Here is a 72,089-nt window from a genome sequence, read left to right as displayed (position 1 = left end):
ATTTATGAAATTAAAAAAATCCCCCAACCACTGATAATGTGGAAAGAGTGCCAAATCAAATATTACAACATACAGCAAAACACACCAGGGTCACATGTGGAATTGAGGTCTTTAAGATGGAGGACAGTCCCCTGAAACTTCAGAGAAACTGAGGTATGGGAGAGTAAGATAATCAGAAAATAGAGGTGCTGAAAACCCAGAGTCCTGAAGAGAAAACCTTCTTCAAAGAAAATGGCTCTCTGATCATTGGTGTCTCTTACATAGCTGGGCTCAGCTAGTTCTTTTGAGCTGAAAAGTTGTTTATTCTTACACAGGTCCTAGTAGGCTGCACTGAGGTCTTGCAGTTATAGCAAGTAGTTAGGAGTCAGAAGCTTTGGTTTCTGTTATAATTTATGAAGCTGTTATCAACCCCTTCTTTCCCTCTGCTAGCTTTGTAAGAGATAGGCAAGAATTGCTGCCTCTCAAAATTTTAAGTTTCTTTAATGAAGATATATTTCTATATGACAATTGGGAGGGAGTAACACACAGAAATTATGAGGAATGTTAACAATAATTTGACTCCTGTTGCTAAAATATGTATTAATTTGGTATTAAATATGTTTGTGGGTGAATGTCAGAAATACAGCACTCTGTTGCAATGTTAGCATATTAAAAAGCAGAGATATTACTTTACCAACAAAGGTCCATCTAATCAAAGCTATGGTTTTCCCAGTAGTCATGTATGGATGTGAGAGTTAGACTATAAAGAAAGCTGAGTGCCGAAGAACTGATACTTTTGAACTGTGGTGTTGGAGAAGACTCTTGAGAGTCCCTTGGACTGCATGGAGATCCAACCAGTCCATCCTAAAGGAAATCAGTCTTGAATATTAATTGGAAGGACTGATGCTGAAGCTGAAGCTCCAATACTTTGGCCATCTGATGCAAAGCACTGACTCATTGGAAAAGACCCTGATGTTGGGAAGATTGAAGGCAGGAGGAGAAGGGGACGGCAGAGGATGAGATGGTTGGATGGCCTCATAGACTCAATGGATATGAGTTTGAGTAAACTCCGGGAGTTGGTGATGGACAGGGAGGCCTGGCATGCTTTGCAACCCTGTGGGGAGGCAAAGAGTTGGACAGACGGAGTGACTGAACTGACTGAACTGATTGTAATGTTAGATACATGACATAATCCAGACTGATTCTGCTAGTCATAATTAGACCAAGAATTTCAAGTCCAAGAATAAGTGGACATTATAGAAGATCAACTAGAATGCCAAAGGGACTATATGAGAGATGAAGAGAAAGGCGATGAAGTCAGAGATTGCCTGAGTTTGTCAGAAGAAAATACAAAACTACCCAATACACAACTTAGGCAAAGCCAATATGAAGATGGTTTTCATTTACATATTCCTTTCTTTCCTCTATTGCTTCACATATTTATTGAAATTTTTTAATCTCTCATGTTCTATTGTAGGTCTTAGATTTCAAGAGCAAACAAGACAGACATGGCCACTTCCTTCCTAGACCTGACATTTGCTTCTTCTCATCATTTCCACATACATATTGCCTGGAAGCTGGGGGCTGAATCCCACGGCCATACCAAAGCCCAAAAGTAGGGAGAGGACTGACTTGCAGCCCTACAGGTGACAGTTATGGTTAGCCAAGAGTTTTGGTTGTTATTGTTTTGTTTTCATTTGCTTATCTTTTAAATTTCCCCTTACCCACTAGGATCCCTTTACCTACCACCAGCTTCTCAGAAAATTTGACATGTCAGAATAGCTTGGCATGATAATGTTGCAAAGAATAAATGGAGGAGAATTTTTCTAAGTGTGGCTTGCCATACATTTATCCCTCTGTGGGGATAAATAGTTTAGTAGAACTGTTTCCCTCTGCTGAAATCCAGCATGACTTTGAACACATATGCCCATGTGTTCCAAGTGGTGACTGGCAGCAAAGAGAGATTTTCTCCTGGTGGGGTTAGGAAAGATAAGGAGAAGCAGATGGTGCAGTGAGGCAGCTTCCAAGGGCCCAAGAACCAAAGCGTTCCTTCTTTACACTGGTGAAGGGAAATTTAAAGTGTGTTTCCAAAATTAGGGAAAGTCCTCTACTGAGAATTAGAGAGAAATGTGTTGAGTGGAGGGTGGATATTTGAGAAAAGTGGAAAAAGTATGAAAAAGGTGAGATAGAGGATGGCAGAGAGATATGATGGAGAAACACAGTTCAGATAGTTTAGTATCCACTGGGTTGTCTTATTTTCTCTAGTAGATCACCCATTTAGAAATGGGCTGCAAGGGGGTTCACCCCCTTGGTATTTGATCAGGAAGGTACAATACAATGGGAGAACTGGGAAGAAAATTAAAGGCATTGGAAAGGAAAAGGAAGTGAGGGGTCAGAGAATTTCAATCAGAAAAGGAAAGATTGTAAACAGGAGCTGAAAGAAAGTGGAGTCACTCAGTCGTGTCCAACTCTTTGTGACCCCAAGGACTGTAGCCTACCAGGCTCCTCCATTCATGGGATTTTCCAGGCAAGAATACTAGAGTGGGCTGCCATTTCCTTCTCCAGGGAATCTTCCTGACCCAGGGATCGAACCTGGGTCTCCCTCTGTAGACAGATGCTTTATTGTCTGAACCACCAGGGAAGAAAAACAGGAGCTGAGAGAGAAATAAAAAGTAAAGGAATCTATGAATTCAAGAGGACAAACAATGGTAGACTGAGAGTAATTGATTAAAGGTTTATGTTCAGAGTTTTCTGTCTAAACAAATATTTTTAGAGCTGGAACAATTCTAGGTGAAAAGTTCTAGGGTGTGCCTATGGAAATGGGTGGCTGAAATTTCACTGGAAATGAATATGTCATGAAATAAGTGTCTAGGATGTTAAATGTGGATATGATATCATCCTGAAAATGAGTGGATATTGGGTGGAGGAGAAGACTGTGAGGATGACAAAGCCTTCAATGAATCAAGAGCAGTGGTGAAGGGAGGTCAGGAGCTGAAAGCAAGCAGAAGGCATGGAATAATATTGTTTGGTGGAACTGTTTCCATAGAGGCAGGTTACTTTTTAAATAGTGGAAGAGAAAGAATATGAAATCGACAATGTGGAACAAACAAATTATTTACTAATAGCAACCATGGAATTGGCAAGGATGAGTTGGTATTTTTATCTTTTCCTTTTAGAAAATTTTAAATAGAAAATAAATTAGCATCATGTAAATGACATTCAGTTTGTTCTCTAGCTTGTATATTTTCTTTGTCATGTTTTCTGCCTCTTAAGTTTATCCTAGTTTTTGTCTATCTTAAAACTGATCTGTTCTTCTCTGTGCCTGGTAGAAGAGTTTACTTGTTTGTTCAGCCATGTGGTATATTGTGACAGAGCATATTATGTACCACACCCAGATCTCTGTAACTTCCCTGTTCATCATCTCCTGGAGCTTGCTCAAACTCATGTCCATTGAGTCGGTGATGCCATCCAACCATTTCCTGCTCTGTTGCCCCTTTCTCCTCCCATCTTCAGTATTTCCCAGCATCAGGGTCTTTTCCAATAAGTTGGCTTGTTGCATCAGGTGGCCAAAGTTTTGGAGCTTCAGCTTCAGCATCAGTCCTTCCAATGAGTATTCAGGGTTGATTTCCTTTTGGATTGACTGGTTTGATATCCTTTCTGTCCAAAGGACTCTCAAGAGTTTTCTCCAGCACCACAGTTCAAAGACATCAATTCTTCAGTGCTCAGCCTTTTTTATTGTCCAGCTCTCACATCCATACATGACTACTGGACAAACTACTGGAAAATGTTGAGAGATATTTAACCACTCATTTGCAGGTAAGTGATCTGATATTTTATTATTACAAGACCATGAAAGGTGGAGCTATCTGCACAGCCCTTGACAAAGAGAGCTAATGAAAGGAAAGATAATTTAATCAAATCTCTGGTCCTTGGCAGCTTCACTCATTTGCCCATTTATTTACATGTTTGTTGAATGTATCATATGTCATACACCACTAGACAAACACAAAGTTAGTTTCTAGAAACATAAAGATGATTAGTTCCTAATCCTTATTCTTGAGAGGCCACAGTCTGGTGGCATTAGCAAATAGAGCTGGCCATTGAATAAGATAGGTTTGAACCTTGTGGGCCTACTTATATGAGAATTTTTTTAAAATATAAATTTATTTATTTTAATTGGAGGTTAATTACTTTACAATATTGTATTGGTTTTGCCATACATCAACATGAATCCGCCACAGGTATACACATGTTCCCCATCCTGAACACCCCTCCCTCCTCCCTGCGCGTACCGTCCCTCTGGGTTCAGTAAATACTACAGTACTAGATGACGGTTGAATCTGGGAATGGTTGAATCTGTAAACTATGGATGTGGAAGGAAAACTATGAGACTTGAACTTCCACAGATTTGGGTATTTGCAGTGATTCCTGGAACCAATTATTTATTGTTCAGGGGTCAACTGTAAGTACAGATCAGTTAAGTGCTGTAATAGAATACTGAACAAAGCGTTATGAATGTCTGGGTGGGAAGATCACAAACAAACCACAGCTTACCTGCATCTTGAAATAAGAGAATCTTAGGTAAAGAGCCTAGTGGTTGAGGCTAAAAAGAGTACAGCACAGAGGAAAGAGCGCATAATTCAACTAGGATTTAGCATCAGGTGAGTGAGGAAAGAGGCAAGTGGTATCAAGGGGAAGGTAGAGAGGGAGCAGATCATGAAGTGGGTTGAATGTTATGTTCAAGAGTTTGAATTCTAGTCTATGGAAAGTTAAGGCTATATAGGATTTTAAATAAATTTCTTTAAGGTGGAAACACTTGTAGCACAGATTGAAAACAGGGGGTGAGGGTAGGGTTAACTCAATGCCAGAAGATAATGTAACAGATTATTACAAAAGAAAAAAACTGGTATGGTAAAAGAGAAAAGGAGGAAAAAAAAATAGATGTTTAGGAGGTTGAATTCATAGGACTTGGTGAATGATATAACATGTTGAAAATGAAAGAAAAATAGAGGAATTCTAGAATGACTGCTAGAGTCTTGCCCAGACATACTGGTATCTTATTGTGCCATTAATTATGATTAGAAACACTAGAGGAAATGGAAGTTTGGTTGAAGAAGAGGTTAGAGTTGCTGGTTGGACAGGGGCGTGAACCTATCATTTTTACAGGGTGGATTTGAGACAGCTCTAAAAATTCCCATTAATGGTCTCTTTACAAACAAAGCAGTTGGTTATGTGAGTCTGGAACTCAGGAGAAAGTTCATATTGAAAGTACAGTTTGAATGTCAGGGTCTAGATTTTCACCAAGATCATGAAAGTAGACCCTAGAGAGTAGGCAGAGAGCATTTAGTCTGAGAGGCCTGAGATGCACCTTGGGGCATCCATGAAACAGACACATACAAAATTGTTTTTTCTTTTAATTCCCTTCCTGCTACTTTGAAAATTATCTTTGTTGTAAAGAAAGTATTGTTCCCCTGACAACACAAATAGGATAGAAGTAGGTGCTACTGTAGAGTCTGACAACCTACAGTTATAACTGGATGAAGGACATTGGAAGTGTGGAGAGCATTCATCAGCCAAAGGAAATAGTCTCTACTCCACCCTGGGAGATTGTGAGCCTGGGGAGACACAGACCCAGTGGGGCTTAGTCTGACTTTTCAAGGAGAACATGAAACATGATATTTTATAAGAAATCTAATTTAAAAAAAACTTTGTGCATGAATTCATTTCTTTAACAAATATATGTTGAGCACCTACTGTGTTCCAGGCATGATTCTAGGATCTGGAGACTTCTCAGTGAATAAAGAAGACAGCAATCTCTTTTCTGGATAAAGTTTACTTTTAAGTGTGGAGACATACACAAAAAAACAAAAGAAATGAGTAAATTCCTTGCTTAGTGAGTACAAAGAGTCCAGTGCAGCTGAAGCAGTGAGACTTAGAAAGAGTCTGGGGAGAGATGAGGTCAGAGCAGTGAGAAAGAACAGGATCCTACAGGGTCTGGTTGGCCATTGTCAGAGTCTGGGCTTTTATCCTGTTGGAGACAAGAAGCCACTGGTTGCTACATTGAGAGCCTATTTCTACAGAGTCAGGACAGACCAGGAGATCTGGGAGGAAGCTACTGCAGTCACCCAACTCAGAAATGAAGGCTGCTTGGACAAGACTGGAATGGGTGGAGGTGGGGAGTTGGAGAAAGACTTGGGATGTACTTTGGAGGTAGAGACAATGGAATTTGCTGATAGAGTCTATGTAAGACTTTAGCCACTTCATGCGAACAGTTGACTCATTGGAAAAAACTCTGATGCTGGGAGGGGTTGGGGGCAGGAGGAGAAAGGGACGACCGAGGATGAGATGGCTGGATGGCATCACTGACTTGATGGATGTGAGTTTGAGTGAACTCTGGGAGATGGTGATGGACAGGGAGGCCTGGCATGCTGTGATTCATGGGGTCGCAGAGTTGGACACGACTGAGTGACTGAACTGAACTGAAGATGTGTGAAAAAATGAAGCACTAAATAAGACTCCCAGAATTTTTGATCTGATCTGAAGGAGGTGGTTGTCGTTACTAAAATGGGGAAAGCTGTGTTGTTAAGGGTAGGGTGAAATGTAGGAGCTCAGTTTTTTACCTGGTAGGTTTGAAATACCCATTAGATTTCCAGGCAGAGTTGTCAATTAAGCAATTGGGTAGATATGGTTAGAATTCAGGGGAATGATTTAGTTTGGACACATAATTTGAGGAATCATAGAATTTGGATTAGATGTTATATCAAGGAATTTAAGTGTTGATAGAGAAGGGAAGAGGTCAACTGACTGAGCACTAAAGCACTGTCTTTAGAGTTGGGGGAAATTCAGAGGCATCAGCAAAGCCAACTGGGAAGACACAACAAGAGATGAAAAACAGTAACAACAACAACAACAACAACAAAGAGAATGTGATATCCAAGAGAAGAAAGTGCATTAAGAAGAAGGAAGTGGTCATTTGGGCCATGTGCTGCCGTCAGTTCCAATAAATGACCATTTAGCAACTTGAACATCATTAATGATCTGGATAAGAGCAGAATTAGGAAATTGATGAGGGGAGGGGCAAAATCCTAATTGGAATATGTTCAAGGAGGAGGAGAAAAATTAGACCAAAAAATTATTTGCAAATGTTTTGAAGAGTCCTAAAGAAAATAAGAAGCACAAGCTGGAATCAAGATTGCCGGGAGAAATATCAATCACCTCAGATATGCAGATGACACCACCCTTATGGCAAAAAGTGAAGAGGAGCTAAAAAGCCTCTTGATGAAAGTGAAAGAGAAGAGTGAAAATGTTGGCTTAAAGCTCAACATTCAGAAAATGAAGATCATGGTATCTGGTCCCATCACTTCATGGGAAATAGATGGGGAAACAGTGGAAACAGTGTTAAACTTTATTTTGGGGGGCTCCAAAATCACTGCAGATGGTGACTGCAGCCATGAAATTAAAAGACACTTACTCCTTGGATGGAAAGTTATGACCAAAGAATATTAAAAAGCAGAGATATTACTTTGCCAACAAAGGTCCGTCTAGTCAAGGCTATGGTTTTTCCATTGGTCATGTATGGATGTGAGAGTTGGACTGTGAAGAAAGTTGAGTGCTGAAGAATTGATGCTTTTGAACTGTGGTGTTGGAGAAGACTCTTGAGAGTTCCTTGGACTGCAAGGAGATCCAACCAGTCCATCCTAAAGGAGACCAGTCCTGGGTGTTCATTGGAAGGACTGATGCTGAGGCTGAAACTCCAATACTTTGGCTACCTCATGCAAAGAGTTGACTCATTGGAAAAGACTCTGATGCTGGGAGTGATTGGGGGCAGGAGGAGAAGGGAACCATAGAGGATGAGACGACTGGATGGCATCACTGACTCGATGCACATGAGTTTGGGTGAACTCTGGGAGATGGTGATGGACAGGGAGGCCTGGCATGCTGCGATTCATGGGGTCGCAAAGAGTCAGACACAACTGAGCAACGAAACTGAACTGAAAGAAAGTAAAAAATGGGGCAGTGGCTGAAGGGAGAAGAGAAGACTTCTTTCTTCCTAAAGATCAGAGTAACAACAGTATGTTTATATGTTTGTAGGAAAGATCCAATTGAGAGAAAAAAACTGATCATACATGAAAAAGGGGAGACATTTGCTGGAAGAATATCCTAGAGTAGGAGAGGTAAGGACGGGACCTGGGGCCCGAGTGGAGGCTTGGAGCCTAGACAGACAATGCATATTGAGTTCTGGGTCCAGCATGCAAGCTGCTGGTTTGCGACCTCTGCAACCTTTGCAACCTTTGCTTATCCTGAAAATATGCTGGACATTCTGGGTCCTTCACAGTAGAAAAGGCTTCCTTTGGAAACATCAATATTCAGATCTTCCTTAGTGTAAACATTGCCAAGCTAAATTTGCTGCCCATAATTGGTAGAACTTTGAGGGAATCATATACTCTGAAAGTGGTCAGCTGGATTTGGGTTTGGAATGAAGAAATAAAACCTGAGTTGATTTCAGATTTCTCTATCCACAATAGAAACTTACATTTCTTTTTAACAGTTTGGCCTTAGCTATAGAAATAGATAGCCATACCATTTCAGCCCCTAGCCTAAAACTACTGACATCTCAAAGAATCTGATTTGTCTTTTAAGTGCATGCTGATATCATTACAGAAAAAATGATTAATTTAGGAGCCCCTCTTGGAAGCTTGGTCTTGTCACTTATCTGAAATGATGAAAACTATATTTGTCAAACAATACTTCAACTAAAAGTAAATACAGTAGTGCTCTGCACAGTAGAACATCTGTGGCCTTTTATTAAGAAATGTGACTAGAGCCTGAAGACTTTCTTTAATAACTCACAAGCTAATTAGCTTTGGGGGGGCACATATTGATGCACTTTGTCACATCTGAGGTAACATTTGGATAAAAGAGCCTACTTTCTAAGCCATTTAAAAGGAATTAGCTAATCCACAGTTGCCTTACTTGCTGGATCTTTCTGTCCTAAGAACAAAGAGTTTTCAATTTATGCCTCTTTATTTTTATTGACACATCCAGTTTTCTTAAAGTTCCTACCTAGATGCCAAATAAATATTGGCTGGTGAAGTCTCTGTTTTTTAGGTGATAATGGCAACCCACTCCATGTTCTTGCCTGGAGAATCCCAGGGATGGAGGAGCCTGGTGGGCTTCCGTCTATGGGGTCACGCAGAGTCAGACACGACTGACGCGACTTAGCAGCAGTAGCAGCAGCAACATCGCATAAAATAGTTAAGCAGTAAATACACACATGCACACCCACCTACCCATTCACACCCACCCCCCCCGACACACACATATTTCAGCATTTTTGCCTTGAGAACCCCATGAACAGTATGAAAAGGTAAAAAGATACGACACTGAAAGATGAACTCCCCAGGTCAGTAGGTGGTCAATGTGCTACGGGAGAAGAGCAAAGAAATAGCTCCAAAAGGAATGAAGAGGCTGAATCAAAGTGGAGACAAAGACCAGCGTGGATGTGTCTGGTGGTGAAAGTAAAGTCCAATGCTGTAAAGAACAATACTGCATAGGAACCTGAAATATGAGGTCCATAGTAGTGTTAGTTGCTCAGTCATGTCCAACTCTTTGCAGTCCCATGGACTGTAGCACATAAGGCTCCTCTATCCATGGGATTCTCTAGAAAGAACACAGGAGTGGGTTGCCGTGCCCTTCTCCAGGGAATCTTCCCAACCCAGGGATCAAACCTGGGTCTCCTTCATTTGAGGCAGAATCTTTACCATCTGAGCTATAGGGAAGTCATGTAGCTGCCTGTTACATCCATGTAGATTCATGTTAGGTCCATGAATCAAGGTAAATTGGAAGTGGTCAAACAGGAGATGTTAAGAGTGAACATCGACATTTTAGGAATCAGTGAACTAAAATGAACCAGGATGGGTGAATTTAATTCAGATAACCATTATATCTACTATGATAGGCAAGAATTCCTTAGAAGAAATGGAATAGCCCTTATAGTCAACAAAACAGTCCAAAATGCAGTACTTGGGTGCAATCTCAAAAACAACACAATGATCTCTGTTCATTTCCAAGGCAAACCATTCAATATCACAATAATCCAAGTCTATGCCTCAACCAGTAATGCCAAAGCAGCTGAAGTTAAATGATTCTATGAAGACCTACAAGACCTTCTAGAACTAACATCAAAAAAAGATGCTCTTTTCATCATAGGGGACTGGAACGCAAAAGTAGGAAGTTGAGAGATACCTGGAGTAACATGCAAATTTGGCTTTGGAATACAAAATGAAGCAGGGCTAAGACTAACAGAGTTTTGTCAAGAGAACACATTGTTCATAGCAAACATTCTTCCAACAATACAAAGATGTCACCAGATGGTCAATACTGAAATCAGATCTATTATGTTCTTTGCAGTCAAAGATGGAGAAACTCTATACAATCAGCAGAAACAAGACCAGGAGCTGACTGTGGCTCAGATCATGAACTCCTTATGAAAAAATTCAAACTTAAATTGAAGGAAAACCTTTAGGCCATTCAGGTATGACCTAAACCAAATCCCTAACAGTTATATAGAGGAAGTGACAAATAGATTTAAGGGATTAGATCTGATATACAGAGTGCCTGAAGAACTATGGACAGAGGTTCATAACATTGTACAAGAGGAAGTGATCAAAACCATCCCCAAGAAAAAAAAAATGCAAAAAGGCAAAATGTTTGTCTGAGGTAGCTTTACAAATAGCTGAGAAAAGAAGAGAAACAAAAGGCAAAGGAGAAAAGGAAAGATATATCCATCTAAATACAGACTGCCAAAGAAAAACACGGAAAGATAAGAAAGCCATCCAAAATCAACAATGAAAAGAAATAGAGAAAAATAATAGAATGGAAGGCTAGAGATCTCTTTAAAAAAATTAGAGATACCAAGGGAACATTTCATGCAAAAATGGGCTCAATAAAAGACAGAAACGTACGGACCTATCAGAAGCAGAAGATATTAAAAAGAGGTGGCAAGGACACACAGAAGAGCTATACAAAAAAAGATCTTAATGACCCAGATAATGATAATGGTATTATCGTATCCCTAGAGCCAGATGTCCTGCAGTTTGAAGTCAAGTGAGCCTTAGAAAGCATCACTATGAAGTAAGCTAGTGGAGATGATGGAATTCCAGTTGAGTTACTTTGAATCCTAAAAGATGGTGCTGTTAAGTGCTGCAGTCAATATGGCAGCAAATTTGGAAAACTCAGCAGTGGCTACAGGACTGCACTGCCAAAGTTCAGTTTTAAATTCCAATCCCAAAGACAATGTCAAAGAATGTTCAAACTTTTGCACAATTGCACTCATTTTACATGCTAACAAAATAATGCTCAAAATTCTCCATGCCAGGCTTCAACAGTACATGAATCACGAACTTCCAAAAGTTCAAGCTGGATTTAGAAAAGGCAGAGGAACCAGAAATCAAATGCGAAAATCTATTGGGTCATAGAAAAACACAAAAGAATTCCGTAAAAACATCTATTTCTGCTTCACTGACTATGCTAAAGCCTTTGACTGTGTGGATCACAGCACACTGTGGAAAATTCTTAAAGAAATGGGAATACCAGACCACCTGACCTGCCTCCTGAGAAATCTGTATGCAGGTCAAGAAGCAATAGTTAGAACTGGACATGGAACAATAGACTGGTTCCAAATTGGCAAAGGAGTATGTCAAGGCTGTATATTGTCACCCTGCTTATTTAACTTCTATGCAGAGTACATCATGAGAAATGCTAGACTGGATGAAGCACAAGCTGGAATCAAGATTGCTGGGAGAAATAACAATCATCTCAGATATGCAGATGACACCACCCTTATGGCAGAAAGTGAAGAGAAACTAAAGAGCCTCTTGATGAAAGTGAAAGAGGAGAGTGAAAAAGCTGGCTTCAAGCTGAACATTCAAAAAAGCTACGATCATGGCATCTGGTCCCATCACTTCATGGTAAATAGATTGAGGGAAGAAAAGGAAACAGTGATAGACTTCATTTTCTTGGTCTCCAAAATCATAACAGATGGGAACCGCAGTCATGAAATTAAAAGATGCTTGCTCTTTTGAAGAAAAGCTATGATCAACCTAGAAAGTGAAAGTGAAGTCACTCAGTTGTGCCCGACTCTTTGCAACCCCATGGATAGTAGCCTGCACCAAGCTCCTCCGTCCATGGGATTTTCAAGGCAAGAGTACTGGAGTGGGTTGCCATTTCCTTCTCCAGGGAATCTTCCCAACCCAGGGATCGAAAACAGGTCTCTCACACTGTAGACAGACGCTTTACCATCTAAGCCACCAGGGAAGTGATCAACCTAGAGAGTGTATTAAAAAAGCAGAGACATTACTTTGCTGACAAAGATCCATATAGTCAAAGCTATGGTTTTTCCAGTAGACATGTATGGATGTGAGAGTTGGACTATAAAGAAAGTTGATCATCGAAGAATTGATGCTTTTAAACTGTGGTGTTGGCGAAGACTCTTGAGAGTCCCTTGGTTTTCAAGGAGATCTAACCAGTCCATCTTAAAGGAAATCAATCCTGAATATTCATTGGAAGGACTGATGCTGAAGTTGAAGATCCAATACTTTGGCCACCTGATGCGTAGATACAATTCATTAGAAAAGACCCTGATGCTGGGAACTATTGAAAGCAGGAGAAGAAAGGGGTGACAGAGGATGAGATGGCTGGATGACATCACTGACTCAGTGATGTCTGGTGTGCTGCAGTCCATGGGGTTGCAAAGAGTCAGGCACGGCTGAGTGGCTAAACAACAACATATATATACACAATGACTTCTGATTTATAATGATGAAAATTGAATAGTCATGTTTAGTTTTATTCTTTCTCAAAATGCCACTAAAGTGACAAGAAAGGAATTTTTTTACAAGTTAGAAAAACACAAAAGAATCACAATGGGTGAGCAGAGGCACACCGGTGTCCCAATAGTAACTGATTTAGCTGAGAGTAGGAACCTAACTGCCTTCTGAAGGAGAAGCCAGTATGTTTATGAAGAACCTTAGAAAAGCTGAGAATTGGAGGCACCAAGAACCTCTCAACTCATGGGAGTGAGTGCTTGGACTGAAAACAGAGAATATGTTCCAAATATATATGAATTATACATGGACCCTTTTTATATCCAGAGTATACAGGTGACTTATCTTGTCAGTAGGAAGTGGGTATTAAGCGGAAAAATTAACTCAGTAATTTTCTACTTTAAGATACTACAAGGTGAAAGAGGAGGAGTAGGAAAGGCAAATATTAAGATCCCAGGATATTAGTAGCCAGGCTTATGCCTCTCTGTTTCATCCAGGCAAGGCTTTGGGGGATTTCTTTCCAGAGAAACAAATGGACCTGCAAGAAATTATTTTCAGACAATAATATATGGAGCTACTTCCTACACACAATAACCCTACAGTCAAGTCATCCATTCAGGAAATCAACCAGGACCACACACACACACACACACAGAAAATTTTACCAACTTTTTGAAGTCTTATTCTTTGATATTAAAGGAAAATTACAAGTTATAAGAAAGTTGAGAAAAGACTCCAGCATGAGAAACAGAGGCCAAAACTAAAAAAGCAGAAAAAAAAAAAAAAACCACACACACACAAAAAAAAAACCAATGGAACTCAGAAGACACATGCAGACAAAGCAAATAGCAGAATGCTTACTCACCATCAAACCAAAAGAAAATTTACATAATTAATATATCTATGAAATTAGAAAAGGATGCTGGTAAAGGCTAAAGAATATTCAGAGAATAATTAAGAGATGATGGTAATTGAAAAGCCATAGCAGTAATACAAGTTCAATGGAAGAATTGAATGATAAAACTAAGTACATCTTTAAGAAAATATAACAAAAAGAAAAGAGATAAAACATAAAAAGTTTAGAGAACTAACAGGAATCTCAGGACTAATAATTTAACTAATGGAAGTTCAAGAAAGAGAATACAGAAAAAAAAATTATCAAAATAATAATATGAGAATACTTCCCCAAACTGGAGCACATGAGTTTCTAGGTTGACCTGTCCAGCAGAGCAAATGAAAAAGTATAATATGAGGCATATTGAGATAAAATTTTGGAGATCCAAGCTCAAAGAAAAGAAAGTATAACTTTATAGAGAATAAAATTGGACCAAACATAAAGAGTTTGGAGTCAGAATGATATCTAAATTCTGGAAGTTAGTAATCCTGAAAATAGAGATGTCTTTCAAAATTCTAAGGGAAAGAAACTTCAATTTAGATTTAAAAAACGTAGACAAACTTTCTGTCAAGCTTGTAGGTAAAACCAAGATCTTCTCAGACATTAAAAAATTAAGAAAAAAAATTTGTTTTATCTTCTCCTCCTTGTCCCCCATTTCAGGAAACTAGCAAAATGAAGAGAAACACAAGACAAGAAGACACAGGTTCAGGAAGAAGGAAATCCAGTAACAATAATAACACAAGAGATAGAGTTAATTCTCTCCTCTGGCAAAAGGAAGTCTCAAGATGACAGAAGTACAGATTGGTAGAAAATAATGAAGGACTACAAAATTTGTACTCCAAGAGGAAGAAAAAGTGGAACCCAGAGTTTTATTTAATGTCTGACCATTTTTTTAGGGAATTTTATACTCAGTTGCTCAGTCGTGTCTGACTCTTTGTAACCCCATGAACTGAAGCCCACCAGGCTCCTCTGTCTATGGGATTTTCCAGAAAGGATACTGGACTGGGTTTCCATTTCCTTCTCCATGGGAATTTTACAGTATTGTGCAGTTAGTGAAATGTACATAGGAAAACTGAGCAAACAGTAGAATGAGACAATTATCACTGGAAATAAATATTTTAAAAATTAATGCAAAAATTAATATGCACTATATACCAATCTGTTAATGTTATAGTAATAATATATAAATATTGAATATTAATTCAAGGAAAGATTATTATATAACTATATTGAGAGGCTGAGGGAGAGAAAAGAAGTAAGTATGGGAGGTGGGGGTGTAGTTCAGTTCAGTTCAGTCACTCAGTCGTGTCCGACTCTTTGCGACCCCATGAATCGCAGCACGCCAGGCCTCCCTGTCCATCACCATCTCCCGGAGTTCACTCAGACTCACGTCCATCGAGTCCGTGATGCCACCCAGCCATCTCATCCTGGGTTGTCCCCTTCTCCTCCTGCCCCCAATCCCTCCCAGCATCAGAGTCTTTTCCAATGAGTCAACTCTTCGCATGAGGTGGCCAAAGTACTGGAGTTTCAGCTTTAGCATCAGTCCTTCCAAAGAAATCCCAGGGCTGATCTCCTTCAGAATGGACTGGTTGGATCTCCTTGCAGTCCAAGGGACCCTCACGAGTCTTCTCCAACACCACAGTTCAAAAGCATCAATTCTTCAGCGCTCAGCCTTCTTCACAGTCCAACTCTCACATCCATACATGACCACAGGAAAAACCATAGCCTTGACTAGACAGACCTTAGTCGGCAAAGTAATGTCTCTGCTTTTGAATATGCTATCTAGATTGGTCATAACTTTTCCTCCAAGGAGTAAGCGTCTTTTAATTTCATGGCTACAGTCACCATCTGCAGTGATTTTGGAGCCCCCAAAAATAAAGTCTGACACTGTTTCTACTGTTTCCCCATCTATTTCCCATTAAGTGATGGGACCAGATGCCATGATCTTCGTTTTCTGGTTGTTGAGCTTTAAGCCAACTTTTTCACTCTCCACTTTCACTTTTATCAAGAGGCTTTTTAGCTCCTCTTCACTTTCTGCCATAAGAGTGGTGTCATCTGCATATCTGAGGTTATTGATATTTCTGCCGGCAATCTTGATTCCAGCTTGTGTTTCTTCCAGTCCAGCGTTTCTCATGATGTACTCTGCATATAAGTTAAATAAGCAGGGTGTCAATATACAGCCTTGACGTACTCCCTTTCCTATTTGGAACCAGTCTGTTGTTCCATGTCCAGTTCTAACTGTTGCTTCCTGACCTGCATACAGATTTCTCAAGAGGCAGGTCAGGTGGTCCAGTATTCCCATCTCTTTCAGAATTTTCCACAGTTTATTGTTATTCACACAGTCAAAGGCTTTGGCATAGTCAATAAAGCAGAAATAGATGTTTTTCTGGAACTCTCTTGCTTTTTCCATGATCCAGCAGATGTTGGCAATTTGATCTCTGGTTCCTCTGCCTTTTCTAAAACCAGCTTGAACATCAGGGAGTTCACGGTTCATGTATTGCTGAAGCCTGGCTTGGAAAATTTTGAGCATTACTTTACTAGCATGTGAGATGAGTGCAATTGTGCGGTAGTTTGAGCATTCTTTGGCATTGCCTTTCTTTGGGATTGGAATGAAAAGTGACCTTTTCCAGTCCTGTGGCCACTGCTGAGTTTTCCAAATTTGCTGGCATATTGAGTGCAGCACTTTCACAGCATCATCTTTCAGGATTTGAAATAGCTCAACTGGAATTCCATCACCTCCACTAGCTTTGTTCTTAGTGATGCTTTCTAAGGCCCACTTGACTTCACTTTCCAAGATGTCTGGCTCTAGATTAGTGATCACATCATCATGTGAAGATCTTTTTTGTACAGTTCTTCCATGTATTCTTGCCACCTCTTCTTAATATCTTCTGCTTCTGTTAGGTCCAGACCATTTCTGTCCTTTATCGAGCCCATCTTTGCATGAAATGTTCCCTTGGTATCTCTAATTTTCTTGAAGAGATCTCTAGTCTTTCCCTTTCTGTTGTTTTCCTCTATTTCTGTGCATTGATCGCTGAAGAAGGCCTTCTCTCTCTTCTTGCTATTCTTTGGAACTCTGCATTCAGGGGCTTATATTTTTCCTTTTATCCTTTGCTTTTCACCTCTCTTCTTTTCTAATCTTCCATAATAGGAAGTCAACAGATAAGATCTAAAATTGATAAAGAAGTAGTAAGACATGAAGAATAGAGTACAGAGGTATATACCAGAAGATACATTAAAGATGTTGAAAATTGCTACCTTTTAGAGGGATAATGGGTCAGGTAACTACTGTTTCATATCCTTAAGAAGTACTGTTTGGATTTTTTGTTGCATACACACACTCATAACCTAAAATTTGAATAAAAAGTCACATATGAAGCAATGTAGGAGATAAGATTTATTGTGACTATTTAATAAAATAATGTGTTATAGCATTAATATACTATTGATACATATAGATTATTAACAAATTCCTGAGGTTTACTAGTTGCTAATATAAAGGTTGTCTCATTATCAGAAAAATCAGCAAATACATAAACATTTTTACTCTTCATTCTAGTAAAACATTTTTTACTAAAAGTTGTGGATGGTAAGTGGAGAAAGCAATGGCACCCCACTCCAGTACCCTTGCCTGGAAAATCCCGTGGATGGAGGAGTCTGGTAGGCTGCATTCCATGGGGTCGCTAAGAGTTGTACATGACTGAGTGACTTCACTTTCATGCATTGGAGAAGGAAATGGCAACCCACTCCAGTGTTCTTGCCTGGAGAATCCTAGGGATAGGGGAGCCTGGTGGGCTGCCGTCTGTGGGGTCGCACAGAGTCAGACACAGCTGAAGTGACTTAGCAGCAGCAGCAGTGGATGATAAGAAATATGAAATGAAACAGTACAGCCACTATGGAGAACAGTGTGGAGATTCCTTAAAAAATTGCAAATAGAAATGCCTTATGACCCAGCAATCCCACTGTTGGGCATACACACAGAGGAAACCAGAATTGAAAGAGACACATGTACCCCAATGTTCATTGCAGCACTGTTTATAATAGCCAGGACATGGAAACAACCTAGATGTCCATCAGTAGATGAATGGATAAGAAAGCTGTGGTACATATACACAATGGAGTATTACTCAGCCATTAAAAAGAATACATTTGAATCAGTTCTGATGAGATGGATGAAACTGGAGCCGATTATACAGAGTGAAGTGAGCCAGAAAGAAAAACACCAATACAGTATACTAACACATATATATGGAATTTAGGAAGATGGCAATGATGACCCTGTATGCAGGACAGCAAAAAAGACACAGATGTGTATAGCGGACTTTTGGACTCAGAGGGAGAGGGAGAGGGTGTGATGATTTGGGAGAATGCCATTGAAACATGTATAATATCATGTAAGAATCGAAATGCCAGTCTAGGTCTGATGCAGGATATGACACGCTTGGGGTTGACGCGTGGGGATGACCTAGAGAGATGTTGTGGGGAGGGGGGTGGGAGGAGGGTTCATGTTTGGGAACGCATGTACACCTGTGGTGGATTCATGTCAATCTATGCCAAAACCAATACAGAATTGTAAAGTAAAAATTAAAAATAAAAAAAAAAAGAAATATGAAATATACTCCTTACACTAAACTAACAGCCATGACAGCTAATATTTAATTGGCGTAAAATATATACCAAGCATTATTCCAAGTACTTTAAATCATCTCACGTAGTTCTATGAGATAGATACTATTATTATCTCCATTTTATCGATGAAGCTCAGTAAAATGAAGTAACTTATCCAGGTCATAGGACTTGTAAGAGATGGGGTCAGGATTCAAACCCAAGCAGAAGGCTTGAGAGCCAGTGCTATTACCCACTGTGTCACACTGCTTTATAACCTAGTTGAGGAAAAGAACAAACAGAACTAAACAATCTTATAAGATCTAAAAGAGTTCAACATAATGTTGGAAGAGATATCTCAAATGCGTGCAAGCATACTTTCAGGAAAATAAGTATATTACTGCAGGATTCAGAAGAGATGGAGAATCCTTCTGGCTGATGGTCAGGGAAGACTTTTCTTGGACCAACCTGGGCAGGGAGGGCATTCTTTGAGAGAGAGTCAGGATGTGGAGGTAGGAACTGGATGCCAGAGGTCAGCAAGGAGAGTTTCACCGGGGCATTGCAAATTTTGTTCATTCATACACGAGACTGATGAGAACAAGGCAGGGAGGATCTAATGTCAAATTACAAAGGGACTTGATGTCAGGCTAAGAAGACTGGACTTAATCCTCTGCAAATGGGAAGTCATTGTTGATCAGATGATAGTTTAATCTGGACATGGTACCCATAATTAATGAAGAGGAGGTGACAAAACCAGGGAAGGGTTTATTGTGACAGTCTGGATGAGAGTTTTCAAGATCAGACAGTAGTTAGTGAGAGTGCAAATAAAGGGCTGCATTCTGGATGGGAAGAATTTGACTTGCCAAAAAATGCTGGATTTTGTCTTCTCTACCAAGGAGAAATTTTTTTCAAACTAGAAAGGATCGAACTGATATGATTAAAATGGAATTAAACTGCAAGAAGTTCAAGTAGAATGAATTCAAATCACTAGATTCAAACAAGTTACAACTGAGAGTGATCTAATCAAATATTGAGCAATTATGATCTTGAATCAGATGATAAGATTTCTTTTAAAATAAGAGAAAAATTTCTAGAATTAATAGTAATATATGCTCAATGGAGAAAATAAAAACAGAAAGAAGAAAAATCAGTAAGCTTACTCCACAGGTATATACTTAGATGACATTTTGAGTTACTTTTTTCTTTTATTTATAACTTTTTTTCATGTTGATAAATAGTCGAATTGATGATGCTGTTATATATAGAACTTACCATTTTTATCTTGCTTGAATAACATTGTAATAAAGCATTCCATATTCTGTTACAAATTTATTTGTATATATAATTCTTAATCATTATATAACAGTAATGTAGGTATACACGCTAAAATATATTTAACCAAATATGGTTGGATATTTAAACACTTTCTAAAAAAACTTCTTTTTACATAAGTGTAGTATCCTTTTACTTAGTCTTTTCTGAATTGTGAACTGTGTCCATAGACTAGTATTCCAGATAAAGCTTTTTGGAAAAAATAGGAGAGTATGAAAAGAGCAGCCAGTTTAAACATAATTTCTATTTAGTCAGGGATGAAACAGTTAAACTGCAAAACCTTAATGAGACAACAAAATGACCGTTTGTTTTAACCACACTGCTGCCCCTGAAGGACAACTGATAAAGACACATGGGAAATAGCATGTAGAAAACATCCACGGAGCACAACTAGGGGTTGATAATTAACTGCAGAAACACACTCTACTTAGGTCTATATTTATGTGTTATTATATTGCATTTACATTTATTTATATGTATTTGAGGGTCCCTTGGACTGCAAGGAGTTCCAACCAGTCCATCCTAAAGGAAATCAGTCCTAGATATTCCTTGGAAGGACTGATGCTGAAGCTGAAACTCCAATACTTTGGCCACATAAGGCGGAGGACGGACTCACTGGAAAAGACCCTGATGCTGGGACAGATTGAAGGCAGGAGGAGAAGGGGACAACAGAGGATGAGATGATTGGATGGCATCACCGACTCGATGGACATGAGTTTGAGCAAGCTCTGGGAGTTGGTGATGGACAGGGAAGCCTGGTGTGCTGCAGTCCATGGGGTTGCAAAGAGTTGGACATGAATGACTGAACTGAACTGATATGTATTTGTTAAGTTAGCTGGGAAGAAGGACATAGTACATTCTTAAGTATGGGTACAATTATCCCCCAATTCCTCCTCAGTTCAGTTCAGTCACTCAGTTGTGTCCGACTCTTTGCGACCCCATGAATTGCAGCATGCCAGGCCTCCCTGTCCATCAGCAACTCCTGGAGTTCACTCAAACTCACGTCCATTGAGTCGGTGATGCCATCCAGCCATCTCATCCTCTGTTGTCCCCTTCTCCTCCTGCCCTCAATCCCTCCCAGCATCAGAGTCTTTTCCAATGAGTCAACTCTTTGCATGAGGTGGCCAAAGTACTGGAGTTTCAGCTTTAGCACCACTCCTGCTAAAGAACACGCAGGACTGATCTCCTTTAGAATGGACTGGCCAATTCATCCTATTGTTTAAAAACCCTGAGTTCACAGAAATGGTAAAGTTTATGGAAAAGTGATATCGAGCCAGTTCATAACCCACTGACACTTAAGAGTGAAAACAGCGTGTTTAGAGTGAGCAGACCAAATATACAGCACTCTGTGGTGTCTGCAGTTGTTTCATTTTGCAAGACTGTATATTGTGACGTGTGAGTGGTGTGATGGATCACGTGCAAAATCTTTAGTACATTTGATGGATCAAGTGGGAAATCCGGCCATCACTTTTGTATAACTTTGCGCTGGTTAGGTAAGCCTTGAAATTCACTTAGGGGAGGATCATAACACTTATGTCAAGGAGTGGATGGAAGACTAACTGAGATATCGGTGATGAACACCCCAGAGCATCTGAATTACCTCCATACATGCTAGCACAAGATTTAGTGGGAACTCATAGGATAGGTCATTGGAGGACAGCCAGAAATCCTCCTCACTAACTCTGAGAAAACATTACTAGCTCCTCAGATGGAGCGGTGAGAAGAAGTTGGGGTCAAAATTGTATGGATGATGGAATCTCCTAGGTTTTCACTTAATGGGAAGTCACACTTGGAAGTTCTCTGATTTGACCATGTGCCTCTCAGAATATAGTAAACAACCAGGGTTATACTATCCAAATCAAAAGGTTTATCCAACATGCTTATAAATTTCTGTCATGTTGTCAGTTTTCTCACATATATAAAACACAGTTTTTTGGAAGTCAGCAAAGGTCACTGCTATTGTTCCTTATAGGCTAAGATTACTGCACAGGCTGAAATTATAGCACAAGTGTTATAGTAGTGTTAACCACTACTTAATTAAATCTGATCTATTAGATGAGGGGGCAAAAAGGAAAAAGATACTTTTGACTGTAGGACTTCGATGGTGGCTCAGCAGTAGCCTACCAGGCTCCTCCTTCCACGGGATTTTCCGGGCAAGAGTACTGGAGTGGGTTGCCACTGCCTTCTCCGATGGTATCACTAGTCTGTTCCTTTTGAATACTGAACACATATGGAAGTACCAATGTATCCATTCAGCTGTTGATGGACATTTGAAGTGTTTCCACGTGCGGCTATGATGAACAAAGCTGCTAGGAGGATTTATGTGCAAGTCTTTTGTAGATATGTTTTTCTTTTCCCTGGGTCAATATTTAGAATTGGAATTACTAGGTCATTGGGTCACAAAAAGTCAGACACAACTGAATGACTAACATACAAGGTATCTATTTAACTTTTTAAGAAGTGACCAAAGTGTTCCCCAAAGTGGTTGTACTATTTTACATTCTCACTAGCAATGTACAAGAATTCCAGGTGTTCTTATCCTCACTAATAAAAGGTCTTTTAAAACCTTAGTCTCTCTAATGGGGAGTTAGTAGTAACCTACTGCTTTTGATTTTCATCTCTTTGATGAATAATGATGTTGAACTTTTTCCCCCCATGCTTATTTTGGCCATTTGAATATTTTTTTTCCATAAAATGTCTTCAAGTAATAGAAGCAAGAGATGGGGAGGTACCTAGATCTGAAAGGATAATGATACCATTCTTTGAATAAAGCAGATTTGAAGTAGAGAGAGAGGTGGCTGAAAGTTAAAAGAAGCTCACTTTCATGTATTTCTCAAATAAATTCAAAATCATCTTATATAGGTCTTTTATCCTGGGAAATTCTTTACTTTCTTTTCTACCTATTGGTGTTCTAATCAGATACAGAGGTCATGGAAGATTTATCTAAATTAAGGATTATGAGAGAGAAATGGCTAAAGTTGAAATAATGCTTTCAGTCTTTATCTTAGTATATCTGCTGTGTTTATTAAACAAGTCAATAAATTCTAGGGTCATAAGGAAGATAGACTGGTAAATATAACAACCATTTATTCAATACTTACTCTGTGCATGAAATTGCACTAGGAAATAAAAGACAAAATGATAAATTAGATCTTATAATTGCCATAAAAAACCTTCTTACAATTTAGAGTTATCCTTCAGTAAGCCCATATGTGGCAGAATGTACTAAAAAAGAATCAGCAAGGAGAGGAAAAGGGCTTCAAAGCACAAGGATTAATATGTAGGAGGAAAAAGAAAGGATACTACAGAAGTCTTAGAGGAGGAAGTAAAAAATGGAGACCTCGAGGAAAGAGCATTGCAGTCAGTGTTTGTCTGAATCACCTTCTTTATAGCAGACTATTTGGGTTTATATGAAAAAATACAATTTATTCCAAGGAAATGCTCATCTTTAGATAATTGGCTTTTATTTGACAACTAAAAGTGAAATAGTAAGAAAATATTTACCCACTAATGAATCCTTCTGAGAAATATCAAGGAACAGTTATCTTTAATTATGTACCAACAAATATAAAGTAACATGTAGTAGACAGAGCACAATTTTAAAGCTACTGAGACTTGGATTCAAATCTTGGTTTTGCCATATGTATCTCTTGATCCAATCATTTTCTCCTTTGAGCATTTGTGTTATGTGAAAATGGATGTAGCAGTCATTTGCTTGTGGCATTGCTATGATAGCTAAGCAGTGAGGTTAGTCCTCAAACTAAGAGTAGCGCATGTGATGAGATCCTTAAGTACCCATTTCTTTTTTCTCTCCTCATCCTTGTGCAATTCTAATGAGCTCAGATTGTAAATTTTGCAAGATCATAAATCAAGGCAAACAAAATGCAGATGGGATTACAGGAGAAGTAGGGAGGGGGACAATGTTAAACAAATCTGAATCTTTGTAAATGACTTAATTTTGCCAATGGTGAAATTCTACTGGGTAGGGAAAGAATAAGGCGAATAGTGGAATGGTCTCAACACTATTAGCATCTCCTTGATATTTCTTTTATAGATTTTTCAGATTCTCTGTCATGATTTTTTTTTAAATACATTACATGAAAAGTGGGCATGTCCTGGTATATGAAGTGCTCATTCATGCCTGTCATTGTCATCAATTGTTGGTAATAGTCATTGAGTATTTACTGTGTCACCCAAAGCACCAAGTGTTTTACATACATTACCTCATTTATTTTTCACAAAAACCCTATGAGGTAGGCAACATTATCACATCTGAGTTACAAATAAGTGATTTGTGTAACAGTGGTTGGTTACCATGCCACATAGAAAGTAAGGGAGCAATAGACAATATGACTCCCAAACTTCCCACTCAGCCTTTGTGCTGTGTTGCTTCCCATCACACACTCACACATATACACTAACACACATATACCCCCACACACATGAACATACATACGCACACATACACACACATACTCACACGTTCACATACATTCAGAAGCACAGCCACACACACATTAATACACATACACACATGTATATAGACACAGACTCAAACACACAGATACACACACACACACACACACCCCACACACAAGTTTCTGGTTCCTGCCACCACCTCCACTTTGGCAAAAATTCACTGTCATCTTACAAAATCAGGGCTTGGCTAGAAACATTTGCTCATGTGAGTCAAGCACCATGCTTCCATTTGGCCTCTGAGCCTTTCCTCACACACAAGGAAGCCAGAGGCAGGGCAGGATGCCACCATGCCAAGTGCAAACATCACATGGTATTAAGTCACTTTTATGGGGTGCTGCTAAACCTACCCCTAGTGGAAAAAAAAAGCTAAATTTGATGTAGTACAGACACCTTGACTAGTGAATTCCTGAAGAATAAACTCCCCTTAAAAGAAGCAGGAGTCTGCTCTTCAGTTTTTGTTTACTTTTTATGAATACACTTATTCTCTGCAGCACAGCTGCCCTGGTTTGCAACTGTGTGACAAAATATCTCAGAAAAAGTTTTGATTTTCATTGGCCACTTTAAGATTGACGGGATAATTCTAGGCTGAGTTACGAATGCAAATATGAAATAGACTGATTTAGAATTGAGGAACTGAAAGATACTGAAAGGTAGTGGTCCTTTGGTACTGGGTCTGGCTGTGAGCAGGGGGTTTTGCAGAGTGGGTGATGCTGAGCAATGTAACAGAGGGGTTAAGGTCCTAAGCCCCAGCTCCACCCTTCACTGACAAGTGATCTGGAGGCACTTAGAAGATCCGTGGCTGGAGAAGGAAATGGCAACCCACTCCAGTATTCCTGTCTGGAGAATCCCATGGAGGGAGGAGCCTGGTAGGCTACAGTCCAAGGGGTTGCAAAGAGTCTGACACGACTGAGCTACTTCAGTTACTTACTTACAACCTCTGTAAACACCAACTGCCTCCCTGAAAGATAGAGTGATAATATCTGGCTTAAGGTTTTGTGTCTTTAGGCTTCCAGGAAATGGCACTTCTTTTCTTTCCACTGTTCCCTCCTTCCCCTTTATTATTTGTACTGTATTGTGGAGGCAAGGGGTTGATGGGGCAAGGCTCACACCTCAGGCCTCTTCGAGTTTCTGTCTACGTTCTCTCCGTTGCTTACCATGCCTTCAGACATATCATCCAAGCTCCAGCTCAACCTTATCTACGTTTTCATCTTATGCTATAGAACTCCATGTGGACACCCTGCCAAGGCATTTTACTTTCAACAAGTGCACCAAATTTTTATTTCTTCCCTAAATTACCTCTTGACTTTGAAACAGTTCTTTCAAATAGGACCTCTAGGCTTAAACACCAAAGTGCTGAGTCAGCTTTAACACTTTCCCCTCGCCTTGTTTCCTTATCTATAAGTCACCAAACTGTAAGTTCTTCCATTGAAACATGTTTGGTAAGAACAATCATAATAACTCAAATGGCTGTAATAATCATGTCAAGGGTTTTTTAGAGTAACAAGATTGTTTCCTTAACATACATTTATTAATCTAAAATTAAAGACATTTCTGTTCTCCAATCTTAAGTGGCTCGACCATTGCACAGTTAGCTGTAATAAATCGAGTCTTTGTTCAGTCACCCCATTGCAACATCCTACACACAACTGTGAAATTCACTCAACTTCCTGCTTAAAATTTTCAACAGTCCTCCAGTGCTTCTGAGCAGCACTAAATGTGGAAAAGCCTTGCATTTAAGTTTCCCTCAAATCTACTTCCAGTCTACGTTTCAACCTTTTATTTCTCCAATTCAGTTCTACAAGCTCTCCCTAAATGAAACTCCTTACTCCTCTTGGAGTAAACTGTGCTTTTCCTGACCCCAAATCTCTGCTCATACCATTCTTACCTATTTTCATATTTTCCCTATTACATTGATATTCATTTGTCATATTTAGTTGAATAACTAGGATGTCAGCCTCCTCTGCCCCAACAGCCATGTTCCTTTCTGTCTTCTCTGAACCCTCATAGCACATTGATTGTGGCATGCTCATGGAATTTATCACATAAAACCTCTCTCTTAGGTTACAGATTCTGGAACACAAGTATCACCACTTTTTTAGTCTGCTTCTGCGTACTAAGTGGCCCTCAGTGTATTCAAAACCTTTGACGTAGTCATTGGATGGTGCCTGGGACTGTGGTGGAGGCCGTATTTCCTAACCTCTGAGAAAATCATAGAGCTATTTTCTATTTTGTTTAATGTTTTTCAACCTAATTATATAAACATTGCCTTGGAATTGCAAAGCTCTGTAGAGCCTATTTTTGTCCCAAATCTTTCTGATCAATGGGTACCTGAGTCCCTGAGAATACACAGATGGTTTTTTATGGATCAAGTATGAAGGCTCGGGACCACTGCTGTCATCAGATGTAGCTGGGTCTCAAATCATCTCCCCAGACTGCCTAATTCAGAGTCCTTCACATAGAAGAAAACTTTGCTGATTATTTCCAACAAAAATAATGTAGTGTGGTAGAGTAGGATAGGTAAGTAGAGGTTTGGGAGTTAAGACAAACTGGATTTAGATTCTGGCCTGGTCACTTACTAGCTGCACAGATTTGGGTAAATTGCTTACCTTCTCAGCTTGCTTCCTCATCTATAAAATGTGGACAGTTATCTCCACTTTAAGAAGTTGTCATAGCAAAATGGTGTATAATGTCTATATTGGAACACAACAAATTGAGGCCAAAATAATCTTCAGTAAATTACAAATTTTTATACTTAATTTTTCTTAATCATGCATAGATTTTTATCATAGAATCTTTTTCTAAGTTGAATAAGTGGAATTTTTTTTTTTCTTTTTTCAACATTCTGAGGAAATGTTGAAATTTTGGGAGTGCTGTTACTGAAAGTATTACCACTCATTTACTTCTCTTAAAAGTTCCTTTAAAAAAAGATGGACGATCAACTAAGTAGTTTGGAAGGTAAATGCTTAGAGCATTAGTGTGATTAAGCTCGGTGATAGATATTTTCTTTTCCTACATTTGCAGACTTCAATGTTTTCTTTGAATAAAAAGTGATTATATTCACTTAATAAACAGTTCTAACAAGCCTCATAGTTAAGTCTTCTAGCAACTCTATAACTGGCCTTGATCTCCAACTATTTTTTATGATGCCACCTTGCCTTTCACACCACTTCTATGAGCTCAAGCAGGAATGTACACTACCTGCTTATGATGGTGTAGCAAAAGAAAGTGGTAGTTAAAGTCAACGGAGGCTCTTTGGAAAAATAAATGAAGATCTGGTATAACTTCTAAAACACTCTGAACCCTTATACACTTTGTGATTTTATGCCAAATATGGAAGTAAAAATAAGGTATTTTGATATCAAGGATGAGGATCACATTAGCTGGTTTTAAAAGCACTCCTCTCCCCTTCTAAACTCTAAGGTGTTTTAATACTGATTGGCTTCAATGAAAGCCTATAGTTCCTTTCCTGGAATGGTCCTAGCACTGGGTGACACAGAGTTCTGTTCAGTAGAGTAAGCATGAGTCAGAGAAAATACTGTTGTTGAAACTGTCGTTTTCTTCCTTATAAAGCTCACACTAACCAATAAAAAGTGATCAGAAAGCATTTAGGAAAGGATAAGAGGCATGGACTCCACAGCTGGTCCGAGGACCAAGGCATATTTTCAAATTGGGGATTTCATTTAATCAGGTAAAGTGTCTGGAGGGATAGGAAACCCAGGCTAGGACTCTGCTAACCAGCTCAGTTAAACTATTGAAGGGAAATATGTTCTGAGTTGTTCCCAGTAAGGATGAATAACTGGCCCTTTTATCAATGTCCTTTGGTGTTTTTGACCAGCACTGTCATAGCTCTGTGGTTCTCAACTCGGCGGCAAAGTAGAATTACGTGGAGCGCTTTAAACAATCTTTATGTCCTCCCAGTTCCATCTCCAGGGATTCTAATATAACTTCAGGTGTAGCTTGAACATTTGGATTTTAAAAACATCCCCATGTCATTTTAAGGTGTGGCCACCCTGGCAAACCCCTGGCATATACTTAAGGTTTTTCTAACAAAGTTTCCTCTTAAAATCCACCCTCTTACTATTTAGCTTTCTAGCGCTCCGTTTTTGCTTTTACAACTTTCTCTCAGCCGACACATGCTTACAGCACAGGACGGTGACTTTCTACTTGCAGTCACACTACAGCAGTCCCTAAGTAGAATCCAAGAGGTGTCCTTGGTTTATAAGGAATACCCCTGGCGATGAAAGCGATTCTCATGCAGCCATGCTAAGAACACCGTTCACTCCCTGCTGTTTCTCGACCTGTTTTCTCGGCTGGTTTCTCGTTTGCTGTTTTCAGATTACAGAGTGTTCAAGGAGACAGCACGCGGTGGTTCCTCCCTCTCATCTTGTTGCCACTTGATAGACCTCCAAGTTGAAGACGCCAGGTCCCTGGGTGGGTCCTGTTTCTCAGCTCTCGGGGAAAACTCCAAGCCCGCCGCACCTACCGCTCAGTTTTGCAGCACTCAAAGGCGCTTCATTTCCACTTAAACTAATCCGTTCCGAGGGGAGGAACGCCTACGCCGCTTAACCATTCCTCTCTCCTCCTTTGCCCCCATTATTTTGTTTACCTAAGAAAGCAGATATTTACATTTCCACTCGGCCGTTCATAGTGGGCCCCACCCTAGCAAAGAGAAAGCAAGGGTCCCAGCGTCCGGCGCCGACAAGCTGCTTTCCCTGCCCGGGCCCCTCTTTTTCCTCTTTTTCGGATCCCAAGGGCCCGTGAAGATGGGGCTCCCGCCCTTACCCCGCCCAGCACCTGGTGTGAGAAAAGCCCTCGCCCACTCGTCTCTTTCTCAGCCCTTTGGTGAGTCAGAGCCCCGGCCCCGCCCAGGGCGCTAATCTAACTGTTATTGCTTAACTTCAGAGCGCTGCCCCGACTTCAGCTCGGGTTTCCAGCCCGCTGTGTCTTCACCGCGGAGGCCCACGCCCGGTCCGCGTCCCCGTGCGCCATGAGCCCCGCGCGCCCGCGCGCCCGCGCGGTGCTGAGCCTCCTGGGCGGGCTGGGCCCGCAGCTGCTGCTGCTACTCCTGCGTCCTCCGCCTGCGTCGGGTGAGTGGGGGTCCGGGCCGAAGACCACCCCTGGGGCTCAACCTCCGGGCAGGGTGGAAAGGGTGGAGGTCGTCGGCACGACAGCCGAGGAGTCCGCGGAAGGCGGAGGGTGAGCCATGTGGGCATCCCTAATCGTTCCCGGAATCCTCCACCTGTAAGGGTCAGCCCTCCTACTGGCACGATCCCTGGGAACGGAAAGAGGCTCTGCGCTGCTCACCTGCCACTAGGAGGTTTACTATGCTGGACCCCAGCTGGCAGGGTTCTAGGGGAGAGGGGGCAAACATCGAGAAGCCACAAAGACAGGCAGAGGTCGAAGAGAATGGATCCTTAGCGTCCCTTAGGGTTGGGAAGCCAGATCGTTGACCACCACAGGGTCCAGTCGTGCACAGACTTGGCACTAGAAGTTTGCGCGTCGTCTCCTCCAGCTGTAACGTTCCAAGGGGGCTTCTGTCTGTACTGTGTGCCTCGAAACAGTGTCTCTGTGAAAGTGTAAAGCTCTCTCTGTATGTATATGATAACCAGGGGCAGCATTTCTTTTAGTTTTGAGTTAATTGACAGACAGGAAGCCTGGCAAGTTCTTGATGTGTCAGCTCAGCACTGGATGGAAATATTATGTAGGCATCAAAAGCCTTTGCTGCCTCCCTTATTTGTGTTGGGAAAAGAATGTTGCTATGAATTGAAAAGTGTCATTTCCTTCAGTTTTGTTTATTCCTTCCTAGGTGACTGCAGCCTTCCTCCAGATGTGCCTAATGCCCAAGCAACTTTGGGAAGACTTACAAGTTTTCCTGAACAAAGCACAGTAACCTACAAATGTAACAAAGGCTTTGTAAAAGTTCCTGGCAAGGCAGACTCAGTGGTCTGTCAGAATAATAAATGGTCAGAGCTTGCAGAATTTTGTAATCGTAAGTTCTTCATTTCATTTTAGAAAAGTTATGGGAATGGAATGTTTCTTAAGTTTAATTTTATCCCTCTTTGGAATGACTGGTAATTGATAGTTTTCTAGCTTTATTAATCACCTGGGCATACCTGTTGGCAATTCACAATCTAGCTAATTGATGGTGTTACTTCCTGGAATAGGTCCTGCTCTTCATTAACAGGTTTATTTATTTATTTTTTCCTAACACTGCAACTCTTGAACTGATTAATAGTGAAAATAAACAAGAGGTACTGTTTAGGGAGTAAATTATCTATAACTATGTTTGGTAGTTACCTTGGGACACATAACAGAGTCTTCTGTAGGACTTGCCCAGTACAACTCTGTGGTGATATTTTAAAAAATTCTCAATTTTCATTTCAAAATCTATCTTTATAGTCATTGCCCTAGTTTAGCCTTGACATGTACAAGTAAAGATAAAAATTTAATTCCTGCATTTGAACAGCTTGGAGCAATAGAAGCTACAGTGAACATAGGAACTGCTATGAGTATTTTGTGAAATCAGATGTGAAATCAGCTTGAACTTTTCGTTTTTATTTATCCATGATCCCAAGGCAGGAGGTTGAAGTACATGTCTTTGCACATGTATCCTGCTTTAGTGTTTCTAACTATTCTGCATAGAGTACTTCGTCTAATTCTTCAAAGAACTCCCTGAGGTTAGTTAAGGACTTATCCACACTTTACAGTTGAGAAAGCAGCTCCCAGTTAAACAATTTCCTTGGGATCAGGAGCTCCCTATGCAGAAGAGCCAGTGAGTCTGTTGATCATAGATCTAATGTCCCTTACACTATATGATGCCACTATAAATTCGCATTTGTCTGGATGTTTCCAGTTTTTAAATACTTCATGTGCTCCATTGGCTCATCTGATCCTTGCCTCCATAGGTTGTCCTGAGGATTAAATGAGTTTACATGTGCAAAACATTTACAAGTACTCAATACATGTTAGCTATCATTGTTAACTATTATTGTTGTCCAGGACACTAGCCCAGGGATCTGGAAATGCTGGTTCTTATCTATCCCTATGATACATAGGACAGGGTAAGGGAATTGGCATTAACTGAGTCAATGCCAGAATTATGCCAGGCAACTTAAATACGTTACATTTTCTAAATTGTGGGCATAGTGACTTTGGTGTACCAAATCTACTTCACAGGGCTCTAGTAATTAGCGAATGAAAATTTATATGTGAATATGCTGATACACTATCAATGCCATAGTGACATTAATATGAATACTAAATGTGCAAAGAAATACAAAGAGCGATCTAAGGACCAGATAATTAGACATAGATTATAACATCAAGTGATACTCATTTTTTGTTGTTGTTGTTTTGTTAATACTTTTAGGTAGCTGTGATGTTCCAACCAGGCTACTTTTTGCATCTCTCAAAAAGTCTTATAGCCAACAGAATTATTTCCCAGAAGGTTCCACTGTGGAATATGAGTGCCGTCCGGGCTACATACGGGACCCATCTCTCTCAGGAAACATAACTTGTCTTCAGAATTTTATGTGGTCCAAACCTGATAGATTTTGTAAAAGTGAGTATAGTTTTAAAGAATAATCTTAATCATATGGTGTTTGGGGAAAATAATGTTTCTTCCTTCACTCATAGTGGAAGGCTATGTGTACATATTATTATTTAGAATGTTTCTTAAATGAACCATTAGAACCAATTTGTTTTAAATTAGCAAACTAAATACTTGTGAGCTAGAAATACTACTTTGCTCACTCATTTCACATTTAAGGTTTCAGTTCATTTCAATTCAGTCGCTCAGTCATGTCTGACCCTTTGCAACCCCGTGAACTGCAGCAACCCAGGCCTCCCTGTCCATCACCAACTCCCAGAGTCCACCCAAACCCATGTCCATTGAGTCGGTGGTGCCATCCAACCATCTTATCCTCTGTCGTCCCCTTCTCCTCCGGCCCTCAATCTTTCCCAGCATCAGGGTCTTTTCAAATGAGTCAGCTCTTCGCATCAGGTGGCCAAAGTATTGGAGTTTCCAACATCAGTCCTTCCAATGAACACCCAGGACTGATCTCCTTTAGAATGGACTGGTTGTATCTTCTTTCAGTCCAAGGGACCCTCAAGAGTCTTCTCCAACACCACAGTTCAAAAGCATCAATTCTTCAGTGCTCAGCTTTCTTTATAGTCCAACTCTCACATCCGTACATGACCACTGGAAAAGCCTTTAACCTAAGATTAAACTTAAGGTTACCTAGAAATGCAGTATTGGTAAAGAACTCTCCTGCCAATGCAGGAGACTTAAAAGACATGAGTTCAATCCCTGGGTTGGAAAGATCCCCTGGAGAAGGAAATGGCCCACTCCAGTATTCTTACCTGGAGAATCCCATGGACTGAGGAGCCTGGCAGGCTACAGTCCACAGGGTTGCGTGGAGTTGGGTGTGACTGAAGTGACCTAACATAGTGAAAAATGACTTAGGTGTATATTTTAAAGAAAGTGAAAGTCGCTCAGTCGTGTTTGACTCTTTGTGACCCCATGGACTAATACCTTGCTTTCTTGAAACTGATAAAATGAAGGTACAATTTAAATAGTTGGATAAGTAATAGCAATGGTTCAGATGGTGAATTTGCATAGATGTGCCTGATAATTTAACAACAAAAAAAAATCAATTTATATTCTTTCCTAGAAAAATCATGTCCTAAGCCTAGAGAAATAGAAAATGGTCATGTCAATATAACAACTGACCTACTACTTGGTGCAACCATCTATTTTTCATGTAACACAGGGTAAGTTTGAGTATATGAAACACTATATTTAACAACTGGAAAAACAAATTAGAATTTAAGATGGAAACTTTTAGATTTGTGATAAGCAATAAGACCACCCTCTGCTCAGTGATGAACTCATTGCAGTTAAAGTTAGTAAAATGGGGCAAGAAAGGAATATTTCTTATAATACCACCCAAATTCTCTCAATTGCTAGATTTCATTATGAAGTTTTAACTGTGACTTGTAGAGGAAAAAACTTGTGATAAGTTGATGATCCTTAGAGAAATTAAATCTTTTCAGTGTTGAAACCAGTCTTTACCTAAATAATGAGTTTGCATTTGTTTGTTTTCTTTGTATGTAAACAATCTGTTATAAAATATCAAGGGTTAAAAACAATCATTCCTAGTGTAAAAATATCATTCTGACCTAAGATCTTTTGTAAGTTCTCTATGTGTGGGAAAGGAGTATTATCATTGAGTATTATTAGTGTTTCAAGTGCTGCTAAAACCTTTGTATTCATTTTCTCATTTAATATCTATAAATTGAACTATGATATTTTGTTCTGTGTGTCCCTGTTATTTATAAAGCTACCAGTATCATTTGTCTCCTGTACTAAACACAGATATTTGGATCATTAATAACAAATCTGGGGATACTTTGAACCCTTTAAATATAAGTACATTCTATTGTTCTATGGAATCTGTATTGATCTTTTAGAACTCAGAAATAGAAAAGATTTAAGCATCTGTATTCTTTAAAAATGTTTTTTAAATATTTTAATATTTTCTAACATATGCCTTACCCAAATAAAAAAATATTTTGCTTATCTTACACTTTTTTAATCTTTGATGTCACCCTTTTAGATATATTTTTTTCTTTTCCTTTAAACTACCAAATGAGCTTTTATCACCTATTGTCTTGTCTCTATCTACTGGTGTAACAAATATTTTAAGGTCCTATTCTGAAGGATTGAAGGGAAGTCAAATACGTGTGAATGGAACTTAAGGTTGTTTTTTTTTTTTTTCTTCCCTCATTATTTTAGGTACAAATTAGTTGGTGCAGCTTCTAGTTTCTGTGCTCCTATGGGAAATACTGTTGGGTGGACTGATGGATTTCCAGAATGCCAAAGTAAGACTGAAAAAATCTAAGCACTCTGCTGTAGGACTGAATAATCAATGATAAATTGCTTTTTGCTCTTTAGAATTACCCTCAGTATATGTTTGTAATACCCTCACCTTCCAGTGTGTGAATAATTTGCCTTGTTTATATAACTCTATTAGTAATGCGTCTTAATTTATTAACCATGAGGATAAAGGATTAAAAATTAGCTAAGGTTTATATTGCGTTTGGTCATTTATTATCTTATCATTCCTTCTAACAGTCAAATAAAATAGACTTGGGATTCTTTTTCCCTCCTTCATAATTTGTAATTTTGTGGTGGTTAAAATACTATTCATTAAAAGGTCTGTATGACTTGACCCTATATGCCAAAATAAGTGGCCAAAGTAGGCACTTAACCCAGACCTCTTGATTTCAAGCCCATCATTCTTCTAAGACCTAGTGTCAATTTACACTAGATTCCTTTAAGGATTGTTAACTGAGCTAATTACGTTGAAATGTTTTAAACAGTGATATGGTTTTATCTTTAAAGAAATAAGCATACATCGTAATGAAGAAATATCTGCACTTGAAAATTCTGTCTTCTCAAGAGGGAAGAGGGCACAAAGGCTAATTTCCTAAAAGGGTATATCAAGTTAAATATATGTGTATTAGAGACACATGTCTCCTGAAAACAGAGGAGTAGATATGTGCAGTGTTTTAAAAACTAGGCTTTATTTCTCTCATCCTCATTGAAATTATTGCTCATTTCAAGTTTTGGTGTTATTAAGAGCAGGAAACTTGAGTGGATGTAGTGTAATTTAACAAACATCGCGCTCTCTGGTAGGAAACGTGTGGGGTCAGCTGATAAGAAGACAAATGAAATGAAGCCTTGCCAACCAGGAGTTTGCTCTTGCCACACCCACCTTGGGCCCTACCTCCTATATCTACTATTTCTTCGTTTTTTTCATTATTATTTTCAAATATCCATCCTTACTACCCACCATCACCTTTCCTATATCATCCAGTTAGGAATGCTGTAACTGATACTAAAGCAAATATGGAAAGCAAGCAGGAGCTAGACCATATCTTTTTATCTGACAGAGGCAACAACTTGTCACAAAGTCTGGACAAGCAGTCTCCCAGTTGAGACCAACATATTTACAAGCAACTGCTGTCATAAAGTTCACAGAAATGTGTACACCAAGCAGGCATTCCAGCACAGAAGAGCTTTTGCACTGCAAACCCAGTTTCTCTTTGTGTTTGCTTACAGCTAGTCCAGATCTTGCTCTCTGTCTAATATCTTCAATTCTGTGGTAAAAACCCTGATATTCATATTTTCCACTCTGAAAATGGCTCTGCAACTCTGCAATCACTGACATCTGTATTCTGTGGGAAAGAGGCCTTTTCATTCAGCAACCCCATGTCTTCAACTATCCCTATTAAAGCCCTACTTCTCCTAGTGTAGACTTTCCACCAAAGACTTCAAGTGGAAAGTATAAATTCTTAAGCAGTGAGGTTTTTTACCTCAACTGAGCACACAGCATATCTCAAGTATGCAGTCTGGGCTTTTATCAACACATGAGGCACCACTGATGTCCCTTTGTGGATGTGGATATGGAGGTGTGGGTCTAAAGAAGGAAGGAACAATGGACATATTCAGAACTTTTCCTTGGTCATACGCCAATCAGAGGTGATACTTATTCACCTCTGAAGAAAGCCTCAGTGTCAGAAACACCTGTTTTCCTATCTCTCTGCCAATATTTTATTTTCAAAAATAATTTTAGTTGACTGCTAGCAGTCAACTAAATAAGCTGACTGATAAAGTGAATAAGGATCACCTCTGATTGCCGTATGACCAAGGAAAAGTTCTGAATATGTCCATTGTTCCTTCCTTCTTTAGACCCACACCTCCATATCCACGTACACACTGGAGAAGGAAATGGCAACCCACTTCGGTGTTCTTGCCTGGAGAATCCCAGGGATGGGGGAGCCTGGTGGGCTGCCATCTATGGGGTCGCACAGAGTCGGACACGACTGAAGCAACTTAGCAGCAGCAGCAGCAGTACACACTAGCTTAGAATCAGTTGCTGCTATATAATATCTGTCATTCCAGGCCCCTCTCTTTATCTTAACCTCTCACTTGTAATCACCAAATATTTTTTCCTTTATCTCCTTAATATATTTCCCAAACCTGTATTATCTTCTCTATATAATACTTTTAATATGGTTTACTAGCCTTCATTTAGACTTTGCAATAAGGGCTATTCCTAACATTTTCAGGGCCTAGGACAAGAGTATAAATGGAGGTCCCTAATATAAGATTCAGCCCTTCTCAAGTTGGTGCCCCCTTCTTGCACTGTGAGGGGTCTCTGAGGCCTGTAAATGGATAGCTCAATCAACACACCCAAATCATATCCCCTATAACCCTTAGCCCCACTCCATTGAATTCTGGCCTAAAGGTGGACACATCAGCAGTATAGACTATTGTCAAGAATATGGACTAGGAGACACCCTGAAAGGAGTGTTGGCCCAGGGAGTTCTGGGCACCAGTTCTTGGAGTGTGATTTAGAATGGGGTGGGGAGGAGCTCTCATTGAGCATACTCTCTTAGCCCTGCAGATTCCCCATCTAGTAGAGAGAGGCACACCCAGAGGAGGGCAAGAGCATGGCCTTTCCATGTGGGAGCTAGGCAGGAGTTCCACTTGCTCAAGTGATGCTGACTGCAGGGGCCTCCAGCCTCCATTATCACACACCTTTAGTGTTTTATCCAGCCTCTACCCAGTCATCCATCTGAAACACAAATGTGACTTGTCTCTTCCCTTCTTGAGAGAGACTTGATAGTATCTCCTCATCACGTCCAACGTACCAGGTCTAAACCCCTTCATATAGTGTACAAGTCTAGCCATGGTCTATCCAGTTCTCCACACTTTATGTCTCGCCCTCCTCCTTCACAAACTGCTGAGGTTGTCTGGATACCTCACACTTCTTCATGTCCCCACATCATTTCTTGTGATACTGCCTTTGCCAGGAAACCCCTTCAGCGCCCTCTACCGCTTTTATTTTATTTTTTAAGAGTTTGCTCTTGAATTTCTCCTCGAAGCTTTTGCTGACTGTATCCACAGCCCCAGGCTGGCTAACTGTTTGTTCTTTCCACATCACTGTGCATGCTTCTGTGATAATCCTCACCATTTTGTATGGAAATGATCTCTTTGAATGTCTCTTTCCACTATAGTTTAAGACAGAGGAACTGTATCTTACTTGGTTATACTTCTATTTATAGAACAATGCCCAGTATGTATTAGATGCTCAGAAACTGTTGGGACTGAACTAATGGTAATGTGTGTTGTCAATACCCACTCAGCCCAGCGTAAATCAGATTAGCTTGTTTTTGTTCCCTGCTTCGATCAGTGGCCTGAAAGTAATTCATAAATATAATTTGACATCCCCATGTGATCACATTGCTTTCTTGCTTAAAAAAAAAAAAAAGACAAGAAAAACAGGTTCATGTCTCTAGAGAATGTGGAACCACTGAATTTTTTTATCAGGGGAGCTGCCAGGGAGAGGCTTCTTTTTATAATATAACAATCAATACTTTGCTTGTATTTGTTTTATAAATTCACCTGCTCAGTAAAATTTACTTCAAATAAAAGGCCAAGAGTCAACACATGCTTTAAAAGTTTTATCCTGAAAATCAAAGTCTAATTTTGACTTTTAAAATCTTTTGCTTTATCTAAAATTTCTGTTTCCCATGCATGCCACTTACATTCCCAGCTCCTTTCATTCAGTATTGTTTCTCCCTGGAATCAAAAGCAGAGCCCTGTTCTCTGCTCCAAGGAGGGTATATCTTAGGTTTTAACTCAAGTCCTTTTACTCCTTAAATGGAAGTCTCTGCCTTGCTTTCTCTGAGATGAAATGTTTAATTTAGAAGAATGGTATATTTTTAGTATTTTAATGAAATATTTAACATATTTTAATCTTGTTTATAAAATTATCTTGGGGATTTAATTAATTTAACATATGTTATGATGTTTTAAAAGAAATCTTATGTCCAGAACCACCAAAAGTTGACCATGGAATGATTCAAGAGAAACAAAACAGTTATGCATATGGACAATCTGTAATATACAAATGTATGGAAGGCTTCACCCTACATGGAGAGAGCTCTATCTATTGTACTGTAAAAGATGACCAAGGAGAGTGGAGTGGCCCCCTACCTCAATGCAGAGGTAATCAGTTTGCAAAGTTGCAATTCTGTTTATTTTTACTCTTGGGTCTGTATATGGGCTTCAGAGATCATACAGACTCCCTGAGAAATGAATGTAAAATGTTGTACATGAGCATATTTGCATTTTTCTGGGGAATAGACTCTACGAGGGGGTCTATGACTTCCAAAAAGGAAGAAGCACTGATGTGGAGAACATATGTTGTTGCTGTTGTTGTTTAGTTGCTTAGTTGTGGCTTTCTCTTTGCAACCCCATGGACTGTAGCCTGCCAGACTCCTCTGTCCATGGGATTCTCCAGGCAAGGATACTGGAATGGGTTGCCATTTGCCTCTCCAGGGGATCTTCCCAACTCAGGAATCAAACTTGAGTCCCCACTTCTGCATTGCAGGCAGATTCTTTTACTGCTGAGCCACCATATGGTAAAATACAAATAATACACACATAACCTCTGTGAATATGTGTATATATGTAATAGTGCAAGTGTGTGCATACTCAGTCATGTCTGACTCTTTACGACCCTATGGATTACAGCCCACCAGGCTCCTCTGTCCATGGTGTTTTCTAGGCAAGAATACTGGAGTGGGTTGCCATTTCCTTGGGATTGTCTTGATCCAAGGATCAAACCCATGTCTCCTGTGTCTCTTGCATTGCAGATGGATTCTTTACGGCTTGAACTGCAGAGTACGATGGAGATGTATAATTTTATATATATATATATATATATATATGCACACACATATGTCTCATGTTTTTAGTGAATTAGCTTATATTTGCTGTTTCTTATCATGTTACTTTCAATAAGTTAGTATAGATACATTCTTGTTTATAAAAAAGTGTATAAAATGGTTTATTTAATTGAGAGGAAATCTTAGATTGAACTGAGAGATCTAAATAATGATCTTATATGTTGTGACAACAAAGAGAAACTCTTGCTCACCTGTTGACTTCATTGAATTGTATTGTTTTCTGCCTCCAGAATTTTTCTCTTATTGACAATGCTCCCTTGTTTGCATTTCTAGAACTTCCCTAGTAGGTGGCGTTCATTTAAGCAGATTCATATTCAAATGCCAGTATAATTCAAACAAATAACTACTTTTATAATTATACTTGAATTTTATTAGCATGGTTTTTAAATAGCTTTGCTTATTAACAGTAGTTTTTTCATATAAGTAGTATACGTGAATATTATGAAGTAATGTTAAAACTAGGCTTCCCAGGTAGCTCAGCTGGTGAAGAATCCACCTGCAATGCAGAAGACCTCAGTTTGATTCCTGGGTCAGGAAGTTCCCCTGGAGAAGCGATAGGCTTACCCACTCCAGTATTCTTGGGCTTCCCTAGTAGCTCAGACAGTAAGGAATCCACCTGCAATGCAGAAGACCCAGGTTTGATCCATGAATTGGGAAGATACTGTGGAGGAGGGCATAGCAACCCACTCCAGTATTCTTGTCTGGTGAATCCCCATGGATAGAGGATCTTGGCGGACTACAGTCCATGGGGTCACAGAGAGTTGGACGACTGAGTGACTAAGCACAGCACAATGTTAAAACCAAAAAAAAACCAAAAAAACAAAAACAAAAAAACCCATGTTGATGATTATATAAAATGAGAAGCAAAAGTCTCTTCTAGTCCTGCCCTCAAAAGTAGCCACTGTTTACACATATTTTTTTTTTAAATCATATTAATGATACAGATATATTATTTACTTAACCAGTCTCCTATTGAAGGGAATTTAGTATCTGTTCTAGTTTTAAAAAATTATTTTAAAAAGATTCTACAGTAAATATTATTGTGTTCCTTGTATCTGTGCAAATACATTTTTTATAATAAATTCCTTGCAGTGTAATTACAATATCAAAGGTATATGCATTTAAACTTTTGATAGATGTTACCAATATTGTTTCAAAAGAAACTGTACCAATTTACTGTCCCAGTAATATTGCATATTTGTTCTCTGTACCATTAATGATAATGGTTATTATGATGTGAAGATGTGATAGTTAAAAGGTGGAAATTTCATTTAATGGTTTGAATTCATTTAAAATGAGTAAATTTTGATATTTTAAATTTTAGCCATATGATCCACTTCATATTTATTTCCCCTATTTTATTAAATAATCAGCTATTTAGAATTTACAACTCTATGGTAATGCTCAAGGATGTCATGGCAGGCCAATGCTGGCATGACAATAACTACAAAACCTGGGTAGATTTTTTTTTAAAAACCATATTTTAAAGGCAAAAATTGTTCCCTCAGGAAAATAACTAGGGCTGAATGAACTAAAATTCCAAATGAAGGCAAATGATTCTGATGTGCACCTAGACTGAGGATCCATCTTGAACCAGATAAAAGACCATTGCTCTCAGTAGTTGTGGTTAGCTAGGATAACACACTGGAAACTGGAATTCTTCAAATACTGACCCAGTTTTTCCAGGAGCCATTTGCCGATTTCTAGGAATGCAGATGAGACTGGGGAGCTAGACCTCAAGCTGCCAAAGTACAAAATGAGATCTTCCTGAACCTTATGGTATTTGGACAACAAACCCATCACAAGAACAGGCTTGTATCAACCAGCATCCTTCTTACAACATTTAAGCTCATTTTGAAGCTTTGTGGAAAGAGAGGCTGTGTTGCTAGAGAGGGCACTGCTGAAGAATAGACTTGGATCTCCCACAGTCTCTCAGGGTTGAGGAAAAAAGATCTACTTCCAAGCAGCAAAAGTATACTGAGTCATATGGAAACTGTAACCCAGCTCAGTCCTCATAGGCTGAGGATGTGATGCAAACCAATCTGCCTATCAGAAAAGGATACCCTCCCTTTGGAAGATCATATCATCTGAATTTTATAGAATGTATTGCATGTAATAAAAATTATTAGATATGGAGAGATGCAAGAAATTATAACAAAATTAGGAGAAATAAAAAGCAAATAAGAAAAATCTAGATAACTGAGTTAGCAGACAAGGACTTTAAGTGATTAATATATTCAAGATACTAATGGAAAAGATAGAGAACTTCAACAGAGATTTGGAGTCTATAAAATGGATTAAAATAGACATTCTTCAGTGGGAAAATATAGTATCTGAGCAGCACAGTAGACAGGTTTAACAGAAATTTGGACATAGCAGGAGATGGTATTGGAAACTGGAAGAAAGGTTAATTAAAACTGAAGAACAAGGAGAAAAATGAAAGTAGAATACAGACCAAATTTAAGAGACATTTGAGAGATGGCTGTTCTAATTATAATTAAAAAAATAGGGGAGAGAAAGAGAGAGAGAGAGAGAGAAGCATAAGAAATACACTAAGAGATAATGACTGAAAAATTTCCCAAACTGATGAAATATATCAACCAAGAGATTCCAAAAACTTTCAGGACTCTAAGCGGAATAAAAACAAAACCATCTCCAGGCACCTCATAGTAAAAGTTTTTCGAAACTCATTCATTTTACAGATGAGAAAACTGAAGCTTAGAGAAGTGGACAGCAGTCTTTAATATCTGGTCAAACAGGCTTACATACTGCTCAGTACGGCCTTATGAGGGAGATTGGATCAGCAACTCAAAGTCAAACAGACTTAAAATTTTAATGTTAGATTGGTGACTCTCAGAATAGGGTCTTCACTAAATCTGCACTTCAGATATTTGTTATCTCACTTAAAATCCAAAGAGGAACTAAACTTTTTTTCTGTGTAAGGTTGGTAACCAACACAAGAGGAGAAAAGGGATTTACTGTAGTCTGATTGAATTTATTGCTTTAAAAGAGAAGTGAAACAAAACAAGTTCCCAAGGTCACTAACATGTCCTGACCGCTTTGGAAAAACTGACTATGTTGTGCTTATCTTTGTTGCTTCAAGGTTGCATCCTGTTCTTCTTTGGTCTTGGCATGAGGGAAAAAGGACAATTTATGAGAAAAACTCTTTATTTGAGGGGTATTAAGAATGAGATCACTGCCAGTTCTGACTTTGATTTCTTTTTTCAAATAGAAAACACTTTTAGGAATCTCAGTATTACTTTGGTGTAAATCCACTTTAGTTGTCTATAGGTGCAACTTATTTCAAAGCAAAGATAATATATAGCATTTCAGTTCCTTGGGAAAGACATAAGAATACTTGGTTTCCTAAAAGTCATACATAGATATTTGTGGGGAAAGAGGAGTCAAAGCAAACAGTTGGTTCCTAAATCTTAACTTGGACAGCATTATTTACCTAATTTTATTATAACATTTTTCTTCTACAGAAACTGATGTCACACCAACAGTTCCGAAATCCACTGAAGTAAATGTTCCAGGTACCAAAGTCCAATCAACTCCTCAGAAACCCACCACAGTGAATGTTTCAGCTACAGAAACCCCATCAACTCCTCAGAAACCCACCACTGTAAATGTTCCAGCTATAGAAACCCCACCAACTCCTCAGAAACCCACCACTGTAAATGTTCCAGCTACAGAAACCCCACCAACTCCTCAGAAACCCACCACTGTAAATGTTTCAGCTACAGAAACCCCACCAACTCCTCAGAAACCCACCACTGTAAATGTTCCAGCTACAGAAATCCCACCAACTCCTCAGAAACCCATCACTGTAAATGTTCCAGCTTCAGAAACCCCACCAACTCCTCAGAAACCCACCGCTGTAAATGTTCCAGGTACGGAAACACCACCAACTCCTCAGAAACTCATCACAATAAATTCTTCAGCTACAAAGCCCCCACTAGTTTCTCAGACATACACCACTGTAAATGTTCCAGCTACAAAGGTCCCATCACCTCCTCAGAAACCTACCACAGCAAATGGTTCCGCCACGACAGCCTGGAATTCCCCAATATCAAACACTGTCTCTATAGCAGCTCAGAATCCCATCATGCCAAATGCTTCTGCAACCACACCAACAACCCAAAGATTCACCTCAGCAAAATCTTTACTTACACAGAATCTTAAAGCTACACAAAAGTCCACTTCTGTACATATGACTAAGGGTCTTCGTATAACACAAAGATTGACCTCTGCTCATGTTACAGCAGCAAAAAGTACAGCTGTTCCCAGGACAACCCCGCGTTTGCATGCGACAGGTGCACCTAGAGGAAGAGGAAGCACTCCTTCAGGTCAGTTGACTGAGTTCAGGTTTGCACATATGGATTTTATGTGCCATGGTAAAAATTTCAAATTCATCAGGGTTAAAAAATTCAGAAGTCTCTGGTTTATTGTAGGCAGAGTTTCTTCATAGCAATGTTCTGACTTTCTTCAAAGGCTAACTTTGGATTGTGCTAGAGCATACCTTTAAGAAAGAAATATTTTTGCAATGATACAGAAAAAGGTTGTGGTGTCATAAAAGCAATTCTAAATTAACGTCAGTAAAAAAATGCTGCTTTTCATGTTAGCTTTAGGGAGCCACTGAATTCCTCATGATCCCTCAAAGAACCAAGTAGGTATAATCCTTTAGGTTGATTTCTAGGTCTGATTCAATGACAGAGACCCATCTCTCAAGCATGCTAAAGGAACTCTCCAGATTCCCTAGAGTTGATGATTTGGTTAAGTACATTAATAGTATCTTCTAAGTAATTAAAAACACAGAGTTCTTTGAAATCTTTCAGGTTAACTCTTTAAATGACAGTTTTTATGAAAGCAGAGTAACATATGCTTTAGATTTCAGGAAAACTTACTGAGTGAATGAAACCCATCTAACTAATGCTTTTTCAGACCACTAGGATGTCTTCTTATTTTACAACTTGCTTAATGAATAGCCATTTTTATAGACACTCTTGTTCTCTAATAGAGATATGTGGATTTTTGGTTGTTTTTATCCTTTTGTTTTTATCTTTTTTTTTTTTTAAATCTCAATAGGACTGAGCCAAGAGGCAATTTTTAAAATTATTTTAACTTTTCATTGACATCAACACACAGAAAATTGTACAAAATATACATATAAGGCTTAATAACTTTCCTAAAGCAAATATCAGTGTAACTACCACGTATGTCAAGAAATAGAGCAGTATCAGCTCCTCACTTTCCAGATGCTCTTCTCCAGCTAGTGAAACTGTGGCTTTCTGCTCTCTGTGCCAAGTGGCCTAGGGATTTCTCCCTGCTGCGTGCAGGCAAATCCCACTCCCTGCAACTCATCTGCAGTCTGAGCTCTCTCGGCTTTGATCTATTTCTGCCTGAGTTAGTTTGTTCTTCCATGTCTTCAAATAGTTATCATTGTTGTTTTTTCAGTACATTGTCCAAATTTCATAAATTTCCATACTCAAGCTCATTTGGCCATTACCCAGAATCTTTAAGAACTTAAAACATTACAGATATTATTGTTGAAATTTCCTATGTATGTTTCTTTATTCCTTTAGGTAAAAGGTCAAATACACAAAATCTCACTCTAATTAGTTCCCTTTTTAAAAAAGGGAACCTCAGTTCCTGCCTGCTTCTTTAAAAAAAATTTCATCAAAGTGTTGTTGATTTACAATGTTGTGTTCATTTCTTCCATACAGCAAAGTGACTCAGCTTATATATATAAATCCCAACCTTCTAATTTATCTGTCCCTCAAACCTTTCCCCTTTGGTAACCGTAAATTTTGTGTTCTAAGTCTGTGGGTCTGTTTCTGTTTTGTAAATAAATTCATTTGTATCATTTTTTTCTTTGTAGATTTCATAATACGTGATATCACATGATGTTTGTCTTTATCTGACATTTCGCTCAGTGTGACAATTTAAAGGTCCATCCATGTTGCTGCACATGGCATTATTTCATTCTTTTTATGGCTGAGTGATATATGTACTGCATCTTCCTTACCCATCCCTCTGTTGATGGACATTTAGGCTGCCTCCATGTCTTGTCTATTGTGAACAGTGCTGCAGTGAACACTGGGGTGTATATATCCTTTTATATTAGAATTTTTATCTTTTTTGGATCTATGTTCAGGAGTACTGGATCATATGGCAGCTGGACTATCTTGGTAGCTCAGCTGGTAAAGAATCTGCCTGCAATGCAGGAGATCCCGGTTTCATTCCTGGGTCGGGAAGATCCCTTGGAGAAGGGATAGGCTACCTACTCCAGTATTCTTGGGCTTCACTGGCAGCTCAGGTGGTAAAGAATCTGCCTACAGTGCAGGAGACCTGGGTTCGATCCCTGGGTTGGGTAGATTACCTGGAGGAGGGCATGGCAACCCTCTCCAGTAATCTTGTCTGGAGAGTCCCCATAGATAGAGCAGGCTGGCGGGAGTCATGGGTTCACAAAGGGTGGAGCACGACTGACCAACTAAGCACACACACACAGCAACACTATTCTAAGTTTTTTAAGGACTCTCCATACTGTTCTCCATAGTGGATGTACCAATTTACATTCCTAGCAACAGTGTAGAATGGTTCCCTTTTCTCTACATCCTCTCCAGCATTTATTGTTTGTAAACTTTTTAATGATGGCCATTCTGACCAGTGTGAGATGGTACCTCACTGTGCAAGCTCCCTCTCTGTGTTTTTATTCTTATGCTACATATATGTCACCATAAGTAGTACATATTATTGCTTTGCATGTTTTTTATAATTTGCATAAACAGTATGTCATATGTTTCATTACCTAACTTGACTTTTTGCACTCAACATTGCTTTTGTGGCTTATATTGATCCAATTAGATTTAGTTCATTAATTTTACATTTATATGTGGTTACTGACTTCTTAAAATTTTACAACATCTCTGGCCCTAAAAATTTTAGGTTGAATATATAGGTTTAATAGGGCAAGGTGAAGAGAAACAAGTTCACTTAGTATAAATTTGTTATAGAGCTAACTGTGTTGAAATACTCTTTTCTGCATGAATATGATAATTTTACAAATTTAACAAACTTTTCAATTATTTTAAATGATTATGATAAAAATACAGTGAATATTTGGGGTCAAATTTCTCTCTTATATACAGTTAATTTACCCTTTAAATATTATATGCCTTTTCTGCTTTTATTGAAAAAAATAGTAGTATCTACTACTGAGTGTAATCCATAGTGCATGTACCATGCACCTTCCATTTGTCAGTGTTAGTCCTTACAGTAACCTTGACTTGCCATCAAGTCATATAACCAAATTTACATAGTGTTTGTTTCAGTATTCAATAACTCTTTAGTCACATTTTATGTTTCTATTGTTGGCTGACTTTGTTTAATAGAAAGACAAAAAGAAAGTGAAGTCGCACAGTCATGTCCAACTCTTTGCGACACCATGGACTGTAGCCTACCAGGATCCTCCGTGCATGGGATTTTCCAGGCACGAGTACTGGAGGGGGTTGCCATTTCCTTCTCCAGGGGATCTTTCCAACCCAGGGATAGAACCCAGGTCTCCTGCATTGAAGGCAGATGCTTTACCATCTGAGCTACCATGGAAGCCATTGTTTAATAGAGATAGATACTAATGTGTGTTACTTGATTGTTAGTAATATGATTGTTTTCATTAATTTATTTATAATTGTTTATTTTAGTTACTTTTGAACTTTAAGTACAGTTGATTGATAAACATATTTATTAAATTGCTAGCAAATCAATGACTTTAAAACACTTTTACTTTTGTAATTCTTTCCTTTTTTCCTTCTTTAGTTGCTAGCACCATTGCATCGGGTAAGTGTGACTCTCTGAGAGTCCGCAGAATTTGTCATCGCTTTCGGATATATAATTCCTGGAAAAGAATATTGTTTATTTACTGTCTTTGTTGTTGCTGTTCAGTCACTAAGTCGTGACCAACTCTTTGTGATCCCATGGACTGTAGCATGTCAAGCTTCTCTGTCCTCCACTATCTCCTAGAGTTTGGTCAAATTCATGTCGATTGAATTGGTGATACTGTCTTAGGGATGCTATCAGAATACAGTATGGGTGGGTGCCAAAGAGAAAACAGGTAAAGGCATCTTACGACAAGAACATTCCCTGCCATGGTCTTGTTCTGGGGTAATTTGAGGAGAACTTCAAATCATTTGGCCAGTCAGTCAAGTATTATTGCATGCTTAGTGGCTCACTGCATCTCATTTTAGTGCCTAAGAATCACAAGAGGAGAGAGTTATCCATACAGTTTCTATCCTCAAGTGTTTTATAATTAATTATAAACTACTCATTGACTATTTCTAGATTTGTCCTGTCCCAAGTAAAACAAAGAGTGTTACTTTTGGTTATATCTTCTTCCTTTTCCCTTCCCAGTCAGTGGTTTAAAGTAAAGTTTCTCCAAAAAATGCTCTGTTGCTGTAGGCATGAGACCAAAAACATACCTCTTGTTGTGATTTCTTCTATCATTAGGTCCAGTCCTTTTTTGTTCGTAAATATATCATCTGATGTTATGTATTAACAAGATTAATAAGATCATAAAAGAAATGTCTGTTAAGCTATACAGCTAAATTGGCATATTGATAAGTAATGTCTAATGGAAATTACACTTATAAAAATTTGTAAAAAACGCTTTGATTTATGTGTTTATAAGCTGAAAGCTCATCTTATGCATGCATGAATTAGCCATGTGACTATGAAACTGAAAGTAATAGTTGCTTTTATTATTTTCATTGTTACTTATTATAGTTTTTATGTTTTAAGCAAAACTTTTAAGCTAAAAGATTTATTTTGAAAGATTCCAACAATTGCAATTCATTTTGTCCATTCTATATTTTAAATAAAAATAAATGTATTCTAAGTGAAAATCTCATGATCTAATGGCTTAATGACATTTTTAATAGATGAAGTTAAAATTTAATAGATATGCTTTTTCTTTCTAGCTCAGTGGCATTCAGTGAAAATTTGAGGTGCTTTATTATTTTTTCTGAAATTCTTTAAGTATATATTGTGTGATTTTCCAGAAACTTTCCCTTAGGGTTAGTTGTAATTCCAACCTGTGCTTAAAAATAAAGAGGAATTCCTTCTCTCTTATATCAGACATATGGTAATATTTTTCTTTGGGATCTTATACTTATAAAACATAACCCTGAAAATTATCTTTACTTCTTAAATGTATTCTGTGAATGAGGTCACTTTTCTCATTTTAAAGATAAACTATACAACAAGGAAATTGCTTTTATTGATTGCATTGCAATGCATATGAGTGATGCAAATGATATTAGAACTTTGCATTTGAATGCAAAAACTTTGAATTTTTTCCTGTTTAATTTTGCCAAGAAATAGAGACTGACTGCTCTTCTCAGAACTTTATCTGCTGTGTAAGTGAAGCCTGCCTTGTGATTTTCTTTAAAAAATTTTTATTTGTTTATTTATTTTTGACTGTCTTGGGTCTCAGTTGCCACATGTGAGATCTTCATTGTGGTGCAAGGGCTTTATAGTTTGCTGTCCATGGGTTGTCTGATTGAGGCCTAGTTGCCCCAAAGCATGTGGGATGTTTAGTTCCCTGTCTAGGGATCAAACCCGCATCCCCTGCATTGGAAGGCAGATTCTTAACCACTGGACCTCCAGTTATATCCCTGCAAGGTGATTTTAAAGCTATTCTCTGCTGTGTATTAGTGTATTTTCCAAAAACAATGGTTGTTGTTGGTTTTTTTTTTCCATTATTACCCTCTCCCCCTCAAGGATCTTGTAAGGCATTTTTTCCTAATCATCCCTATAAAATATTAATACTACAGATATAATATAAATCTATTTATGTACTGTATGCACATCTGTACTTTATATGTAAAAAGTAAAAAAAAAAAATCAAAAACCCTTTATCCCCTTTAAGGATGATACCAACCCTACTGAGAATACATGCTGTATATAGTTGTGGGGTTTTCTGTTTGTTTTTGTTGACAGTATTTTATAGAAGGATGACTTGTGCTTTGGAGTCAGTCAGACCTTGGTTTCAATCCTGTTTTGGATTGTTTTTTCCATTTAATAATTACTCAAACCAAGTGATTTACGTAATCTCTCTGAGTCTCAATTTTTTCATTTATGAGATGGTGATCATGATTCTTATTTAAAGTCTTAGAAGCTTAATGAAATATGGGTTGTGAAAACCACTGGCATAGTGCTAAAAATTGGGTAGATCTCAGCTTTAAGAATTCTTTTTTATTTTGTTACTATTATCTTTATGAGATGGATTTCTGACAATTTTATCGTTCCCTCTGGCCACACCAAAGATTCAGATAGCCCTTTATTAGAGTAACATGTGCATCTTGGGTCGGTGGTAAGGACTGCACTGAAACATGCTTGTGTGTTATTTCATTTACTTCTCACAACAGTCCTGTAATGTAGCTGTGTCCCACCTTGTAGTTGAGAGGAACTGTGGCTGTGCAAGAGTCTTGCTCAAGGTCACACAGCTATTAGGCACTTGAATAGAGGGAGATGATTATTTTCTTTAGCACTCAGTGCTTGAAAGGGTAGAAAAATTCTTTCCCTAGATCTGTACAACTCAAATTTAATAATTAAGATAGTCCTGATTCTTTATAAGTGTTGTTTTTTTTCCCTTCATTGCTGAAATCCTATGTTGTGACACTCACAAGCCGCTTGTAGCAATTAGCAATAGTAAAGAAAAAAAACTTAAGATAATGCTCTGTGAAGTATCTAAAGTATGTTTTCTTTTAAATATCACATGCTTATTTACTTATGCTTTTATGTTAAATAGGATTATAAGGAAGAACAAAACCTATTCATAGCTTTCTTAGTTTTTCACGGTACAGAGAGTGCATTTCCACTTTATGGCATGTGTATAAGCAAGACCTTTTGAAATGACCAGATGAATCCACATTTCTTCAGGAAAGGAGGCAGCCTCATTCTGATTTGGGTTGTTCAGGAATGGAGATAATACTCTATATATTAATGTAATACCCATCTAATACAAATTTAGTTTGAGTAATCTCAGGTATGTTTATTGAGAAGATTATGAACAGTTAAAATCATGCATTTTACTATTTACAAGTACCATGCCAGTTATTGGAGATAATGTGCTAATATGTGACAGACTGCTTTGCACTGTTTTAAGTACTAGGTGAATATATTTCTACATAATGGGGAACATTACTAAAATACTCCTTTTACTTAGAGAAAAACATTTCTAAAATTATGTGATTTTCCTACCCAAATGGTCCTTAATGACACTGGAATCATAATCTTAATTTCATTTATAATATTATAGTTTCATTTATCCCAGGTTGTTGTTGTTGTCCAGTTGCTCCAACTCTTTGCTACTCCATGGACTGTAGCAAACCAGGCTTTCCTCTCCTCCACTATCCCCTGAAGTTTGGTTTGCTCAAATTCACCTCTAATTAGTCAGTGATGCTCTCTAACCAAGTTGGCCTAAATTGTTTTAGTCTTAAATTAGTACTGATTCACCTTTGGGTAAATTTTAGATCATAAACTATTGCCTTTTCTTTGTTTTAATTTGCAAAATAGTATTCTTGTTAATTATTAAGGAGGAATGATTTATTTAGAACAATACTTCTCATATTTCTGTAGTTTGCATTGGTTTTCTGTTAAAAGATAAACCTTCACATTTTCTTTTAGAATCACATATATGTGCTGACCAGTGTTCTAAGAATATTCCCACTTTTGTCAGACAAACATTTGGGATCACTTTAAAATTTTTTGATTTTCATTTATCATTCAAATTGAAAATGGGATTTTTCTGCAACAGTTGAAAATGCTGGGATTAATGGGAAGTGGTAAAACAAAAAGAAACCCCAAATTTTAAAGGAGCCATGACTTATTTTATTAGTGCAATCTTTCAAACTAATGCTATGGTGCTAAGGAGTCAATTAAAGAAATTGGGTAAAATAGAAATTCTGTGGTAAAAACAGCTGTTTTTAAAATTATGTATCCACATGGCAGCTCAATTAATTATCTGACATTGATTGTATTGTGCTGATTTGAAACTGGACACACTTGTTAGTCACATTAGCTTCAGTTGCTTTTCTAGTATCATTTATGCTTTTCTTTGTAGTACAGATCAAAAAAATAGAGTTCAAGGATTTGGGAGGGTGTAGACTTAGCAGCAACAGCAGCAGCAGTGGGGAGGAAAAGGGATACGCAGGTGGTAAGGAGAAAGGGCAGTGACTGGTTTTAAGAAAAAAGTTTATGTGTAAAAATCAAGGTATAATTTTTTTTTTACAGTTGATCAAATTATTTCATCAATTATTTGTTGTTGTTCAACTCAAAATAGTGCATTTAATATTGAAAGTAAATACCAGTTTCCCTAAATGAAATTTTATCTGCAATAGACTAAACACTGGAAAGCATTTCTGTAGTTTTCCTCTCCGTGCCCAGATACTGATGCCTTTCCTATGAGGGAGAAAGGCCTACATCTCTGTTACCTTTACTGTGAACTGAGTAAATGGCCTTGCCATTAACCATATATGGAAGCTTCACCTTTCTCAGACTCAATTTAATAATCTACAAAATAAATGTGAACTCCAAGACATCTTCTAGTGCTGAAATTGCACATAGTACAGTCAATATGTTTAAATAATCAGTGATCAAATAATTTAAAATTAAGCATGGTGGGGTTGAAACATTTTAGAATCCTCTCAAATCTGTAAGATTTTATTTGAGCATTATGATACTTCATTTTAAATATTTCATTTTCCCTTGAAAGAAAACAGGATAAATAACATGTAGATTTTACTGTCAAACTTGTGACATAAGCAAGCAAGCAAAATATAATTCATGTCTCCTGTTTTTTCTTTAACTTACCTGATAATCAGTATGTTTGTCATTGTGAGTTACACTGTATATTTAATTGCTCATTTCTATATTGATTAACTTACCATTTTCTCCCCCTCAAGGATGTGTTGCTGTTACTATAATAATTGGTATCATAATTCTAGTCAAAATTTTCTGGGACAGTGGAAAATCAGGGTGAGCAAAAATTCTGATGATTTTTAAAAATTTGTTCTTAGCTTCTTTCCAGTAAAACTTGACACTGTAACAATAGATAACTTTCTAAGCTTAATTGTATTTTTTGACATGCTATATCTTTATTCCTTTTGTCTGTATTTACTATATTTTATATATTATATATTATATATTATATATTGTATTTACTGTATTTACTATCTTAGCCTGTGTCTTTAAAAAAGATTTAGAAATCTCAGTATATACAAGAACATTAAGTGATTTGAAAGCCAAAGTCTCATTGCAACCTATTGATCAACTCATCTTTTTTTTCTACATAGTAAAATTTATGAGTATCTGTGTGTTGTACAGAAGTGAAACTGTCTAGAAAAAGAAACTCTAATGTATTGCTAAATTGCATATGATTAGGCCTATGAATAAATTGGATTTATTAATAGATGCCAGTCTAGCCAAAGTCAGCCCAGTGGTTAAGATGGCAGGTTCTAGAGCCTGGCTGCTTGATTCCAATTCAGGGTCTACTGTTTACATGCCGTTTGACTGTGAGGAGCTTCACCTCTCTATGCCTCAGTTTTTCCATTTGTAAAATGGGGGAAATAATAGTACCCACTTCATGGGATTGTAGTATCTGTTTTGTGGGATCAAATGAATCACCACCTGTAAAGGGGTTAAGATCTTACTTGGCACATAGTAAGCACTCAGGTGATAACTCAGAAAGAAAAAAAAAATCAGTACTTGAAACGTCTGATCTGCATTGAATATACATGTGTTAAATATCAAGTCATGGTTGGCTGTGATACATCCTGTAGACAGAGTACTATTTAAATTGACCTTCTGTTTCATAGATTTTATCATTCAGAAAACTGTGGAGTTCACAGAAACTAAATTCTTTCTGAAGTGCCCTAAAGCCTGTCTGTTTTTTCATTGCTTAAGAACAATTATATTTTAATGCTGTTACTCAATTGCCTTTTCAATTCTTTGGATGATGTATCTCCTTTTTAGCCTTCATGGCTCTTTCCCTTGTCTTTAAGCTAAAGTATGAAAACATTCTTTAAATCACTAAGCAGTTCAGTCTTTTGCTAAAAGCATATGGCCACTAGGTCCTATTTTTTGGTCAGGTTTTATAGATATTTGTTTACTGTTGATAAAATACTCAGATGCTTTAAGAGCAAATGTAGTAAAATATGTCGTCTTCTTCAGATTTTTCTGAAACTTTTAAAGAATGTGGTTTAGAGCTCAGTATAAATAACAGAATTCTAAGTCATATAAAGTGAGTTAAGTTGGTACAGATGCCTCCTCAAGACTATTTTGAAAAAAAAGAATAAAACATTTTTTTCTGTACTTGCTTACATTTAGTCCAGTTCTGCTTTTGAATTGGAGCATTATCAGTATAATTCTCAAGCCAATATTCAGGGCTTGTTAGGTTGAGGGGGAGGGAATGGAATGAGTTTGCTGGGAGCTTTCTCTTGGCTATCATCAGTTTCTTCAGATATTTTGGTAAAATAATTGACCATGATATTTTTAATAGAATGAAAAGTGCTGAAATGTAGAAAGAAGGAATATTTATTTTTTACTGGGATTTTGCTGTAAACCTAATTCTTCTATTTCTGAATCAGAGAAAATTCATGCAAACCCCTAAGAAAGAATTTGCCTTTTTTTTTAATGTCTATTTAAAAACACCCCACTTGCCTTATTTTGGAAGTATAAGCTGTTGAGAGTAAGAGCTAACTTTATATATTCCTTGTTATTCTCAATTTTATGCTGATTTAATAAAATTTAATTTTCGATGAGACAGAGGAAAGAGTAAGTGTGAAGGTGTCTTATACCTTACCTGTTGATCTTTTGTGTTTGCCTGTCCAAGGATTTATTTACATCTTTTAGAAGTGTTGGTATATATGATACATTTTAGTTTATAAAAAGAATGTGATTATAAACAAATGCCCATGTTGCTTTTTGATTGAGCTTTAAACTTTCATAATCCAATCACTATTTTCCTTCTCTACTATTCAGCTCTTACTACACGCATGAGAACAACAAAGCACTTAAGTGTCATGATTCACTGTAACTGGTGATGCTGCAGAAGTAAGATCTCTGGTAATTTACAAAAGGTATACAGTTCAGTAAAATCACATTTCTGTGTCTTGGAAAATGTTGATTAACACAAAGGCTTGGTATATATCTGTGACTATTAAAGGACAATAGAGGTTTAAACCTCTATTATTGTTAGAATTGGTTTTCTTTGTTGATTGATTGACTAACACATTGATTTTTGTTAATGTGACACGTCTTCAGCCTTCCACTCTTCAGCAATATACCTATTATCTCATTCTGTGTTTTTTACTCAGTTCATTGAAATGTTTGGATGTTCACAATCCTGTAAATAATCTGGAAAAAGGCAAAAGATTGATACATTAGGGCTTACAAATAGGAATGTTTTCATTGTGACTACTTGTATCATGAGATGGTTGGCTCATACTCTATTTGTTTCTCCCATTTGTAATATTTAAAAAAATATAAAATCTATTTTAAAGTCTTTTATAAGTCATGTTTATAGATCTTATCTCTATTATGTTGTGAGTCAAAATTATCAAACAAAATGACTTAATATGTATGTATGTGTGAAACTTTCTAGGTATCTTCTTCTTTTGATTAAACTTTCTTCTATTCCAGGGAGTTTTCATTGATTTTTAATCTGAAAATATCTTAGTTGAATCTAACTTGGTAATTAATCACAAGAAACTAAAAACTCAAGTGTCATATTTTAGTTGGTGTTGCTTAAAGAATCCAGCTGCAATACAGGAGACCTGGGTTTGATCCCTGAGTTGGGAAGAACCTCTGGAGAAGGGAATGGCTACCCACTCCAGTAATTAAAAAATTACTGGAAATTTTTCTTGCCTGGAAAATTACACAGACAGAGGAGCCTGGCAGGCTATAGTCCATGGGGTCACAAAGAGATGGATATGACTGAGTGACTAACACACTTTCATATCTGCTGCTGCTGCTGCCTAGTCACTTCAGTCGTGTCCAACTCTGCAATCCTATAGACTGTAGCCCACCAAGCTCCTCTGCCATGAAATTCTCCAGGCAAGAATACTGGTGTGGGTTGCCATGCCCTTCTCCAGGGGATATTTCCAACTCAGGGATCAAACCCAGGTCTCCTGCACTGCAGGCAGTTTCTTTACCACTGAGCCACCAGGGAACTATACTGAGTGGGATTGTCCATGCTCTATAACTAACTTTGCATTTTTTTTGTACCCCAAATTAACCAACTATTCTAGTTCATAGTTCATGATTTATCACATAGTAATTAAAGAATGAATATATATAACCAGTAAGAAAGTTATTTTGGTTTTAACTTTTTTTTTTTTTTCTTACTTTCAGGACATATGTGTATAACATTGACAATTTTGCTTATGATGCTAGAAACCGTTGGCTAACTGAGCCAAAGAAGTTGAGAAGAAAGTGTTTTGCATGTTATCTTGTTTTTAAGATGCATAGGAATGTCCACGAGGCAAGGAAAGATGAATCTGTCCTGGAGTCACATTCTCAATACTCCCAAGACCCTTGAAAATAGAACAATTCATAAGATTAAGAGTGATTACTTTCATAAAAGTGTGGGAAAGTGGAGAGATTTGTTCATGTTTAGAATGTGAGAAAGAAGAAAAAAAAAGTGAATTTTCACCAAATATGTAATGTTATTTTTATTTATAAAAGACACACAAAATTAAAACAATTGAATATTGAAAACAAACGAACCAGTCTTTCATAAGGAAAATTGTCAAAGAGATAAAACACATTATACAATAATTTTCCTTGACTAAAAGGCATTTTCTACTTTTCTTATTCTATTAAAATGAGCCTGAATTAGTTGGCAAATTTTTTTAAAGAAAAAACATGCTGATGATCCAAGAGTGTGGAGTTTCTTGGGTTAGTTGGTGATAAAGGAAGAATGCAGAATGAAGGAATAATTCTTCCTTTTTCATAAAGCACAGATAGTGAATTAGCCCCTTATTTGTAAGACAGATCAGCTATAATTTTGTTAGAACAATTTTTTCTATTTGAAAAAATGCCCCCATGAAAGAGTGAAAGTTGTCTTAGATTGACTTAATGTCTTTAAAACTCTGTAGAGATATTATAATATTAGTATAAGAAAAGATGCTATATTTCTGAAGTGAGATGTTCATATTCAAATTGTAAATCTTATTCTTTTGTAATATTAAGTTTAATTTATATTTATTTATGTTTTACATGTATATCAGAAAAAGTTCAAGGAGATATGTAAAGCAAAATTTATTTTCCCTAAGTAGAAATAACCACATTTTTGTCTCATGTAGTATTTGACATTTATTTTCTTGTGTAAATTATTCATAAATAAGGGAGCCCCTTCTTGCCTTTCATAGGAGTGCTGAGGAGTGCTGCCCTTTGGCCTAGTGAGACTCACTTTTAATGTGTTACTTCTTGTTGATTTACCTAAAGGCAATCACATCAGTTTCCAGATTCTTAATATGTTCTTATCATCTTGCTACTTACATGTTAAGTGTTGGAATAGACTAGAATATATACACAAATAAATTTCACAATAATTATATTGTCACATTGCTTCATTGACTTTGTTGTTCAGTTCAGTTCAGTTGCTCAGTCATGTCCGACTCTTTGCAACCCCATGAACCGCAGCACACCAGGCCTCCCTGTCCATCACCAACTCCTGGATTTCACTCAAACCCATGTCCGTTGAGTTGGTGATGCCATCCAACCATTTCATCCTCTGTTGTCCCCTTCTCCTCCTGCCCTCAATCTTTCCCAGCATCAGAGTCTTTCCAAATGAGTCAGCTCTTCGCATCAGGTGGCCAAAGTATTGGAGTTTCAGCTTCAACATCAGTCCTTCCAATGAACACCCAGGACTGGTCTCCTTTAAGATGGACTGGTTGGACCTCCTTGCAGTCCAAGGGACTCTCAAGAGTCTTCTCCAACACCACAGTTCAAAAGCATCAATTCTTCTGTGCTCAGCTTTCTTTATAGTCCAACTCTGACATCCATGCATGACCACTGGAAAAACCATAGCCTTAACTAGATGGAAGTTTGTTGAAAAGTAATGTCTCTGCTTTTTAATATGCTGTCTAGGTTGGTCATAACTTTCCTTCCAAGGAGTAAGCATCTTTTAATTTCATGGCTGCAGTCACCATCTGCAGTGATTTTGGAGCCCAAGAAAATAAAGTTTGTCACTGTTTTCATTGTTTCTCCATCTGTTTGTTGTTAAAATGTTTTAAAATAAATTCCATAAACATCATGACATTTCACTATAAATATTTAAATATGTGTTTCCAACAGTAAAGGCTTTTTCCCTAATTAGCCACATCATCACAACTAACAAGATTAAAGTAATTTCATAATAGTTTCTAATATTAGGAAGTTCTTTTAACTTCCTTAAAAGTCCTGCAAATAGGCCAATGTTTATCTACTAATTCATTCATTTGTTAAATAGGAGGACCTACTCTACCTGCTGTGACAGTCTGTGCTTCCTGGGGTAGTAGCAAGGATAATACTGATTTAGTTACTCAGAAAAATACCTAAGAGCCTACTCCAAGCAGGTAATCATGTGCTAGGTGCTGCAGCTACCAAACGACTGCACAGTATCTACCGACTTATCTACTTAGAAGAAGACCAAAACCATACACTTATTGAGAGAAAGAATGTAAAGTTATAAGTGTTACACTTGTACAGAATATAAGGAGTACCTAAGCTATTTTTGCTAGGTGGTGGGCTGGGATCATTCAAGACTGTACAAACTGAAAAAGGACAAATAGATGAGATTCACATGGCAGGATTGAGGACTGCAAACAGTGTAGCAAGCTCAAAGGAGGAAATGCTTAGAGGACTATGGTGTGTCATATGTTTAGTGTAGAATAATAAATTCTGGGTAGTTTGTTTTGATGTGATTAAATTAAAAGTTGGAATCAATGGTCACAAGTTTGTAGCAAGAGTTTTAGATACTGGGAAACATTAAACTTTGACAATAAATTATACTGAGTTAGTCTTTACATCTTATTACTTAGATAAGGGTATAAGCTGAAAAATATCTAACAACCGGTGTACATGAAGAAAATAATAATAGAAATAAGTATATTAAGTATAATGGGATTTTCCTGTATGACTTATAATTTGTACCCTGTAATCATGAAGCTGAATAGTTTTACATTTTCCCAAGGTAAGCTCTTCTATAATATTATACTTTAATTGCCAAGATTGTATTATTGCTTTTACTCTTGAGACTGGTGCTTATTTGTTGTAGGAAATTATACTTGCTCATCATAGAAAGTTGTGTTTTACAGTATTTAACCCACAATTGCTATCAAATTTCTTGGAACATTTGAACATTAATTATTTTTGTCTTATCACAACTTGGCACTGTTTTTTCAGTCAATGCCTAAAGTGGAAATGCCTTATTTTCCACACACCCACTTTGAGTGTTCCCTTCACTCCCTTGCCTGAGTTAAAAACTGCCTCTTCTCTAAGGTTTGGTGATTCCTTTGCAGCCCACTCCAGTGGTGGCTGGTTTATTTTCGGACTGCAGATGCTTCAGTGTTCAGAGGTGGTGGTGTTTTCCTTGTTTCCCCTTGCCACTACTTCCATCTCAGGTCTCCCATATATTCTTTAAAAAATAATTATTCTTTTTTACTCTGGTTGGGTAATTGACTAAAATGTAATTTTTTTACCTGTAGTTTTTCCTCTCCCAATTTCAAACAGCTAGCCAAATTTCAGTCTTCCTTGCCACAGGGAACAACATGGAAGCAGAAAATTTAAAGAAGCTTAAAGACAGTTCTCTTCCTTGTTTTGTTTTTTTCTCTGACATTCTGTGTTCACATCATAGACTAAGTTATGTGAAGGAAGGTAGAATCAGAACTAGGAAGAGAGAAGATCCTGTAAACAATGAAGAAGACAGACGTTGCTCACAATCTAAAAGTTTCCATTCGAAGCATCCTGACAGTTTCTGGGGTGGGGAGGTAAGGGACAGGAAGTGAACCTTTTAAAGTTAAGGTTAGCAGAATTTCTTAAAGGATTAGGTGTGCAGTTGAAAAAAAAAAAAAGGAATCAAGGATGACACCAAGATTTTTAACCTGAGCAAAAGAAAGGAGGAGGTTGCCAGTTACTGAGCAAGGAAAGACTTTTGTAACAGAAAGATCAGGTGTTTGGTTTTATACATGGTAAGTTTGAGATGCCTTTCAGACATCAAAGTGGACATGTGTGAATAGTCAAAAATACAAATCTGTAGCTCGGAGGAGGTGTCCATGCTCGATATGTTTGGGAGTCATCAATAGGAGAACACATGTCAGGGAACCCAAGAAAGCAAAAGAAAGATTAATAGTCAACTTTTGGTTTTACAATACACAGGCTATTGGTGTGTTGTCCAAAATTCTTCCACTACAGTTTTTGTGGATAAAAGCCTTGATTGAAAGAGAAACCTGACAGATACCACATTAATCAACTGGTCAAAGGTAACATTACCAATAATGGGACAAGTAACATGAAGTGGCTCCTGACAGGTCACCTTGAGAAGAGCTCAGCATCATTTGCATGGTAGTCCTTTTAAAAATGCCAAATCTAGACCAATTTATGAGAAAGAATCAGAAAAAAGCAGTTCAAGGAGCATTCTACAAAATAGCCTGTATTCTTCCAGAGTGTCTAGGTCATGAAAATCAAATACTGCTCCCTGCCCCAAGCAAATAATAAAGTGCAAAAATCTTTGAGATAGAATAGCAAAAAGTAATAGAAAAAAAAAAACAATGAAATCAAAAGTTAGGTCTTAAACAATACAACTGACAAAATTCCATTTTGACTGATAAAGAATAAAGAATAAAAGGAGAAGACAAGAATTACTAGTATCATAGTATCAGAATGTATCACTTACTATAGAGCCTGGTCATTAAAAGAAAAATAAGATAATACTAATTTCATGCCAATAAATTCAACATTATACCAATAAGTTCAACAAAAAATTAGGTAAAATGAATAAATTAGTTGAAAACACAAATTATATAAAGTCTGACCCAATAAGAATACACAACTTGAATAGCCCTATGTTTAAAAAAAGTTTTCTTTTTTTAAAAAACATAAATTTATTTATTTTAATTGGAACATGTATAGTATCATATGTGAAACAAATCGCCAGTCCAGGTTCGATGCATGTAAAAAAAGTTTTCAATTAGAAATCTTTCCAAAAAGAAAACTCTAGGCCCAGGTAGTTTCACTGGTAAATTCTAGCATTTAAGGAAGAAATTAGACCAGTTACACAAATTCTTTTAGAAAATAGAGGAAGAGAGACTATTCCTAAATTCATTTTATGAGGCCAAAGACATGAGAAAAGAAAATTATGAACCAAGGGGATGAGGGCATGAAAATAGACACAAATAGCCTTAACAAAATTTTAACCAAACAAACCTAACAATATGTAAAGAATATGGTGTATCATAATCAAATCAGTTTTATCCCAGTAGTAAAAGGTTGATTTAATATCCAAAAATCAATCAGTATAATTCACCATATTAATAAAATAAAGGAAAAAAATGATCAGTTCAATGGATGCAGAAAAAGTCCAACATCAATTCATGATAAAATCTCTCAGAAAACTAAGAAAAGAGAAATTTGTTAACCTAATTAAGAGCATCTTTAACAAACCTACTTTCTGCTTTCTACCTAAGGAAAGGAAGAAAACATGGATATCTACTACTTCTATTCAGTATTGTATATGAAGTTTTAATCAGTGCCATAAGCCAAGAAAAAGAAATGAAAGTCAATGAATTGGAAAGGTAGAAGCAAAATTGTCTTCATGAGCAAATAGTATGATTATGTGTATAGAAAAGACTCTACTAGAATAAGTGAATTTAGTAAGGTCACAGGATACAATGTTAATATACAAACAATTATAATTTTATAATTCATATACCAGTAATGACTAATCAGAAAAAGAAAATTTAAAAATCCCATTTCCAGTAGCATCCAAAACATGAAGTATTGAGAGAGACATTTTGCAAAAATGTGAAATAACTCTATGAAGAAAAATATAAAACTTTGCTGAAAGAAATTATACATCTAAGAAATGATATATCATTTTCATGAGTCAGAACAGTTAGGGGGATTAAAATGGAGGGAACCTTGTTCAGGTTTCATAAGCAGGAGAACAGGCCTGTGGTCTTGCTTCTGACCTACCTGGACACTGCAGATTCCATGCCTGTCCACTAGCGCAGATAGTCATGCAACACTTTAGATAAGGAAGGGAGTGGGTCTTGGAATTCTTGAGCCCCTGGAGGTCTGGCCAACTGCACCCAGGGTTTAGTGAAATCCTATGATTCACAAGATAAATCAAATTTTACACCACTGTAAAAATGTTAAACCAGAGCTGCATTTTTGCATGCAAACTGATGATGATATCTGTTTGCAGCCTGGAATTATAAATGGGAATCCCTGAAACTGCAATTTGAAGTCTCACTCATGAAGTAGACACACTGCCTGGGACCTTTTCCAAACTCAGACTCCAGATTACTGTTAACAAGGGACTTCCTAGTGTGTTGTTTAAGTCTGGATATTAGTCAGCCCAATTTGATGATGTTTGTGTTGTTACTCTTTTTATTGTTTCTATTTTTCTTTTCTTTTAATGTTTGTATATAGAAATTAAGTTAAAGAACCCTCTATTAAATATTGAATTTATTTATTTTGCTTGTGGGTTTTTTTTTTTTGGTTAATAAATTCTTTGAACCTAAAATGAAAGTAAAAACTTCAACAAAACATAAATTGGTGCTATGAGCAGGAATTGTGAATAAAATGCCACTCTGTAAAAAGAAAGAAGTTAAGACTAACCAAGTTTTTATTCCTGGATGAGAAGGTTTGCCTTACTGCTTGTTAGCTACTAAAAGGGACATATCACTGGATTGTGTGAGAACTGGGACCCCAAATTAAAGTGGGCCAAACCTTTACAAGTTATATGGAATGGTTGTGGTTCATGCCAATTGAGAAAGAACAAGACTGTGCCTCACTGGGTCCAAGAGGCTGGATCCTCTTCTCTGCCTAATGTAAGATATATGAAACCAAATTAAAATTGGTTGAAGAGAAATTAAAATTAAAGAAAGAGTTATGTGACTTGCAAGGATGATTGTCCATGTTACAAAGTCAAAACTGCATTTTAGCTGACTGAGTCTCCATCAGTCAGTAGCCAAAAAGGCCTCTCTGTAAAGATTGCACAAGTTAAACATGGAAAGCAGTGTAGCAAAGTTAGCAAAAAGAAAAAAAAAAAAAAAAACGGAAAGAAAAATCATCGGCAATAGCTAAAGCAGAGGTAGATCGGAACCCCAACGCTTGGGATGGTAGATCAATCTCTCCAAAATCCAGGGACCTGCCCAAACTGTAAAGTTGTGGGGAATAAATAGGCTAAAGGACATAGAGAGATTTTACCTAAGGCTAAACAAAAGATAATGAAATTTACAACTCATCAGGCAAGAAGGGAGGCTCAAAAATTTCTAGGGCTATTTGGTTTCTGGCAATAGGATATTCCACATTTGAGCCAGGTGTTGAGTCCACTTTAGAAAATAACTCAACATTATCTTTTAAGGAAAGAAAATGTAAGTAAGAGCTTTTCAGTTCAGTTCAGTCGCTCAGTCATGTCTGACTCTTTGCGACCCCATGGACTGCAGCACACCAGGCCTCCCTGTCCATCACCAATTTTCAGAGCTCACTCAAACTCATGCCCACTGAGTTGGTGATGCCATCCAACCATCTTGTTTTCGATCGTCACCTTCTCCTCCTGCCTTCAATCTTTGCTGGCATCGGGGCTTTTCCAGTGAGTCAGTTCTTCATATCAGGTGGGTAAAGTATTGGAGTTTCAGCTTCAGCATCAGTCCTTCTAATGAATATGCAGGACTGATTTCCTTTAAGATTGACTGGTTTGAGCTCCTTGCAGTCCAAGGGACTCTCAAGAGTCTTCTTCAACACCACAGTTCAAAAGTATCAATTCTTCTAAACATCCAAGCATCTAAGAGCTTTTAGATAACTATTAGAATAATTATGCTTTAGGAATGTCTACTTAAAATAGTTTCTGCAAACGTTGGTAACTTAAATTGCTAGGGCTGTGCTAAATTAAGTGATGGAAGTTAATTGAATAGCTAAGCCACTCCCATATAAGATACTGAAACTCATTGCTGAACACTGGCTTCCTCTTACATTAAGCCTGTCAGTGAATGTTTGGTACCATCCTGAGATGTTCTCTATAAGAAAGCAAATATGTAAAAAATAATCACTGGTATTTATGTTCACCAATCTACAGAATGTTAATATAAAGGACAGTTCATTGTTGCTTAAGGGAAGTAGAATGCGTGCTTTTAGTAAAGAAAGTATAAGGAATAAAATTGCATTTAGTTAAGAGAAAAAGAAGTAGGCCTTACTTCTAAGTGTATGTTTCTGAATGGGAAAATAAAATAATGAATATAAAAAGTGATAAGAAAGTTTTGTGAAAAGTGGACTCTGAGAAAAGAGTTTTTATGCATCATACAGGTTTTTCTTGGGATGTTGTACAGCCTTTGAGAACACATTTTAAGTTTCTTTACCTTTTTAAAAGGGCCTTCCTGGTGACTCAGTGGTGAAGAAAACACCTGCCAATGCAGGAGACAAGGGTTCGATCCCTGGGTTGGGAAGGTCCCCTGGAGAAGGAAATGGCAATCCACTCCAGTATTCTTGCCTGGGAAATCCCATGGACAGAGGATCCTTGCAGGCTACTGTTCTTGGGGTCACAAAAGAGTCAGACATAGTGACTAAACCAACAACTAACAATGTCTTAAGTGATCTATATTTGCTTTTGAAATCTGTTAGTATTACTTTAGCTGAGTGAAAAACTATTGTTTCATAGTGACCTGTGATCCAATCTGCCTGAGTTTTCTAAACCCTTTAATATTTTTGACCAACTTCATAAAATCAAATTCGAATGAAATTCTTTTGACCTCTAGTTATCTTTGGGGTGCTTCAGAGGGCTCCTGAGGCATCCCAAAGAAAGATATGAAGCTAATTAGGTTCATTTGGTAGGTTAAAGGTACATAGGAAGTATTGTTAATAAGTAATAAATCTTCTCAGGTTGTATTGTATGGTAAATGTTACTAATATGGATATTCTGGAAATTATATAGAATTCATGAAGATCTGATATGTCTCGGTAAAATGTTATCAGTCATAATTCCAGTTACTATCTTAAAGTGTTACATGTCACAGCAGTAACCAAGTTACCTTGTCAATTGCATTGTCATCAGACTTTAAACGTGCCTTCTTAAACCTTTCTGTCATTACAGAGAGCTATGGTTTCATTCTAATGCCTTAACAAAAAAAACCCTGCCTCTTCAAGATTTATAGAAAAGACTTTTTAAAATTAAATTGAAATTTAACTAGGTAAACAAAATTCTGTTATCAACAGTAAGCTAGTATCAGACTAGAATTTGTCTTTCTCTCTCTGTTAAGAGAACAAAGTTTTCTTGGAATGTGAATTTTGATAACAGACTATGCATATTTCTTCACCTTTAAGTAATTTACATTTGTTTTTAGAATCTTTTGTTACTTTGGTAAAGTAAATATTATTTCACAATGATCTATGAAGATTGTGGCACACATAGATAAAACTCATTCTGCTTCTACAAAAAATTAACTGCTTATTGCCAGACTTCTGCTATCCTGATGTCCATAACATATGGCAACAGTCTACTCCTAAATCAAGGAATTTAAAATGGGTAAATAATAGCTGTAAATCACACAGCTAGGGTTATGGGAAGTCCAAGATGGCTGTTTGGCTTTTCCCAGATCTCTGAAAAACCTCATTTTTTAATTTGAAGAGATAAAGCCTTCCCTGGCAGCAGGGTTAACACCCTCACAAAACACTTTTTATGCTTCAGTGAATAAAAATTCTAGTTTTGTTAATTGATATCTATGTTGACTAGGATTCACCTCCCAGATAGTTCCTCTCTCTTTGGATAGAAATTAGTTACCCCATGAGCTACAACCAAGGAACATACAATTATATATGTTAATTGGAGCTTATGGCAAAAGCAGCAAGGCAAAAGAATACCTTTGGGATTCTGGAGTAGAGAAATTTCCAGAGGCCAGGAGAAATTACACTACCTTTGAAAAACAGTTATTGGCTTATTATTGGTCTTTGATTGATATGGAACAATTTACTATAGATCATACTGTAATATTAAGGCCTCAAGTGACAATCATGCAATGGGTAAAAAATTTCCCAGCATCTACAGGATTGGGCAAGCCCAGGAGTCCAGCATAATAAAATTGAAATGGTATATTCAGGACCAAGCCAAATCATGGCCATATGAGTTCACTGCCTTATGTGAAAAGATTTCTGAAATTTCAACTGAAGGACTCAAGCAAGAGGTTATAATTAAACTAGCGATAACTGTGTCCCCTGTAAAATGAGGAAAGCACTTTGACACTTGAATTACACAAGAAAAATTGTGTGCATTGTTCACTGATGGATCAGCTAAATATATAGGATCCACTTGCTATTGGAAAGCAGTGGCATATAATTTGGTGACTACTAAATTGCTAACAACTACTAGGGAAAGTGAATGCAAAAAGGTTGTCTGAGGAGACCTTACAAAAGGCTGAGAAAAAAAGAGACACTAAAGGCAAAGAAGAAAAGGAAAGATATACTTATCTGAATGCAGAATTCCAAAGAATAGCAAGGAGAGATGAGAAAGCCTTCCTCAGTGGTCAATGCAAAGAAATAGAGGAAAATAATAGAATGGTAAAGACTATAGGTCTCTTCAAGAAAATTAGAGGTACCAACGGAACACTTCATGCAAAGTGGGCACAATAAAGGACAGAAATGGTATGGCCCTAACAGAAGCAGAAGATATTAAGAGGTGGCAAGAATACACAGAAGAACTGTACAAAAAAGATCTGAATGACCTTGATAACCACGAAGGTGTGATCATTCAGCTAGAGACAGACATCCTGAAATGTGAAGTCAAGTGGGCCTTAGGAAGCATCACTACAAACAAAGCTAGTGGAGGTGGTGGAATTCCAGTAGAACTATTTCAAATCCTAAAAGATGATGCTGTGAAAGTGCTGCACTCAATATGCCAACAAATTTGGAAAAACTCAGCAGTGGCCACAGGACTGGAAAAGGTCAGTTTTCATTCCAATACCAAAGAAAGGCAATGCCAAAGAATGTTCAAACTACTGCACAACTGCACTCATCTCACGTGCTAGCAAAGTAATCCTCAAAATTCTCCAAGCCAGGCTTCAACAGTACATGAACCATGAACTTCCAGATGTTCAAGCTGAATTTAGAAAAGACAGAAGAAGCAGAGATCAAATTGCTAACATCCGTTGGATAGTTAAAAAAGCAAGAGAGTTCCAGAAAAAACATCTACGTCTGTTTTATCAACTATGCCAAAACTTTGACTGTGTGGATCACAACAAACTCTGGAAAATTCTGCAAGAGATGGGAATACCAGACCACCTGACCTGCCTCCTGAGAAATCTGTATGCAGGTCAAGAAGCAACAGCTAGAACTGCACATGGAACAGCAGACTGTTTCCAAATTTGGAAAGGAGTACATCAAGGCTGTATATTGTCACCCTGTTTATTTAATTTCTATGCAGAGTACATCATGTGAAATGCTGGGCTGGATGAAGCACTAGCTGGAATCAAGATTGCCAGGAGAAATATCAATGACCTCAGATATGCAGATTATACCACTGTTACAGCAGGAAGCAAAGAAGAACTAAAGAGCATCTTGATGAAAGTGAAAGAGGAGAGTGAAAAAGTTGGTTTAAAACTCAATGTTCAGAAAACTAAGATCATTGCCCCCAGTCCCATCACTTCATGGCAAATAGATGGAAATGATGGAAACAGTGAGAGACTTTTTTTCTTGGGTTCAAAAATCACTGCATATGGTGATTGCAGCCATGAAATTAAAAGACCCTTGTCCCTTGGAGGAAAAGCTATGACCAACCTAGACAGCATATTAAAAAGCAGAGACATTACTTTGCCAACAAAGGTCCGTCTAGTCAAAGCTATGGTTTTTCCAGTAGTCATATATGGATGTGAGAGTTGGACTAGAAAGAAAACCTCACACTGAAGAATTTATGCTTTTGAACTGTCATGTTGGAGAAGACTCTTGATAGTTCCTTGGGCTGCAAGGAGATCTAACCAGTCCATCCTCAAGGAAATCAGTCCGGAATATTCTCTGGAATGACTGGCGCTGAAGCTGAAACTCCAATACTTTGGCAGCCTTATGCAAAGAACTGACTCATTGGAAAAGACCCTGATGCTGGGAAAGAATGGAGGCAGGAGGAGAAGGGGATGACAGAGGATGAGATGGTTGAATGGCATCACTGACTCTATGGACATGAGTTTCAGTAAGCTCTGGGAGTTGATGATGGACAGGGAAGCCTGGCATGCTGCAGTCCATGGGGTCACAAAGAGTCAGACATGACTGAGCGACAGAACTGAACTGGGGAAGTTTAAAGTAGCTGATTTTCCAAGCTGATAATTCCATGGATTGAGGAGCCTGGCAAGTGACTGTCCATAGGGTCACACAGAGTGGGATGCGACTGAAGCAACTTAGCACACATGCATATCTATTTAACAGGTATTAAAGCAAGAGAATTTATCTGAATGACATCTATTCACAGATTCTTGATTGGAAGCCAATGAATTGGACCTGGTTTCCCATATGGCTAAAGAATAACTGACAAATTCACTCCAAGGAGCCATGTAGAAATAAGTTATGGTCTGACTTTTAGGAAATTGTTCAAACTATTAATATTTCAGTCTTCTTGTAGATGCTTACAGTGTTCCAAATTCTACAAAACGATGGTATAACTCTATTACAGGTAAACAAACATTTTTCAAGCAGTAGAAGTCGATCCAAACTCTAGTGGCTTAAAAGGCTTGACATTTTGGGCACACCAAAAATGTGGCCATCTGAGAGAAAAAGCAATATATGGGTGGGCTCAGAATCAAGGTATTTATTTCTTTAACTATGGATCTCATTAAATCTGTTATTTTACAATGTCCAAAATTTTTTAACATATTAAACAGAAGCTTGCCACAATTAGTCAAAGGACAATTGACACGTGACAAGCTGCCTGGGCACATATGGCAAATTAATTATATCGGTTCATTGATTTGAGATAAAAGATGCCAATATGTATGTACTGCTGTGGACACCTATTCTGGGTATTTAGTGGCCATTCCCTTTGGGAAATTTAATCAGACTAATATAATTAATTTATATTATGTTTTTCTACTTCAAAGTCAACATAGCAGTGGATCACATTTTAAAGGTAAATTAATACAAGAATTTGCTCAGAAACATAATATATAATGAATTTTTCATATTTCTTATTATTATCAAGCTGCTGGCTTGATTGAAAGAATGAATAATTTGCATAAACAGAAGTTAATTAAACGTGGAGAAGGCTCTTACAAAAATTGGAAGACTAACTTTATTACTGCCCTCACATTTTAAATAATAGACCAATAGGAGAATCAGAAACTCCTTTGAGAATGACTATTCCAAACTTACAAATTCATAAAATAGACTTCCAACTTGAAACAGTTGAGTATTGGGAAATCAGTCTAGGAGCACCAGCTCCTTTCTGAGCTACTCCTGAGGCTTCTGAACTGGATTTGTACTCTATATCTGAATATAGATTTACTAAAAGATTAATATGTATTATTTCAAGTATTGGAGTTAAGATGTCTCCTGGACACCTTGGATTAATTAGAGAACATTCCAGTTTAGTTTAAAAGGGGTCTGTGTTTATGGGGGAGTTATAGACCCAGACTGCCAAGGAGAAATATGAGTAATTTTACAAAAGGAAAAAAAAGGATGATCTATTTATCAATAGACATGATTTGTTATTGTTCAGTCACTAAGTTGTGTCCAATTCTTTGCAACTATGTTTTGTAACCTGTGAGGATCCTCTGTCCATGGGATTTCCCAGGTAAGAATATGAGAGTGGGTTGCCATTTCCTTCTCCAGTGGATCTTCCTGACCCAGGGATTGAACCCACGTCTCCTGCATTGGCAAGCGGATTCTTTACTGCTGAGCAACAAAGGAAGCTTCAGTAAACAGGATGGAATTACTGAATTGCTGATTCTTCCATGTGTAATTGTCAAAGCATGAAAAAGAATATCTCCCATCTTACGAACAGTGAGAAGTGATGGCCAGTTTGGGTCCATAAGTGAAATGCTTGCAATTGGAGCTAAAGTCTGGGTGAAGCAACCTAACAGCCTTCCCATGCCTGCTGATATGATTATGCAAGAGAAAGATAATACCATGTTAGTGATAATCCCCTGACAGGAAAAAATGGAAATACTTATCATTAAGCCAGTGTTATTTTCATGAATAGATTATTCTTGAAAGCCTGACTGTAATGTGGATTGTCATTCATGCCTTGACATTGATGGATATGCCAATTAAAAGAAAAATATGAAGAAAGCAATTAAGGAATTTTGAGCTGGAGGAACATGAGCCAGACCCAAACTCAGGATAACTTCACCTGCCCTGCAAACAAGGCCTGTTTTTTCTGACCTTTGCCCTTCTATAGACAAAAATTTATCTGTCTGCTAGATTTCACAGCACTGGTAAAGATATAGCTCAAGCCTTGAACACAAGTATTATGAGCCAATTTTGTGTGTTAATTTAATAATCATACTCACTTACTGATAGACTGTGACAAAGCTATCAAGGGACTGCTATATGATTCAACTTCTTTCATTTGTGAACCCTAGTTATTGGAGAACTCCATGAATATCTCCTCTTAATCCTTTAATGTGTTTTTTTGAAATTGCTCCTCAATTTGTGTGGGTGTTAACCAATGGTTGTAGAAACTAATACATATTAGTTAGGAATCCTTTTTTCCAGAAGCCTAACACATTTTATCATTTATATTGGAAAGGGACCACATATTACTTTCCCCTCATGAAAACTCAGGTATCGTGACCCAAATGTCATTTCTACTCTTTCCATTCCAAATTTTAGCTTCCCCTGGTGTTGGAGAAGACTCTTGAGAGTCCCTTGGACTGCAAGGAGATCCAACCAGTCCATTCTGAAGGAGATCAGCCCTGGGATTTCTTTGGAGGGAATGATGCTGAGGCTGAAACTCCAGTACTTTGGCCACCTCATGCGAAAAGTTGACTCATTGGAAAAGACTCTGATGCTGGGAGGGATTGGGGACAGGAGGAGAAGGGGACGACAGAGGATGAGATGGCTCTATGGCATCACTGACTCGATGGACACGAGTCTGAGTGAACTCCGGGAATTGGTTATGGACAGGGAGGCCTGGCGTGCTGCGATTCATGGGGTCACAAAGAGTTGGACATGACTGAGCAACTGAACTGAATTGAACTAGAACCCTTATGTAAAATTTGGCAAAAAACCAGAGTTATAAATATTCATCAGTTCAATTCAGTCACTCAGTCATGTCCGACTCTTTGTGACCATATGGACTGCAGTACACCAGGCTTCCTTGACCATCACCAACTCCTAGAGCTTACTCAAACTGATGTCCATTGAGTCAGTGATGCCATCCAACCATCTCATCCTCTGTCATGCCCTTCTGCTCCTGCCTTCAATCTTTCCCAGCATCAGGGTCTTTTCCAATGAGTTAGTTCTTCACATCAGGTGGCCAAAATTTTGGAGCTTCAGCTTCAGCACCAGTCCTTCCAATGAATATTCAGCTTTTCTATATGCTGTCTAGGTTTGTCATAGCCATAGCTTTTTCCCCAAGGAACAAGTGTCTTTTAATTTCATGGCTGCAGTCACCAACGGCAGAGATTTTGGAGCCCAAGAAAATAAAGTCCTTCACTTTTCCCATTGTTTCCCCAACTATTTGCCATGAAGTGATGGGACTGGATGCCATAATCTTAGTTTTCTGAATGTTGAGTTTTAAGTCAGCTTTTTTGCTCTTCTCTTTCACTTTCATCAAGAGGCTCTTTAGTTCCTCTTCACTTTCTGCCATAAGGGTGGTGTCATCTGCATATCTGAGGTTATTGATATTTTTCCTGGCAATCTTGATTCCAGCATGTGCTCCACATTTCACATGATGTACTCTGCGTGGAAGGTGAAAAGCAGGGTGACAATACATAGCCTTGACATACTCCATTCCCAATCTTGAACCAACATTTTGTTCCATGTCCAGTTCTAACTGTTGTTTCTTGATCTGCATATAGATTTATCAGGAGGCAGGTCAGGTGGTCTGGTATTCCCATCTGTTTCAGAATTTTCCAGAGTTTGTCATGATCCACACAGTGAAAGACTTTGGCATAATCAATAAAGCAGAAGTAGATGTTTTTTTCTGAAACTCTCTTGCTTTTTCAATGATCCAACAGATGTTTACAATTTGATCTGTGGTTCCTCTGCCTTTTCTAAATCCAGCTTGAACACCTGGAAATTCTCAGTTCACATACTGTTGAAGCCTGGCTTGGAGAATTTTGAGGATTACTTTGCTAGCACATGAGATGAGTGCAGTTGTGCAGTAGTTTGAACATTCTTTGGCATTGCCTTTCTTTGGTATTGGAATGAAAACTGACCTTTTCCAGTCCTGTGGCCACTGCTGAGTTTTTCCAAATTTGTTGGCATATTGAGTGCAGCACTTTCACAGCATCATCTTTTAGGATTTGAAATAGTTCTACTGGAATTCCACCACCTCCACTAGCTTTGTTTGTAGTGATTCTTCCTAAGGCCTGCTTGACTTAACATTCCAGGATGTCTGCCTCTAGGTGAATGATCACACCTTTGTGGTTATCAGGGTCATTCAGATATTTTTGTACAGTTCTTCTGTGTATTCTTGCCAGCTCTTCTTAACATCTCTTTCTGTTAGGTCCATACCATTTCTGTCCTTTATTGTGCCCATCTTTGCATGAAATATTCCCTTTGTATCACTAATTTCTTTGAAACTTTCATAGATAAATGTAACTGTATCCTGATAGGTTTTCGGGCTACAGTCCATGGGGTTGCAAAGAGTCATACAGGACTTAGTGATTGAGCACACACCTTGATAGAATATTCTATTGTTACTACTATTGCTGCCAATGAGTTACTGGATATAGGAGCAGATGTGCAAAAACATA

General features: G+C 37.9%; 1 protein-coding gene across 11 annotated transcripts; it reads left to right on the top strand.

Annotated features, from left to right (window-relative positions):
* The first annotated feature begins 28,765 nt into the window (after positions 1 to 28,765).
* Positions 28,766 to 56,557, top strand: CD55 (CD55 molecule (Cromer blood group)). 11 transcript variants are annotated; one of them, XM_040262918.1, is made up of 12 exons: positions 28,774 to 29,198; positions 29,918 to 30,100; positions 31,481 to 31,672; positions 32,784 to 32,883; positions 33,908 to 33,993; positions 38,003 to 38,191; positions 42,420 to 42,470; positions 43,200 to 43,283; positions 46,753 to 46,773; positions 51,897 to 51,969; positions 53,974 to 54,071; positions 55,345 to 55,432. In XM_040262918.1, the coding sequence occupies exons 1-11, from the start codon at positions 29,099 to 29,101 to the stop codon at positions 54,026 to 54,028; spliced, it is 1,134 nt and encodes a 377-aa protein (XP_040118852.1). In that variant the 5' UTR covers positions 28,774 to 29,098; the 3' UTR covers positions 54,029 to 54,071; positions 55,345 to 55,432. The 11 variants fall into 11 exon arrangements, 9 of the variants coding, with proteins under 9 accessions (XP_040118846.1, XP_040118852.1, XP_040118845.1 ...); XM_040262917.1 differs by lacking the exon at positions 28,774 to 29,198 and adding an exon at positions 29,685 to 29,812 and having other exon boundaries at positions 42,420 to 42,827; positions 43,203 to 43,283; XM_040262916.1 differs by lacking the exon at positions 28,774 to 29,198 and adding an exon at positions 29,686 to 29,812 and having other exon boundaries at positions 42,420 to 42,827.
* The last annotated feature ends 15,532 nt before the right edge of the window (positions 56,558 to 72,089 follow it).

The sequence above is a fragment of the Oryx dammah genome, unplaced genomic scaffold (assembly GCF_014754425.2).
Source record: "Oryx dammah isolate SB20612 unplaced genomic scaffold, SCBI_Odam_1.1 HiC_scaffold_21, whole genome shotgun sequence".
Taxonomy (NCBI): domain Eukaryota; kingdom Metazoa; phylum Chordata; class Mammalia; order Artiodactyla; family Bovidae; genus Oryx; species Oryx dammah.
The sequence above is the reverse complement of the archived record's forward strand: the minus strand, read 5'-3'. Positions and strand labels throughout refer to the sequence as shown.

Coding starts and splice junctions, on each gene's coding strand:
- CD55 (XM_040262910.1), top strand. CDS start 29,704: ATGTATATGATAACCAGGGGCAGCATTTCTTTTAGTTTTGAGTTAATT. Junction 31,673..32,783: donor ACCTGATAGATTTTGTAAAA/GTGAGTATAGTT, acceptor ATTCTTTCCTAG/AAAAATCATGTCCTAAGCCT. Junction 46,774..51,896: donor TGCTAGCACCATTGCATCGG/GTAAGTGTGACT, acceptor CTCCCCCTCAAG/GATGTGTTGCTGTTACTATA.